The sequence below is a fragment of the Pagrus pagrus genome (genome assembly GCF_965226575.1).
Source record: "Pagrus pagrus genome assembly, chromosome: 14".
NCBI classification, from domain to species: domain Eukaryota; kingdom Metazoa; phylum Chordata; class Actinopteri; order Spariformes; family Sparidae; genus Pagrus; species Pagrus pagrus.
The window spans coordinates 1,041,655-1,112,688 of record NC_140198.1 but is presented as its reverse complement, the minus strand read 5'-3'; the positions used below and the strand labels follow the sequence as shown (position 1 = coordinate 1,112,688).

The following is a 71,034-nucleotide window of genomic DNA, read 5'->3' as shown; positions in this document are numbered from 1 at the left end:
GCCCAGGAATGTACAGCTGACCCTGCTCTCACGTCTACAGCCCAGCTGATCCACCACACACACACACACACACACACACACACACAACCACACACACACACACACACACACACACACACACACACACGGAGCATGCTCAGTTGAGCCCCTGTGATGCAGGATCAGTGCTCTGCTATCAGTTAACCGCACTTCCAATAACGCTCGATCTGAACTGTGACGGGAGGAAATTGATTTCCGCCTGCACGTCGTCCAAAACAGTGAACTGGGTCAAAGGTCAAAGTAAGAAGCAGAGTGTTTCTAAACTTCAGATAAAGTGAGAAGGAAGACAACAAGGAGGAACACGAGCTGATTCATGGAGTCTGAACAGGTGACGGAGCTGCACATCAGTTAAAGTAACAGCTCACAACATTACGAGAGAGTAAATAAACGTCTGGCTCGCTGCTATCGACTGACGGATGAGACGCTAAGTGTGCTCATTGTTCTCATTATAGTTCACGAAAGCTTTTAGAGACGCTGTGTCAGACAGCGTCTGTTCGGCAGCGCTTTGTGAGGAAACACAGGAGGTGACGTGTTTCTAACGATCAGGAGAAAGTTCGGCCGTTTGCATCGAGCTCTGAGAGAAAGTGGGTCGCCTTCAGCTCAAACATACAGGACGTCACTCGGGCCGCCACGGGTCTCCTGAGCCAAGACTTGTGTAGCGTGGCATCATGGGAGTTGTTGTCTTTCATCATTACTGATGAAAATCTATCTGACGTGACTCAGATGAAGTTTTATTCACGTTATATTTAGTCCTGTTCTCTGTTACCTTCAGTAAACTTAACTTTCTTTTATTTATTCTATTTTCTCTTCGACGTCGCGCGGCTACTGTCTGTTATCGTTTGTTCCCTCGTGCTGCTGTATTAATCTGAAACTGTCCTACTGATCAATAACGGTTCATCCTAAATGTCTCTGCTGTGAACCACAACGGCTGCATGACATCAGAACATGACTACATGTCACTCACAAGCAAAACACTCTTTTACACCCAATGAGTCTTAAACTGGACCGAGTGAGACAGACTTCTCTTCGGATTCGTCACAGGAAATTCATTCTGTGTTTGTACGACGCAGTGACAGGTTAGTGTTGAGTCCATTTGACTTCACTGCTGCTCACGCACACGTCACATTGCGATGTCGGTGCTGTAACGGTATATTGTGCAAAATTAGGCCGAATTCTCACATATTTTATCTTTAACGTACTTGATGTAAAACTTTAAACTGCTGCTGAAAGCTGTTACAGCTGCTGGCTGTAACTGGAAAACAAAACTCTTCCTTCTTACAGAGTTTGCTGTGACCGAAGCAGCACGAGGCAGGTTTTAATCGTGTCTCAGTCTCAGATATCTGCACAAAACTTTAGTCCCAAAGACAGAAACAAAAACCTTTAAAACGACGACGCTCTGCCTGTTTGAGGATTAACTGTTTGTGTTCAGTCCAACACTTCCTGCAGATCGACTGTGTCTGGCAGGTGAAGTGTGACTCAGGCGCTGGTGTTCATGTGCATTTCCTGTGTTGCCAACATGCTGCACACGTCATTAAGGCCCCTGTTGTGTCTAATGGATTCGCTGAAGCTAATTATACTCGTACAGGTGAAAGTTGAACGGCTGAGAGCTGCTTGATGTGGTTTCTACTTTTAAAACAGCCGAGTGATGGGTGAGTCGTCTTCCTCGGTCACGAGGCTGCAGACGGATCTATTGGTTCCCACTCTCAGCTAAAAGCTCTTCATTGAGCAGAGCAGTCACATGTTGCCCCGGAGCCCAAACTTCGACCCTCATACAGATTTTTTACAGAAGACACAAACTGGGTGCAGCTAAGTCGCTAGCTGTGCTCATCCACCTTTACCTGGAGGCGGAGCAGTCAGAAGATTAGGAGAGGAGGAAGACGAACATTTTAGTTATTAACTCAAGAAATTCAAGTTCAAAACCAGCTTTATTAGCCTGTGACGTGAGCGATCAGGAACTTTCTGACCTGATGAAACGTCCTCTCCTGTTTTCAGTCGGTTCTGACCTCAGCTCTTGTCGGTCATTTTTGCCAGTAATCTGACTAAAACTGGAACATCGGCTCATTTTGGTTTCACACCACTAATGAGATTATTTTAACCTCCACAGCAGCTCTGCCTCTGAGAAGGTTTGTATAGCAGTCATAGTCCCTGTTAGCCGCACAATGCTAGCTCTCAACATCACACAACCGTCAGATTACATACAGGGTCGGGACAAGACAGAGTTTATCTATAATGGATTCATATATTTTGGGTGAGGGTGTGTTCAGAGTTTAATCTGCAGGAAAGGACCACACAGAGAGGCCTCCACGCCTGCAGGCTCGTTAGACAGATGTGTTGCAACGCTCTGCACCGCCTCCTGAGACACCATCACCTGCAGCCTGTCAACAATGTCACACAACAGGTCGCAGGCTGCAAACTGTCAGGTTACCTCAAAGGAATCAACAGAAAATCAATTATGATGATCAAGAAATCATTGAAAAGGTACTTAAAGCTCCTCAGATGTAAGGATCTGAAACCATGTTGGACATTTTTAACTACAATCGATAAATCAAAAAATAATCAACAGATTAATCTATAATTACAACTGGACCCTTTAATTCAATGAAGCCTTATCGAGTATCAGACCCGATAGTCCAGAATCAGCTGTTCAACCATAATTCAATCTCACCAGATCGACGATCTGCATCACTCAGACACCAGACTACTCACTCAAAATGTTGAAGGAAGTTCTGTCTGTAAACATTAAAAAAGTCCCGGATCCGTCCCGTTCTCTGGTTCTGCACCAAAAGCAGCTTATTACCACACATATTCAGGTTTGCTGTCGGCGGCCTTCTCTAGCAGGGTGAGCACATCTGTCCCAAGACAAACTCAAGCACTCTCCAGCAGCTGACATACACACACATACTGAAAACTATCACTTCACTTCACCACGTTAAATCAGGTGTTACTGGGTACAACCTGACGGAGCTCATGACGGTGAGACAGAAACAGCTCGGAGCAGTTACGAACACTTTATCCAAACTTCAAGCTCTTTTCAAACCATGAAAACACATTAAACATTAAAATTCAAGTGTTTTGGGGGTTTTAGCGGCTGTACGTTCAGGCTGCGTCCTTCAGGAGACGACTGCATGTCCAGTGTGAGACAAGTGCCTTTCACTCACTAACACAGTGAAGTTATGTAACGAAGGTACGTTTGTCATTAAAGTTACAGACGTCAGGTCGTTATTTTAATCTGAACCACAACGTTTTCATAACGCGAACCAAACTGAGCGTCCGACAGAGATCACAGTGATAAATGTCACTTTGGGAGTCGCTGGCAGTCAGCCGGTCGTTTTGATATGACCAAAGGTGTTGACCAATCTAATTTACATTTCGTTGTAATCTGTTGGGTTATTGTTATTTTAATCCAGCTGACAGACAGACAGGTGAACACATAGTCTCCTGGGTGGAGGTTGTAATAGGCTGTTGTAGGTCTCGTTAAATTAATATTGCATCACACACGTCTTCAGTTCAACAACATTTCCCTCAACTCCTCACTGAAACAGGATGTGATGTCACCAATTACAAAATATTCAACGGCGCAGAAATAGAGTAAAGAGATACAAACAGAGCGGAGTGAATCTCCATCCAACAACGTTCAACCTCAACACACATCAGTCGCCGCACATTCACAGGTCAAAGTTCAACTCTTCAACGAGGAACTTGGACGATGTGACCATGAAAACCACCAAACTAACAGATGTGGAGCTGCAGAGTTCAGATCAGACGCCAGCTTCATTTACTGTGTGAAACCTGCCACAGAAACACACTGTGTGTGTGTGTGTGTGTGTGTGTGTGTGTGTGTGTGTGTGTGTGTGTGTGTGCAGGCAGTGCACCTGGCTGCTTCCCATCAGGCCTGTGTGTGTGTGTGTGTGTGTAGAGGAGGCTGCTGGCCCTTTAAAAGCTAAGATGGTGTCCTACGAGCTGCAGGTTCTGCCTTCTGTTTCCTTCCTGCCTCTCAGAGATCACAGAGCATTTCAAATTGAACCTGAACTAACCTCTCTCTCTCTCTCTCTCTCACACACACACACACACTCTCTCTCTCTCTCTCTCTCTCACACACACACACACACACACACACACACACACAGGTTTTCCATATTAAATGACAGTGCTGTCAGCTGATGTTCTTGCAGCAGTGAGGTTACAGAAGTCTAATTGCAGAATAAACTGTCTGAATGCAAACACACACACACACACACACACACACGCACACACACACACACACACACACACACACACTGACATTCACATTTGGCACATGACAGCTCTGCTCGCGTGCACGCAGATCATCCACACACACGCACGTCTCCTCTCTCTCATTGACCAATAAGGTGCACTTACTTTCTTGTTACGGGTCTCCGTGTGCATCTCGGTTGCCGGAGCGGTGCAGCGGCGGAGGGGTGGAGCAGCGGGAGCAGGAGGGGGTCGGTCGGGGCTTTGGGTGTAGCTCAGGGAGGACTGTGAGGGAGACAGGAGGGATTGTGGGGGCTGGATTTCCACCTTTACAGTAAACAGTCGGGATATAAGAACACGGTCCCTCTTCAGTGGCTCTTTTCAGTTCATGTCCGCAGCGTCGAAGCTCCTCTGCTCCCCCCAAAAACCAGCCAGTCTCTCTGCGTCTCTGCCTCTCTCTGACGGCGTGTTGTTGCCGTGTATTGAAGGGCTGGGCTCTCTCTCTCTGCCTTTTCCTCCTCCGCCTCTCCCTGCTTGTGACCCCACCCTGCGTCCCCACCCCTCATCTCTCTGTCAGTCAGGAGCTGCGCAGCCCTGCAGAGGAGCCGAGCTGCCGGCGATCCGACACCGGCTGCAGGCGGGAGAGCGGAGCGGAGGCGCTGCAGCACTAATGCATGAGAGATCATTCAAGTGCATGCAAACCTGCCCTCATCCACATATCTGCATCTATTAATACCATGCAGCAGCAGCAGCAGCGGCGGCAGCGCTGCTTATTGCTCAGAGATGGTGGAGAGAAGCACCCATGTCACCTTACTGACGTCAGCCAGCAGGCTAATTGAGGACACTTGAGCTGGAAGGGGAGGGTTGGGAGCGGTTTACTGTATATATTCAGTCAGGCTTTGCAGCATTACGGCTGATAAAAAGCTCCGATGGACGCAGGGAAGGCAGCCAGCCCCGGTGATGAGTGCTGGTTAAAAACCACACCCTCCCTAATAAAGCAGGGTGTGGTGCACTACAGGCGTGCATGTGTGCGTGTGTTTTAATTAGTTGTCATAACAGAAAATGTGCACGCATGTGACAGCCAGGGTGGACAGAGAGCAACACACAGCTGACGGACACAGTGTTCAGCACATGTTCACATCCTGATCATGGAGACACGCGGCTCTGACCCCGCGCTGCTCACACGCTCATTTAAATCACCGTCTCCTCTCTTTCCTCCATGAAACGCAGCTTCTAGTTCATTTTTTGTTCACTTGACGGATTCCACTACATTTCCCATGATTCCACGCGCCGGAAGTGGACGCACAACGCGGAAGCATGCGAAGGTAAACACAACGTCCAGTTAGCAGTGATTTTAATAAGAACTGCGGCGTTTTAATCGATCAGCTCGGGTTTCAGAACTGGTCCGACACCGGTGGAACCAGAACAATCCAGTTTAAAGCTGTTACGTCGCTTTTTACGTCGATCTCCTTCACGCAGCGCTGTTGTCATGGAAATAGCTAACAGCTACAGCCAGCTAAGCTAGCGTTAGCTGCTCTGTTGCTGCGTGTCTGTTTGTGTTATTTACAGTTTAATTCCGAAATAAAACGTTTAAGTGGACATTTATATTGTGTTAAACTTCACTGTGGACACGATGACGCGGGGCTGTGTCACCGCTGGTGTCTGCTGTCGGCCGGTTTATCTCAGTTTATCTCCTGTGACGTCACTGAGCTGAAGCACGTTAGCCTTCTCTCTGCGTCAGAAGGCACGAGGGCCTCCACTGAGGCGGACTCGTACCTGGAAGCACACCTGTGTTTGTCTTATACATCTTAGTTTACAGTGGTGTCAGGATATAGAAGAAATCTTCCACTATGGAAACATGGAGTTTAGTGATGGGAATTTCTGCTTTTGACAGAATTAAAAATCTTAGTTATTAAAGTAATTAAAGTACCAACACAAAAATCCTGAATCCAGTGTTGTTGTGAAGCAGTCCTGCTCATTCATTCATTCATTCAAAACTTTACCTGCAGTCTCAATAAACCCAGCTGGAGTCGGTCCAGTACAGAATAATATCCTGATGTTAGTCATTGGAAATATAAACACATTTTTTGCAATGATCTCTCAAATGTGGTTATCAAACACTTGTGATATGTAACAGAGGCAGGATGTTTCACACTTTACTGTCTAAAACAACATTATTTCACTGAAACCATAGACTTCACTGGGAATTTAGGAATTCAACCTTCACGTATCTCTCTCCTCTCACATGATATATTATTATATAGCCATAAATCAATTTAACAATCAGTTGATCTACAGAAAGCCAGTCAGCCCCTTTCTTGTTAAATCATTTATCATGTAAGTCATTATTCTTGTAACGTGACTTTAATTTACATATTTTGGGGGTTTGGACTGGAAGCAGAATGAGGACAGCGCGCAGGGCTTCATGAAATTGTGATGGAATTTTTCACTTTTTGCTTTCTGTTTGTTTTAAAAACCAAACAATGAATTGATAAAATTAGAAAATACCCGGCAGATTAAACAATAATGAAAATAATCGTCCATCACTTTAGACCAAAGTCACGTTTTTAACCTTCCACCTAACCGTCTTTTTTCTCGTGTTATATTTTAGTGAGTGCAGATACATTTACAGTACGACGCTTTTAAAATAGTCGAACCATCACGTGGAAGAATCACTTTGTTGATGATGCCTCGGGTTGTAAACGCTCCACACAGTGTGTGACCTGCTGTCTGTGTGACCTGCTGTCTGTGTGACCTGCTGTCTGTGTTGTGTTGTTCAGAGTGAGCCGGCGACCCTGTGAGGACGGCCCGCTGCTGGAGGAGCAGGAGACGGAGGGCCAGCGGCAGCTGCACAGCCTCCTGCTGCAGCAGCTCCACACCGACGTCGACATCAACCGGTCAGAAACCCTGTTCATACCTCCAGAAGATGAGATTATCATAAAAATATGATATCATAATGTGTGGAGGGCGTTTAAAACCAAACCTCTGGGTTTTAGCACTATTTCATGTCTTGTGTTCACGTTCTTTGTACTTCCAGCCGGCCAGAGTTTTCTTACAGTTCTGCAGACACCAGCTGGGTTTGGGGCAATTTGTAGCTACAAAAACAGACCACGATACAAAGTCCTGACTGAAGTGAACCTGCAGTGGAAAAAACCCCACTGATGAAAGGCAAAACATTCTGTGGTGAAATGTTCAGGTTTCAAACAAAACGTGCCTCTTTCTATAATGAGACATTATTTGACTTGTAATTCAGCTCAGCACAGGAGATAATACCTGAAGAATCATTAGAGATCCATCATTTCAGCAGGGAAGTTATTAGAGCTGCAGCGATTAACGATTAGTTGTCAACAATTATATTCATCACCAACTCTTCTGATAATTGATTTTATGGACTTGAATAATTTTTTAAGAAACAAGGTCTGAATTCTCTGATGTCAGTTTGTTAAATGTGAATATTTTCTGCTTCTTTCCTCTGTGACAGTAAACTGAAGATCTTTGGTTTGAGGACGAAACACTGATCAACATTTTTCACCCATTTTCTGACACTTTACAAACCAAACAACTTATCGATTAGTCCAGAAACAACAGACAGATTAATCACCAATGATTGCGATCGTGAGTTGCAGCTCTACATGAAACTGTGCTGAGATCAGTTGGATTTACAAACACAGATTTTAGGACGGAGTCCTTGGATCTGTCGCTGACAAAATATTTGTCTAAAGCTTCATTCAGATGCAAATTCTGGTGAAAACCTCCCCTGACGGATTTACTGTCGAACAGCGACAATTAAAAAAACAATAAGCAGCGATAATGAAACCTTCCTGTGCAGCTCGGTGGGAAAAGAAAGCAGCGTTATTCCCACAGGAGCTCTGTGCTGTATATAAAAACTGCTCTGTTGTGTTGCCTTCACACAGAGCGGCCTGGAGGAGGTTTTATACACAAACCAGCAGGGATGCATATTCTCTCTCAGACATCTTTTTATCAGTGAAACATCAGAGACGACATTCAGGTCATGTGAATCCTGCAGGATGTAAACATCATGTACACAAACAGTCGTATAACAAAACCTTCTGTCCCACAGATGTGTAGCCAAGAGGCAGTGCTTCGCCCCGGCGGCTCTCTACCGGCCGTTTGGACAACAAGCAGCTGGAGTGAGGAGCCTCTCCCAGTTTCAGGCCCTGCAGGACGGGGAGAACGAGCTGGCCAGCTTACGGGAGCTCGGCCTGACCGACACTGAGATCGAACTGTGGCAGAGCAGAGACGAACCGGTGGCATCAGAGAAGGTAAAACCCACTGAGAACAGGAGGAGCTGGGTTCAGTTTCATCTTCTCCTCTTGTTTTCTCTGGTTTTCATCCAAACACATTCAGGTCTCATTGATTGGAAACTCTACATTAGTCTATATATATATATATATATTTATATATATATATAAATGATAAGCATCCATTTCCCCATCTTCGTCTCCACTGAATGCTTGAAAGTGTCAGGCAAAAATATACTTAAAGATAGAAGTCTAAAAACTTTGCTTTAGATCTGCGTGACCTCCATATGTGGTGAAAATGTTCACTGCACATAAACAAATCTAAGTATTCAGTTTACTTCCCATTTGGGGAAACTTGACAACTAATTTTTGTGCTCAATAATTAATGAAACATCCACATGTTTGACTGTTAAGCATTAAAAACCTTCGACACCTTGTGAACGGTGAGATGGACCCCCTGCAGTTTGCTTAGCGACCTGGCATTGGTGTGGATGACGCTGTCATCTACCTGCAGCAGGTCACTTTCACACTTGGAGAGCACCGGGAGCACTGTGAGTCATGTTTTTTGACTTCTCCAGTGCTTTCAACACAATCCTGGCTCAGTCTCGGACTGTCCTCTGGACTCCATTGAGGAGGTGGGTGAGAGGAGGATGTTAGCCGAGCTGACATCTATTATGGACAACCCCTCTCACCCCCTACATGAGACTGTGGAGCAGCTCCTTCAGTGACCGACTGCTCCACCCACGGTGCAAAACAAAACGCTACCGCAGGTCGTTCATCCCGTCTGCAGTCAGACTGTACAACACCACAAACTCCTAATGTAGCACCATAAGCACCTTAAACACCACCATATCCTGCACTATTACCACTTCTACCTCAGCCTTTCTGTGTAATTACTGTGTAATTACTGTGTGCAATAATACCTTGTTAATACCTAACGAGTACATTTCCCCGATGTGGAATAAATAAAAGTCTAAAGTCTAAATATATTTGTATAATCATGTACACAAATGGGCCAAATCTAACTTGTTAAACTCTGATATACCTTCTGTATGTATATATATATATATAGATAGATAGATAGATAGATAGATAGATATATAGATAGATAGATATATCAGTATCTGTGTCTTCCAACACACTGATATCTGCTGTGTGTCCTCACAGTCCCACGGTGTGTGTGCAGCTCCAGGTGTGAAGCAGCAGCGCCTGCAGGTGATCAGAGACAAGATCGAAGCCAGAGACGAGCTCCTGTCCCGCCCACAGCGATTCGCCTCCAGCCGGCCGCTGTCACGGCGCGAAATGGAAATCGAACGGGCACTTTTCCAGGGAAACGACCGGCTGGGTTTCCTCACCGCTCTTTACCATCGAGGTACGGAGATGCATCGACAGTGTTTACTGAGAGGAGATGGTTAAAGAGACGTCAGAAAGAAGGTTCATCACAAGAAGTGTACAGAAACATCTCACCTCCAAAGAGACACATTTCAGTTACTGAACAGATTTTCTGACCCCGAGCAGTCCAGGCTTCAGCTTCTTAAGCACCAGATTTAGACAAAGTTTCTAGAAAGGTTTTTGTCTACAGGCCTTAAATTACAGCTTTCCATAATCTTCGGTTTAGTTTCAGAATATGTTGTGGTGTCTTCACGTGAGTGCCAGTGAAGACTTTAACTGTTTTCAGGCTTTTAAATGATGTTATTGATCAGATTTTCCAAAAAATACACCGTATAATGTCTGAAATTTAAGCTAAAGGAGCATTTCACCTCATTATCTCCTCACTGCCATGCTGATGGAAAATCAGGTGAAGTTTCGTAGTCGACAAAACATTTCTGGAGTGTAATCCAAGTCTCCAGAAGCCCCGAGATCCCAAACTGATTTGAGAAAGACGTTATTTACACACTTTTTTAAGATGAAGTCTTCACTGTAGCTGCTTAGACAGAAGCGTCAGCGCTCATCCCAACAGTGTAAATAACGTCTTTTCAAATCTTGTGGTCTCGGGGCTTCTGGAGGTTTAGATTACAGCAGACCAGCTTGTGAAATCAGTCTTGTGATCTTGGATCAACGACAGAAGAGATGAGTCTAAGAACAAGGATTTTTGAGAGGAAGTAAGGTGAGTAAAGTCGTGAAACAGACACTTTCATGTGTCTCACGTGTGTTGTTGTATTTTCCTCCACAGATGAAGTGAAGCAGGACGACCAGCAGGGGGAGACCTCCTCTGATCCGATGGACTCTCTGTACAGAGACGTATTCGTAAAGGGAAGACAACAAGCTTCATTGCAGGACTCTGAGGGAGAAACAAGTGGAGCATCACACCTGCTGACACACGCAACTGTATCTGACCAATCACAGGACTCGCAGAGAGACGACAGCCAATCAGAAGAAGCTTCTGACCGTCAGGGTGAAAAAAGCAGCTTGTCAGAGTCGAGTTCAGACCTCTCAGAGCAGCAGCTCGCTCAGGACAGACCGAGGAAATCACCTCCAGCTGCTCCAACACAGATTAACATCAGCCAGCCAATCGGCAGTCTGTGTGGAGCGGTGAGGGCGGGGTCAGTGAGACAGCTGACTGTCAGAGGGGACATCGAGCCCATCTCAGACGAAGAAATCCTGAACAACCGAGAATCTGAGGACGGGATCCGGAGCATCCCGAGGTTCAGGAACTACGAGCCGGGAAAACCCAACAAGGTCTAAACTTCGTGTGTCTGGCACCACAGAAGAAGAGCTTCAGACGAGGATCTGATGTACTTAAACATGACCTTTGTCTCTCTGCAGGTGTTGTGTGTGAAGAACCTGAGTCCACAGGCCTCAGTGGCCCAGCTGGTGGCGCTGTTCTCCAGGTTCGAGCAGGAGAACGGACTGCCGGTCGTCTACCGCCTGCTGACCGGACGGATGAAGGGTCAGGCCTTCATCACGCTGCCAGGTGAGAGACGATGACGGTGATCCAGTGGATCAGAGCCGCCGACAGCTGTGATAAACTGTGGACTTCCTGTTTTAAGGTGTTTTTGTTTCCTGTTGGCAGATTCTGAAACGGCCCAGAAAGCCTTGCAGCTGGTCCATGGATACCGGTTGCTAGGGAAACCTTTGGTGGTTGAGTTTGGCCGTGAGCGACAGGAAGACGAGAACCAGAAGAAGAAGGAGGAGAAGAAATAACAACTGTAAATAATGTGTCCGATGTGATTGTTTATTATTTATTATCTGGATTAAAATGTGGAAATCTGACAGTTTTATGTTTGTTTGTTTGTTTGTTTTTTACCAAACTCTCTTTATGTTCATCTTTCATTGATCACAGAAATGAGAAAACAAATAAATGAATTCAGACAAAACTAAAGAGGATGTAGAGAGTTCAGATGTTTTCCAGTAACACGATGAGACGATTTCCTCTGAACGATAATCTGAAGTTTTATATGAAGGACGTGATTTTTGTAACAATAACTGTTATAACTGTTATAATCAGAGTTTTTCTTAATGAAATTCTGTGTGAATTCAACCAATTATTAATAATTTTGTATCTGTAAATAAAAAACTGTCTGATGATTTTAATATAGAATAATTAGGCAAAACAAACTAAATATGACAAACATGTTAACAGCACCCCTCCAACACTTCAACGCACTGACAGATGATCCAGCAGACAGTTCAGACTGACACTGACCCTCTGACCTGATTGTAATCAGATTACTTATGTGATCAATAAACGTAGACAGTTATCTTCAGTCAGATGAATATTACAAACAGCATGTGATATCGTATGACTCATGTTGCTCTATAAAGAACAGAACAAAAGAGAAGTTCAGTTTTGTGACGGTGCGTCAGGCAGCCTGATCTTTGGCTTTAAACAGTTAAATGAGGTGTTACTCTTCTGTTGGACACCAGGTGGAGCCGTTCAGTCATCACGAGCCAGACATATTTTATTCATCTCTTCAGGGAAATTCAATCTAGTATTCAGTTTACTTCTCTTCTGAAACGAGACTCGCCCAAAAAAAACAGCATCCACATGTCAAATAAAGTTTGTTCACACACATAAAATCACATTAATGTCACTTTGTATTTCCTGACCTCACACTGAGCTGCATGTTTAATTGTCCTGCAGGAAAATGTGAGCGTGCATGAACTTTCTTTGTGTTTCTACTCATTCTTACTTTGTTGCAGCGTCTGTTTACCTCAGAGTCAATTCCACATATTCATACATTTAATTTACTAAATGACAGAAAATGACAGAGAGACAGGAGCTCGGACATGAACTGAGAAGCTGATGTCAAAAGTTTTATTTTGAAGGACCAAACCTGAGGAAACTGATGTCCCACTGCAGAAACTTTTGATTTAAGTCACATTTCTGTAACATTTGTGTCGATCTCTTCAACATGACACACTTCTGGGTGAATCGTTCATCATTAATTTATGAGTGGCGTGTTTTTCGATCCTGGTCCTGTCACCTGTGCTGCATGTTGAAGAGTCCCAGCACACCTGACTCAGATGAATGGGTCGTTATCAGGCGCCTGATGATGAGCTGGTTGTATTAGTGGAGTACTGATGCCCCTCACAGGACAGCACAGCACAGACCACTGCACCATGTTCTCATGTTGGTTCTCATGTTTAACTCAGTGATTCATGTTTTCAGCTCGAGCTCGTCTGAAGTGTCTCGAGCTGCAGCAGTAATTAATGACCTCACCATCACACCTGCTCCTGTCCCCAGCTGGAGAGCATGAAGCTGTGACCAGCTTCTCTATTCTTAGATGATAAACTGGTTTCCTGCAGTCGAGTTTTATTGTGCTGGTAAAACTTTCTGGACTTCTGTCGACCTGATTTTGTCTAAACTGAGACGTCACGTGTCTCTGCTGGTCGTACAGACTGGACCTGTGACAGACGAGCTCAGGATCATCCAATGTCTGTTTTCAGATTGTGTTTGTCGTCTCAGTGTGTGTGTGTGTGTGTGTGTGTGTGTGTGTGTGTGTGTGTGTGTGTGTGTGTGTGTGTGTGTGTGTGTGTGTGTGTGTGCATAGTCCACTTATCTCTGGTGTTCTCTCGGTCAGATGTGTGTGTGTTGAACCAGTTCACTTCCTGACTCGGTCCCAGTTTCCCCTCACTGCTCGACTACCCGGGCTTGATGTCTGCTGTATTTCATTGTGAATTTCCAAACAGCACCAGAAGTTTCACCGGGTTTTAAAAAGCTGCACCCTGAACTCACACACATGAATATAAAGGCCCGTGTGCTGCCTGCAGTGTCAAAGATCCCATCAGCACCGAGAGTATTTTTATATTGTGAGAAGTTAAAGATGTCAAAGTGCTCTGACAGTTTTGTGACTGTGAACTGACCCAGTGAGCAGTTTTGGTCCGTGAGTCAAACTGTATCGATCGGACCGAAGCGGTTCTGTTTTGTTTGTTCAGGTTTGTTTGTCGACCTTCTGTTTGCCTTCAGTTCAGGGCTGCGATCTTTCCCTCGCTCTGCACTGTGACAACACATCAACAGAAACTCAGCTCAGTGTATTTATTAACAGCTGCTCATCAACGAGCCGCCAGGCTCAGTTCCTCTGTTATTACACTGTGGAGGAGTTTAAGATGATCCACAGATCTAAATAACTTTGTCTTGTGTCACCAACATCTGCACTTTATGTATGTTAGAGCAGCTTGTTTCCTCTCGAAGGTTTGAGGCTGAAGTGTTTTGTTGGTTTCGATCTGACTGAATCTATTTTTATCAGTTTGTTGATGTGAATTCATCACAAATATAAAAACTGGGACACTGATTCTCTGATCCAGGCTTCACTTATATCTACTGTGCAAACAGAAAGGATCACCGTGTCAGTGTGATATTAAAGAGTTTGCATTTATTTCCAAATAAAAAATAAACTTGAAACTGTGACGAACGAACAGCTGAGGGAGGATGAAACAGAACGACTTGGAGATGAAGTCAGAGTTTTAAATGTCACGTGGTGAGAAAGGTTTCCAGTTGTTTGGTCCACAAAGTGAAACACAGCGACTCACTGTGACGCAGCACAGATCCTCAGACTGCTACAAAAAGTGGAACAAGTGAAACTTTACAGATAACGTCTGTTCAGACGGACCACCGCTGATCAAACCTGCCCACTACAAACACCTTCCTGTCATTACATTTTACATTATGATGATAAGGCACAATATTAATTTATATGAAAAAACAGTTTTGAATACTTTTGTTTCTGAGCTTCTGTCATCAGGAGACATGTGGGAGGTCCGGTGGTCTTCTAACTGTCAGTACAGAGACGGTTCTGCGTCAGAGTCTCAGGTGATCCAGCAGAGTGACGTTCGGTTCTGTAGGTTCACAGACGCAGCAAATGGCTCAATACTGGACGGTCCAAACAAAAGACCCCGAGCATCATTGAGAATGTTACAAACAGCCACCAGATTTAACTTTATATTTCAAGATAGTTGATGTCTGCATGGATCATACATCAAAAACATTCAACAAAAAGAAGATGGCCGCTGACGTTAAAGGAGCAGGTCACCAGTCAGTCTCTCCGCAAACATTTCTGGAGCTTCACAGTAAAACAGAGTTAAAGCGTTCTGCTAAACAACTGAAGCAGCTGGAGAAAGAAAAAACATGAAATCCCCAAATCAATCTGAAAAGATGTTTTTTTACCCTGTTTCAAGCTGAAATCTGCACAGTAGCTGCTCAGCTGAAGGTGTTAGTGTGTGGAGACGTCTGGTGTTTAAATCATCTCCAGCTGCTGCAGGTGTTCAGCAGAACGCTGCAACTCTGTTTTACTGTGAAGCTCCAGAAATGTTCTGTGGACTACGAGACTTCACCTGACTTTATATCATCAGGAGGAGATGATGGCTGAGCCTGACTTTATATCATCAGGAGGAGACGATGGCTGAGCCTGACTTTATATCATCAGGAGGAGACGATGGCTGAGCCTGACTTTATATCATCAGGAGGAGACGATGACTGAGCCTGACTTTATATCATCAGGAGGAGACGATGACTGAGCCTGACTTTATATCATCAGGAGGAGATGATGACTGAGCCTGACTTTATATCATCAGGAGGAGACGATGACTGAGCCTGACTTTATATCATCAGGAGGAGATGATGACTGAGGTTAATGTTTTGGGTGAACTGCTCCTTTTAACAGTCGAGTTGTTATCCTGCTGGTGGTTTGTGTGACATCTTCTGCTTATAAATGTTCAATCGTAAGAAAAGATAAAAACATCTGAAGAGAAAAAACTGTCAAACAGTTTGTGGCAGTCTTATTGTGTCGGTTGTCATGGTAACTGTCCTCCAGCGTAAAGCCACTTTATTTAACAAAACTTTCCAGAAATCTTCAAAGTTTAGCGACAACATTCGATTGAATACACGGTTTAAATATATTGAATCAAACGATGGAGTGACCTCAGACGTATCCTGTGATGTCATATCCTGCCGCAGTGGGCTTCTTGGCACCTTGAGCTCCAGGTGTACCCTGGGAGCTGCCGCTGGCACTGCGGACCAGCGTGGCCCCCCTGCTGGCTGCGTTCATGCCTCCAACCTGCAGGGTGGGGTTGCGGTAGGTCTGTGAGGTTGTCCGTACACCTGCGCCCAGCACGCCGCCTCCTACAGGATACGGATACCCTCCGCCGTGCCGTCTGCCACGGCCGCCGTCCTGCTCGTCACAGCACGACACACACAGCAACCCTCCTCCCAGCATGGAGATCAGCGCCGAGGCCAGACCGACGTACAAACACTCCCCCAGCTCGAACTTCATGCTGGAAGGTAAGTTTGGTCGGTAGAAGGTCTGGACCACCTCGTGTGTGGTCCACGCCACAGGTATGAGTGCCAGGAAGCCCGCAGCAAGGAACAGACCTCCACCGGCTCCGGCCACACGACTCTTGACTGCACCTGAACCCTCCAAGCAGAGTGTGCACTGCATCCCCAGGACCGCCACGGCGATGGCGAGGATGGACAGCACGATGGAGATGACCATGAGGGCTCGAGAGGCCTGCAGGTCGGCGGGCAGGGCCAGCATGGAGTTGTAGGTCTCGCACTGGAAGGCCCCCGTGCTCTGGTAGACACACTCCATCCACAGGCCCCTCATGTTGGCCACCGCCGTCACGATGTTGGAGCCGATGTGTGCAGAAATCTGCCAGTACGGCAGCACCGTGGAGACCAGGGTACCCAGCAGGCCCAGCAGGCCCAGGAAGAAGCCCATCAGCTCCAGAGCTGCTGACGCCATGGCAACAACTGTGATGGAGGAGACCAAGAGGGAAACACAGTGACCCGTCAGACCTGCTCCAGTTAAACCCACAAGTAATAATGTGTCTGTAGCAGGTGGGATGAATTCAGTTCTGACAGCAGCCAGTCGTTACGGGTAATTAAACCCACATTTAATGGGCTATTCTGTCAATCCAGGGTATTTTTAACCATCACATGACCAACTCTGCAATCATATCGTCTGGAGCTGTCCGTCCTGGGAATATTAAAATCACTTTCCAATTAAGTCTCTTCAGGTGACCTGACTGGGTCGATCGTGGACCTGAAAGATGGAGGCTGTTGTTCTTGTCAGTTAAATGAAGGTTGATCCACAGTTATTTAGAAAACTGGTGTAGATTAAAGTCAGCAAACCTGATCACGGTTAGTTAGCTACCCAAGGCTAACTTCAATGATAACCAACGTTAACTTTAACGCTAACCTGAAAAAATAAGTGTGTTTTGGCTTTGGTAACTTGCTAACGGTTTAGATAACCAGCTGCTGCCATAACAAGCACCCCAAATGCTAACTTGCTAACCTGAACAATTAAGTGACTGGTTATGGCTTTGTTAGCCTGCTAGCTAACTGTCAAGCAGGCTAAGTTAGTGAAACAGCTGCTGCTAAGCACTGTAAACATTATCTTCAATGCTAACCTGAACAAGCAACCGGTGGCTTTGTTTGTATGTTAGATACATAAAGCAAACATAAAGGCTGGTTGGCTACCCAACAAACAGTCATCATTACGGTAAAATTAGGGTATTCAGGTACATTTTACTGATAGCTTAGCCTTCATCATCACATACAAACTGATTTTAGCTCCTTTCTACTGACATTTTATTAAGATGTGACTGCCAGCGTTACCTTTTTGTTGATACTTCTGAAGGTTTAGCCTTCTTAGAAAACTGTTGGAAGTTGTAGCTTCAGGTCAGTTAAGATGAACAAGGTTAGCTAATGCTAATCAGTGCTAACTGCAATGCTACCTTTAACTAGCAGCTGGTTTTTGGTTTTGTTAGCTTGCTCAACTGTCACCCAGGCTAACAAATGGTGGCGTTGTTTTGATGTTACGCTGATTTATGCTAGTTAACAAGCTAACAAACATTTATCAATACAGTAAAATGACTTTTGGCACATTCACTGCCGACCTGTAGCTACTTTTAACAAGAGACAACTTGACTTTAGCTCCTTTTAGATAAGTGGCTCCCTGTAGGCCTGCTAGTGTTTACATGAAGTTTGACTTAGATCCAGTTAGCTACTGTGAAAGCGTTTTACCACTTGGCTGTTTGTGTCTGTAAGATATCAAGTTAAAGGACATTTTTTGGGTCTCATTCTCAACTTGTCAAAAACTGACACTTTGGGATGATAGCACCGGTCGGCCGTCGCCCCAAAGTGTCAGTTTTTGACAAGTTGGTAAACGGAGAGCGTCATTATTTGAAGAGGACCTGTAAGCTGGTGTTATCTGTGTCCGGGCTCTGTGTTGTTCAATGTTGCAAAGTCCACTGACCCAGTTAACGTTAGCATTAAGCTAAAACACCACAACTAACTACTAGATGTCAAGTGAGACGCTTCTCATGAAGAGGAAAGTGAACAAATGAACATCAACACCTCATGAACAGCGACTTTAACTGATTCAGCGTTACAGCACAGAGGTCACACACTGCAGGTTAACAGCACAGACTGTGTTCATCACATCACTGATGGTTAGTTTAAGTATTCTCAGCGCTCCTTCTCTGTCTGTGCAGGTCACGTTTTATATTTTAGATTATTTTCAAGATTGTTCCACAGTTTTATTAGCAGCAGTTTAAACTGTGTTAATGAGAACTGTGTTAATGAGAACTGTGTTAATGAGAACTGTGTTAATGAGAGGCTATCTTGTAAAAACTCAAGTGCTGAAACAAACAAAACAAACAAACAAACATCATTTAAATGCAAAACAATCAGCAGAATAAATGTTAAATAAAAAGATGTTGTTCTGTCACACCAACACAACTGGGACCAGATCTGTGAGTGAACACAGTGTTGAACAGTGGTCACTGGCTCGGTAGCCTCCACCTCCTCACATCAAAGTCAGCTACAAAATGAACACACCCAAATTTAATTCTGCCGACTCAGCTGGTTAACTGCCATCCAAACCTGCATCCATCACTTTCTGAAGGCATGTCGCTGTTAATTCACAGTTAAAGTCCTTCTCCATGAAGTATTCACATTATTGTGCCGACTGCTCGGACTCAAACGCTCAAAACATCTTGTATATATACAACATGTACCACACACACACGCACACACACACACACACACACACACATGCAGCCCAGTTGCATGCATTACCTGAGCGTGCTGCAGGTTGAGGACGAGCCGGACGCTGGACTGGTGGAGGATGTGGTTTTGTTGGTTTGCTGCAGGAGCTGGAGGTGCAGCTGGAGCAGAGGATGAGGATGAGGATGAGGAGGTGGAGGATGAAGACACTGAGGAGCCTGCAGTGTGTACAGATTGTGTTCAGCACTGTTGGACCTGCTGCTCCTCCAGGAGAAGTAATACTGTTCTTCTTCTTCTTGCTGTATCAGACTCTGACTGCCTCCTCACACTTTGACATAGTCGCAGCTGTTGTGCTGCTGCTCCACTTGTAAATGGCACTCACACTCTGCCGGCTGCATCGGACCGAGCGAGCGAGCCAGAAAACACTTTGAGAAGAAACACAGTCCTTTAAGTTTGATTTACTGCCTGCTGGAGGAGGCTGGCCAATTAACACAGCAGTAAAGCAGGACAATAGAGCCGGTTAGAGGCTGTGGTCCTGGTCCATGTTGTCTCTGCCTGATGTTCTGCTGTCAGTGAGTGATCTCTGTCCTTCACCCAGACTTTCACCTCCTGTCATGCACACACACACACACACACACACACACACACACACCATCACTGCCAGCAGGTTAATCATTGTCTCATCGGTCATTTCTCCAACACAGACGCTGCTCCATCCACAGCGGGTCGGTCCTGCAGAACAGAACATTCAGAGGACTCGTATGAATATTTCAGCACATCAGTGAGAAATGTTTAATTCAGCGAGCTTCACATCACTTTAGTGAAAAGAAAAGAACAGACATCCTTTCATGTTGCGTCTCGTTTAGTCTGCAGGAATCCCAAAAAACTGCTGCTGAGCTTTTTTAATTTGAATTAAAACGAGCGACTGAATAAAGCAGCCTGAGGCCAGACGCAGCTCAGAGAGTCCTGCTTTATTTGTTCTTATCTTCATTTACTCTCATTTAATCAGGTTTAGTTTTATTTTGTATCCTTCTTCTTATATTCCTCTTTCTTATTTCTTTGTCAGTGACTCTGTTCCCTGATTCAGCAGGTGAACTTCAGGTGACACACTGACGACGACGACAGGAGATTTTAATTCTTTTAAAGTGTGTTTTAGAGGAAGTAAGAGTTCGTTCTCTGGTTTCCTGGGAATTGAAGTAAATGTGTTTGATGGATTGTTTTGCTGCTTCACACTGATTTAAATATGTTTGTTTACCTGAAATAGATCCAGAATAACGACGTGTAATAAAGTTACAGTAGTAAAGTTGTGTAATGCAGACAGGAGCCAGTGCGACCAACACCAGCTAACACACACATTTCTGACAAGCCACCAAAAAACACAAGAACATTTCTGATGATTCTACTTTAAAATGATGGATTTTTCTTTCTCTTATCTGTCCTGCTGTATCTTCTGTATATATGAATGTTATGATGTTTTAAAATGCGTCAGTCTTTTCTACAGCGCCAGTGGAGGAAATACAAATTCCCCATTGTTTTATTGTGAAATTAAATTATTGTATTTTTGCCTGAAAACAGTCAAATTTAAAGATGTTTAGAATTAATATGTATATATATGAGAGTCAGCCTTGAAACCCACCACAGTTAACATGTATAACAGAATTTCTCCTCAAGTTGTTAAAACCTAAATAATAATAATGAGATGACGTCAGTGTCGTCCACATGTACACAAACATAATTTGCTGATGTGGAAAACTTATGAAAATAAAGTTCATCATTTTAACATTAGGCCAATAATTCAGGATTATTAAATAAATCACTCGTTTAATTAATATATTAAATAATAAACAGACATAAAATGAGCGTTCACAGCTGCCCTGAGTTTCAATAAGTTAAATAATTATTTCTTTAGTAATTAATCATTTAAATGCAACATAAGGAATTTAAATGGGCACATTTAATGGTCTTCAGTATGTTTTTACTCTTTCATTAATCATATCAGTTTATAGGGTTAGGGTGATCAGTTTTTTGTCATAACTGATTATAACTTAACAATTTAAATGTCTGTAATCATTGTGGTGGCTCCATACAACAGTTTGTATTGTAAAAAAGTATATGAAGTGTGGTTAAGAGTTAGAAGCACTGTTTTCCCTCGCAGGAACTGAAGTTAAGTACAAATCATTGATTACTATGTTTGATTACATGAAATAAATCCAGAAATAAAACTTTTTTAAATGAATTAGTTTAGTTTTCTACCAGACTTATATGAAATAATGAAACACTGTGAATGTCTGAGTTATTCTGATGGCAGCTTCAGCCGCCGCACACAAACAGTTTAATCATAACAGTCTGAATTTACTGCTCAGTTGAGCTGACACTGAAGTTGGCCGCCTCTCCAACGCCCTCATCCATCAACCGTTTGCTCGCCGTCCATTTAAAGATTGCTGCTGCTGCTGAGAGCCACGACAACATCCAATCACAGCATCCGATCACAGCAACATCCAATCACAGCATCCGATCACAGCAACAGATCACAGCAACAGATCACAACATCCGATCACAGCAACAGATCACAACAACAGATCACAACAACAGATCACAACATCCAATCACAACATCCGATCACAACAACAGATCACAACATCCAATCACAGCATCCGATCACAGCAACATCCAATCACAGCATCCGATCACAGCAACAGATCACAACAACAGATCACAACATCCGATCACAGCAACAGATCACAGCAACATCCAATCACAACATCCGATCACAGCAACAGATCACAACAACAGATCACAACAACAGATCACAACAACAGATCCCAACATTCACTCACAACAACAGATCCTACAACAGATCCTACATACCACGGCGGCGTGTCTCCAGATGACAGATACAGACTCATGTCTCCCTCAACAGTCAGTCAGTCAGTCAGTCAGTCAGTCGGGTCACCTGAGCTGTTCACAGGCTCCATCAGTGTCTGTATCAGTGTCGGTGGTTACAGTCATCCAGTTTGCAGCTGATCCCGTCCTGAAGCCGCAGCCTTTAGTTTCTAATCCCTCACATAGCAGCAGCATCATAATGGGATTAGCTTGTAATCCAGTCACTTCCCGTACATGAAGTGGACTGAGAGGGCAACGTCCACACAGCCCCAAACACTGAGCCTCTATTATAAATCACAGAGGGGCTTTATGGACCCGCTGCATATTAATGAGGCAGCTCAGGAGCTTTGTTCCACTCTGAGACTGACTGCTGGTCAGTCAGTGTGAATGAGTGAGAGGAACACACAATGTACTCATCCAACATCCTCAACATCAGAAATGGTGTAACTAAAGTGTGTGTACACGTGAACATCACACCTCTGTGTCATGGTTAAACACGTCGCTCCAGAACCAGGAGCACTGACCCGGTGCTGTCACAGCGTGCACTCTTCTGGGAAGGCTTACTACAAGATTTAGGAAGTTAGCTGTTGGGATTTGCTCCCATTCAGTCACAAGAGCATTAGTGAGGTCACCGATCGTGTTGGCCGATGAAATTCAGTCAGGTCAGTTCATCCAAAAGGTGTTGAGGTCCAGCCGAGGTCAGAACCGTGTGGGCCAATCAGGTTCCTCTACAGCAAACTGGGAAAAACATGTCTTAATACAGCTGCTGTGTGTAGAGAGGGCTAGAAGCTGCTTATGATCAGTGGTGGAGGAGGAAACTACAGCAGGAACCAAAGTTCACGTACTTTTAGCCACAAGTGTCCAAACTACAGTCCAGCAACAGTAATCTGTGTCAGGTGAACGACTTCTAAATCCTCTGGTTGTTTCAGACGGGTCACAGAACCAGAAACAGCTCCAGTCAGAGGAAAACACACAGAAACACAACAGCTGTTTTTATTGATCTTATATGTTTTGTCTTTTTTTGCAACGTATGTTTATTAGATACAAAGTTTCCAGTAAACATTCTGTATGTTACATTATATATTTACAGTCTATACAGGAGACACAGGAGACAGAGAGACACCTGAGGACGGACACGTCTCTACCTCAGGTTCATACACTGCACGTATTAATCATCCTGATGTTGCAGATTACTGCGGATCAATAACACAAAGTCACAGAGGACAACTCCAAAGTATTAATTACTATAATTACTTTCACGTCCACAGCCTCCATCTACAGGTGTGTCTGACCCTCAGGTAAGACAAGCTACAACCGAGCGTCTCTCTGTAAATTGGGCATTTTGTAGTCGCAGTATGAAAGAGATGTTTTCCATTCAGTGGCTTTGATTATTGATTGGCAGCTCTCACCCTTCAGTGTTGTTGTATAAATACTTCTATAATCTGATATTTCTCCAGTCAACACACCAAGTATGACTAATATTAGACCTCGAGTGAGCTGGGAAACGTTATCGACTGCTTCATATGTTCCACTCGTTCACCTGTTTGCCTGGGATTGATTCTGGATCAGGTGTTTTATATATATATATATACACACACACACACACACACACACATATATATATGACCCCCAGCAGTTTGAGCCCTGCAGCTGGAGGATCGGGGTGTAGTTTGTGTCTCGTGTCACTAGATGGTGATAATGAGAGCTTCTTCAGTGAAACGTCTTCAGACTAACCTTCATGTGATTTTATCTGATGGATGGACAACAGAGCAGATCTTAGAGGACACAGATAAACACAATATACAGGAGTTGCTGATGTTAATAATGTGACTGTCGATCTGCATTCAGATCAGTGTTGAGACTCTGATGGATGAAACCAGCATCACTCAGTTCAACAAGGTGACAAGTTTAGATTTCTTTCATCTGTGCTGTTTTCAGGTGTTTCCAGCAGGAAATGTGAAGGCTTCAGTGGACCGGTTCTGTTTCTCATCTGTTTATAAGAAAACAGACATTTTGATAATTATGTTTAAAGGTGTTAAAAACAGTAGCATCAATAAGAAACAGTCTGCTCTCCGGACGTTGAAGCTTCCTCCTCTCTCTGAACTGTAGACGGTTTGTTTCTGGACTCAGCTCTTCAATCATCCACATCAGCTTCAGGTGTGACCTGCGACCTGCAAACCACCTGGCTCCATTACTCTCATCAGCTTCAGGTGTGATCACAGTCAGGTGAACTGCACAGTCTCACATAAACAACTGTATTTGACTCATTTACAGAACGTTGGCGACATCTAGTGGTCAGGACGAAAAACTGCACTGTTGAATAAATACAATCCAGCTGATGTTCAAATGTGTTACTGGTTATTTCATCAACCAAATAACTGATGCTGCGCTGAATGATGCTCCAACATCGCTGCTCAGTCTTATTGATTATTATTCTTGTGGTGTATAATCTGGTCCAGGTTCACACCGTCTCTTCCTATAGCTTTTAAAAACTGCTCCTGCTCAGTGTCAGCGTTATGTTGTTGGATGAGTACAACAGAATGAAACACCTGAAACTCTAATACTATTTGTTATGAAAAATCAGCATTTGTTGTAGAAATATTAATATAGAGGAGGAGCACTAACATCCAATAAGAAGAGGTGTGTCTCATTGAACCAGCACAGGGAGACATTTCACCACTGATTATGAGTCGATGGGTCACATGACCTGGAAGCTATTGAAGAAAAACTGATGACTATACATTGAACTTAGTTGGAAAAAATGGGATTTTTCATTAAAATAAGAATATAAAATATGACAAAGTCTAAAATATTAATAAAAAGATTAAAAACCAGTCAAATCAAATATAAAGAAGTGTGTCTCATTCAACCAATATCGGGAGTTTGTTGTTCTGGTAGGTGGATTATTGAACTCTGCTCACCGGCCGCTGACTGAAGCTCACATATTAACACACAGACGGGAGAGTGTCGGTTAGTTCATTTGATCAAGATGCTACTGTTCAATAAGAGTAAAAGCATCATTTTGGGCTAATTGTTGGTAATCAGAAAAGGCTAAATACTGACTCCCTCTGGTATACACTACATAGTTTTCATCTAAACACAGTCAGTGGTGTGAAAAGTACACAAAAGTCATACTTGAGCAAAAGTCAGGGGCCGACTTACCATTAGGCAAAACTAGGCGGTTGCCAATTGATGCGTGTCCCTGAATACATGTTTTGTAGTAAGAGCTAACAGAGGAAACTTTTTCTATCTTGCTAGGTGTTGATGTAACTGTCTGTGTCTTCCTGTTTCCGTCAGTGTGACGAGCTGAAATCCATGCAGGATGCAGTCATTGTATCCTGCATGGATGTTGCACTGTATCCTTAACAAGTTCATTTTAATTTCATTTAGATTTGAAAATGGTTCCTAAAATTGAACAGTGTGTCTCCATCTTGGGGGTTGATCTGAAAATGGTGATGATGAATGAGTATTTGTAATTAATGAAAACATTGGTTATTCACTGGGTTGTTGCACATGTGTGTGATAATCTCTGGACACGAGGGACCTGAATTTAAAGAGAGTGATGAATATAAACTTTATTCAGGGAGCACTTCATGATGAGGCGCATGTCATGGAAAGACGAATGTGTGGATGTCCAGTGGAAAGGGGGCGTTATGTCCCATTCACTGCAACAAGAAGAAGCAGCTGTGGTGTCGTTGTTGTAAAGGTGAGCCCAAAACTATTGTTTTCATATGTGAGGTAGGAACTTTTCTTGGGAAAGATGAATTGATGTAAACCAATATCGGCAAATGTACAAATTATAGTGTGACTAGAGATAACAATTTTTTAATAGCAATCATGAGTGTATGTAGTTTATTATATGCCCCCCATTATTGTTGTACCTGCATTTGATGTTGTTTAGATGTAAAAGCCCTGATAAAGGCTTTCCCAGCCGTCCCTGACATGAACTTCAGCACATCTAAAAAAACAAATGGAGGAGAGGAGAGATCTGGCTCTTCACATCCTGGAGGCCTCAGGTAAAGGCTAATTAAGCTACAAATCAAAAACAAGATAGATAGGAGGTAAATATAATTAAATAAATGTTGTTTTAGTCTTTGATGATCAAACTTGCTGTGCTATGTGTGCCACCTTCAAGCCACCAGGACCAGGAACTGCCATTGTACAATGGGTGAGTAATTGAAAAACAGTTAAAGACATGTTGAATTGTTATATAGCCATGAAAAAGATATAATAATGTTTAGGAACTGACCTGGAATTGACTCAAAATCAGTGTGGATCATGTAACTACACTGGCTGCATGAGATACACCTCTTGTTTTTACATTTTACATCTCGAAATATTTTGTATTAATTTTTATTAATTATTATATGTAAATATTAGCATTTTAGCTCAATAACTTCCAGGTCATGTGATCAATCGACTCAAAATCATGTTGGGATCATGTGACTACACTGGCTGCATGAGATACACCTCTTGTTTTTACGTTTTACATCTCGAAATATTTTTTATTAATTTTTAGGCTATATGTAAATATTAGCATGTTAGCTCAATAGCTTTAAACACAGTATCTCTGCTTTAAATATCCCACATTTTTATTTTAAAAACAGGAAGTCGGTACGCTGCAGCCGTCTTCTCCGTGTGTTTACTGTAAAGTCTGTAATACGGGTGCACTTGAAATGTTGGAGTGGCTGCGAATGTTGAATATCCAACTTGAAACTAACTTCACTGAAGTCTTGTCATGATGTATTTTCCAGCTGGCCCAAGACGGTTTTTTAAAGAGTTTTGGCTGAAGAAGTCGCCCCACAAAGGAAGACTCTTTCAGTTTATCACAAATATTAGCACTAAATCATCATTTTGAGGGTACATGGTTTTCACTGGGCAGGAAGGGTTTGAAATATGTAACCAGCAACGTAAATGATGCACAGTAGTGGAGTAGAAAGTGCAGTATTTGCCTCTGAGATACAGCGGAGCAGACAAAACTGAAGTTGCATGAAATCCTAATATGTCTACGTCAGCACTTGAGTAAATATACTTACACTTCACCACTGGGTCAGAGCCTGATACTGTGTTTGTGTGTTTGTTTTCAGAATGAGGGAGAGAGACAACGTGAAAAAGGGACAGGAAGAGAGGGACAACAGGTAAAACACATAATACATGTGTATTCTGTTCAAACGTATGTGTCTGTATAATTGACCTGTTGTTTTGTGCGTTGTCTTCTCGTTTCAGAGGGCCCCATGCCTGCCTTTGCCTTGGGCCCCAAATTTCTTAAATCTGCCACTGGCAAAAGTAAAGATATCATGTTAAAATAAAAATACATAAAAAAGAGTAGTACTTGAGTTAAAGTCTTTAAGTATCAGTAAATGTACTCAAGTATCAGAAGTACTAATAAAAGTCAATTATACTCATATTTACTCTGTACAGACCTCTTTGTGCTTTGGGTGACAGATTATCGTCCTGGCTGATTATTGGATTCGATATTCAGCATTTTTTCGATTATTCTAATCTGTGTTTTTGTTTTGTTTTTCCAACTGTTGATAAAATAGATGAACTTAAAAACACCTCTGCATGTAATCTGCACATAATTAGTCAGTACAGTTATCAGATAAATGTATTTAGTGAGTAAAACGTTCAATATTTGACTCTAGAATGTATATATATAGTATATATAAGTATAAAGTAGAACAATACTGAAATACTCCAGTGAAATACAAGTGCCTCAACACTGTACTGAAGTACAGTACTCGAGTACACATGTTTCACTGTGTATAATTTATTTTTACTTGCACTTTTATAATATTTATACTGTTGTATGAATACGTTTGATACTTAAGTACATTTGATATCAGATACTTTAAGACTTGGTACTTGACTTTTACTCTTTGGGTACTTTTTAAAAACTCTGTATGAGAGTTGTCGCTTTTTATATAACTCTCAGCAACAAAGCACAAAACTGTGTCTCCCAAACACTTCAGGCCACGAAGACCAGAACCGTGACACCAGCTGATCCAGGTCCAGTGCAGGGAGGAGCTGTTGTTCTGAGACAGATGACGTCACTCATCAGGTGAGTGTGCGCGGTGCTCTTGCAGCAGCAGAGGTCTCTATTTCGCGGTACAGCTGTCAAACCTGGGACACGCCCAGAAGCACACCAGCTGACCAATCACAGCGTTCCCCGGTGTCGACTTTCGGCTCCACCGACCAATCCGAGCGTCTGAAAAGCAGCCGGAAGGATCCATATGAGCGGGTCTGGCTCCGCCCACATTATGAGGAATATGAGAATGAATCTCCCACGCGGGTCCGTGGGTTCACGTGCTGACCGTGACCATTGGGTATAAACTGCAGACTGCCCCTTTAATTGTGTCCCATATCGATATGATTGACAGCTCAGGTCGGCCTGAAGCGAGCCGAATCGAACCAGTGTTCGGTCTCAGAGAACATTAAACCAAACTTCATTTGGATTTTTATCTTTTTAATGTTTGCTTACTTATTGGCGAAAGTACATTGTAGTTTTATGTAATTTAAGATGTGATTGTGAAACTTTATAAACCACTGTTCAGTTCGGCGTACGCAGAATATTTAAACACACTGTATTTGTGTAATGTTTTTGCATTTTATAATCGGGACACCAGATGTTTTCCAGGTGGAGTTACACCATTGAAGGCGTTTGTAAAACACGGGGATCCGCGTCATTAATCGGGCTTGTTATTGATAAAAAAAATATTTTGTCGATAATATTGAAGCCGAATTAAAAAGTAGTACCACTGATACTAAATGGTACTGAGTCATGATTTATGAGTCGTGTGTTTTAACTGATGAGCCACGACCGGTTTAAATTCCCATGCTTTTAAACGGAGGTCGTCACTGCGATGAGCCAGACTGTCGCTGACGCTCATCACACCCCCAGGAGGCTCCGCTTCCCAGCCCCTTTGTTCAGTCTGGCCGGTGGGTTGAGTCAGAGGAGGCTGTGCTAACCCGACAAACCCACACCAGCACAGTGGGGACCGACAGCAGCGAGGAGAGGCCGAACAGAATAGCCGAGGTTCTGCGGGAGTCCGAACCGAGCCCGTTCAATCAGAACCAGACACAGAAAAGTTGCTTTTCAGTGCTGCTGATGCTGCGGTTCGTCTCGGAAACCCGTCCGGACGTGCGCGTGCCAGAGTTGGGCTGCTCGAACAGCGGTCCGTGTCGATGATCCGTCTGGTAGCTGCAGACTGAGGCCAGCTAGCTGCTAACAGCGCCGGGAGCCGCGGGCTGCGCGCAGTCGTCCATCCTGCTCCGCGCTGACTCCCAGTCTCTGCTCAGCATCCATATTTGCATCCCAGGGAGTGGCAGCCTGATCCCGTCTCCTGGCGAGGGAGCAGAAAGTTGTCCGGCTGCGGGACAGAGCCTCGGACCTCTCATTTCACACAGAAAGGTGAGTGTTTTCTCGTGATAATGTGCTTTTGTGTGTTTTGCGCTGGGAGGGACCGGGACCGGGGCCGGGGCTGGGGCTGCGGGGCTGCGGGGCGGTCTGGAGCACGTTGCCGCAGTCGCTACAACAATGGATCAGACTGGCGTTGTGTTGCGTTTTGTGGAGCTGCGCAGCATCCTCACACCGCTGCACCCCGTTTTCACTGTGAGCAGGTGAAAATGGATCCAGGTGCACATGAAGCGGAGCCGAGGACAGAGGGAGGCTCGGCAGTCAGCAGGCCCGGTTCCGACTGGAGTTATGGAGAAAGCATCTTCTCGACAGGGTGGCTCTGACATGAAGATGCTCATTTCTTCATGATGTAATTGAGGTTTAATATGATGTAAGATGATGAAGCTGCTCACACACACAGTCCGGTGTGTGTGTGTGAGCAGGTGTGTGTGTGTGTGTGTGTGTGTGTGTGTTGTGGCTCTGACAGCATTATATCTTCATTATGGCTTTTGGGCCATGATTTGTAGGCCATGCTCCACTTGGGCACCGGCCTACATCAGCTCTGTCATCTGTTACTCTGCTCAGTCTGGTATGAATGAAGCATGATAACAGACATGAAGCAACGAGGCCTTATTATTATTATTATTAATAACAATAATAATAATAATAATAATAATACATTAACTGTGACGAGCATCACTGTAATAACAGGCTTGTTGGAGTAATTACACAGTTTACAGGTTCCAGATGTTTCCCAGGTGTTACCAGGGTTAATAACGGAGACACGACTGCACTTAAAACAGGTCAGATTTGTTCTTACAGCAGTGTTCCTGCCTTGCTCAGGGGCACTACAGCCACTGATGGAATGTAACTGATGCATTTAATCAAGTATTGTGCTTCAGCGTGATGCTGAGACTGAGTTTTCTCTTTGTGTCCACTCCAATACATTTGTCTGACAGCTTTAGTTTGAGTTTTATTTGAGTTTCCATTTCCTGCTTCACTTCCACTCCTCCACAGTTACTTGACAGCTTTAGTTACTAGTTACTCTGCAGATTACCTGCTGCATCACGGCCAAAGTCCTGTGTTTTTTAAACACATTTATTTTATCAGCAGGTTGAAAGTAACACTGATTCTGTATTCACTATACAAATAAAGATTGTTTGATTGATTGAATGATAATCAGAAAAATCTTTATTGTGTCTGATAATGGATCAATAATCAATCGTCCCACAGTATAAAATATATGCATGCATGTAAATATATCTGTAACTGACTCTGACCTGTGTTCTTATACATTTATTGCCACAAAATGACTTTTGATGCTTCAGTACATTGAATGTTTATTGTTGTTGACAGGGACAGCGCGCGGCTCTTAGCTGTACCAGAGTTAGCTTTAAGCTTAGCTTTAGCTTTAGCTTTAAGCTAATGAACATCTGTATTCTCTGGGCAGGAGACAGAGACAACATCTGTTACATACGATTCATATTCACTGAAAACAACATCAGCAACTCCAACAACAACAGCTAGAGTTGAAATCATTAAAGCACAACAACAACAGCCGGGTCAGAGAGGAAGTGTTCACGCGTGGTGGGATCATGATTGGCCTGATCTGAGCCAGATGAGTTCATCTTGAATTTAAATCAGTGAAGCTGCAGGACTCTCTCAGACGCTGAGGAGACTTCAGGTCGCTCTCACTTTTACCAAAGTAACATTACGACACTGTGTCTTCACCTTTCCTCCGGTGTGACTTCAGAGGACTACAGCAGTGGTGCAGTTCTGGTGTTACAGTGTGAGAATCGAGCCGACATCTAATAATCTTCTGTGTTTGCTGTAACCAGCAGCCAAAAGTACAGACGAGAACACATAGACAGAAATAAGTGTGTATTTCTCCTGTAGCACTGGAGTCTCCTACATCATTGGTGCCTCCTGGGAATATAATGTGGGAGTGTTGCAGGTTCCTGAATGTAAATGAATCCCGACAGGCCTGTAATTATCTGCTTCTCTTTATGGTTGAGAGTAAAACAGAAGGACCAGAAATATAAATGGAAACCAAATACTATAAAATGATATCAGAGGCCTGAAGTTTCTGTGTAAGTCCGTTCCCCGGATGTTTCTGTTACTTGCAACCTCTCGTCACGTTTATGAGCAACTGAACGATGCAGAGAAACCTTCATGTTCCTTCAGATTCAGTGACTCCTCAGCTGATCGTCCGGTTGAACTATGAATCCCCAAGTATTCACAAAACATAAAACATAGGTGGAGATTCAAAGTCATGGAAAGATTGGAAATTGCATAATATTTCAGGATTATTTTCATTGCCAATTACTTTCTTGATTAATCGATTAGTGTCAGTGTTTCATCCTCAAATGTCTTGTTGTTGTTTTTTTGTCCACAACCCAAAAATAATCAGTTTATTGTCACGGAGGAGCAAAGAAACCAGAACATATTCACATGTGAGAAGCTGGAATCTGATAACTTTGACTTTTTTGTCTTAAAACGATGCTTAATAACAGTCGACAAGCAATCGATTAGCTGATCGGTTGTTGCAGCTCTGCAGATGTTAGAAATCCGTCACGTCGTTCAGCTGCAGACTGAACAAACAGATTTTATTCACTCTGTGGAGATCAGTTGTTCTCCCTCCAGTCTGGTCCTTCTGTAAACATCTGGAGGTTAAATGACACGTGCATCTTTTTAGATCAGCCCTCATTCTGCCTCTTCACCTGTTATTTCTGTAATTGTTCCCATATTTACGACCACTTCTTCCCTCCAACAGCTAAACATGGAGAGCGACAGCCACCGCTCCCACATCTAGTGCCTGATCCAGAAGCCTTTACGCCCGGGGAGGAGCTCTCAGGTCCCTGCCGTCTCCCTGCTACTGTAGAATGAACATGCTGAAGTCCAGCGGACTGAAGATCCCTGGCCGGGGGCCCAAACATTCCAGCCCAGTGGGAAGGACCTCCGCGGGGGGATCGTCCAGCCCCGTCGTCCCTAAAGACAGTGAGTTACTTCCTGCTTCTGACCCCGTGGAAAAATAAGAGGAATGTCTTCTGTCTCATCAGCGGAAGTGGCTGAGAGCATTTATTTGTGTTAATGACTCAGGAGAACAGCTGGAGTGGATTACATACACACTCAGGCTGGGAAGTGTTTTCTTTAACTTAGTCTAACTCTATTTACTCATCAGCAGTCTCCATCCAACATAATGTATATTTACACAGAACACAACAACAGTCATCGTGTTTCAGCCGCAGAGACGTTGGGTTTATGTTTCACGTCCTCTGTGGTTTGATGCAGTCGTTCTCGTGTCCTGATCTCTTAAAGCTGCACTAATAGTTCTTTATAGTAGAAACTGAGTTAATGTGACATTTGAAAGAGTATCAGTGATAAATTGACACTAAATTATCACATGACTGCAGTTTCTCTCAGCGTTTTAATGTCTCTCAGCTTATTGTTTTAGTTTTTTACTGCTGATTTGACTGAAACCCTGCTGTATGTTACGAGTCCGGCACTGGGAACGAGGCGGACCAAGTCAGAATCCAGCTGGTGAACAAAGTGAAGCATTTAAGATGAGATGAGATGAGATAATCCTTCATTGATCCCCAGGCCAGAGGGTCAGCCGAAGGACAGAAAAAGTACAGATGAATAGAGAAAGTTAGAGAGAATAATTAAATCTGTATAAGATAAGAATATACTAGAAGACCCAGAAGTCCCTTTGCACCGAAATACACCTGGATTCTTCATCAGGATCCATTATTCCCTGAGAAATTAATGAAAAATGTGAAAAAGGCGTTACGATGTTAAAAAAGAGAGGAAATCTGGATCTGTCTCTTTATCCACATCTGCACCAAAAGTTCATGAGATCTATTCTGGACTGACTCATCCTCCATCCGAGTTTGGTTGAAATCCATCCTGTAGTTTTTGTGTAATGAAGCAGAAACTATAGAAGATCAATTAGTCACACAAAAATACAAAAATGAGCTGCTAAGGATCCAGATGTTTCCTCCAGGAGCTGTTAGAAACCAAACCAGAGCTGAAAGCAGAGTGAAGATGTGTCAGGAGGTCAGAAACACGACGCAGAGTGATGACGTGCTGCTCTGTGTCTGCTGGATGAACAATCAGCTGCTTTCTAACATATTAAGCATATTAGTATTATAAGACGATAATACATCAGTGTTTGTTGCTGCTTGACACAAACTCAGAATTGATTCACTGGAAAGCAGATTGATTATTTTCAGATCAGGGATGCACAATCATCTCAGCACGACATCCACATCAGCTGATAAAGACTTTCAAATCAAATATCTGCATAAACATTTCTTCTGATCTGACCAGTTAGACGACACGGACCACCGGCTGAGTAGTTCTCTTATTTCACGGGCCGTCACAATGAGAGTAGGCGTAATAATGATGATGTCGATGCATTAATGTACAGAGATGTACGTTCATATGTTGGTATCAGCATCTGCAACCGGACAGAATGATATCATCAAATCTAATATCATGCATCCATGATTCAGACAGAAGTTCAGTGTAAAACTGAAGACGGTGCAAAGAAAACTCAAATTAAAATGTTCAGTATGAGGGACAGATTTTTACAGCATCATCTTCAGTTTGCAGGAAACGCAACACAGTGTTTTCATAATTGAGATGATCATATCTGGTACTATATATTTTCTTTCTGTCAACAAATCAAAACTAATAAATTGAAGGTAAAAAGAAGTATTGTCTGATATCTTGCTGCTATCTTCTGCAATAGAGCCTCATTGTTGCTCACACACTGTTAAAGGACCGTCAGTGAGCCGACTGTGTTCCTGTTCCTTCATCAGGAGACTCGTACAGTCTGGAGAAATGATGCACTGCTGGTTTTTTGAGGCTCTTAATGTGATTTGTTGACAGTAAAAAAAATACAGAATATTTCTAAAAGGAAAAAGTTGAACTGAGAACACGTGACTGTGACCAGACAGCTACTGGAAAACGGACGACTAAAACCAAAATTAGACATGTCTGAAAATCTAAATTACAGCTTCTGCCTGCAGAAAGTAATCACAGCTGTTCTGACTGTTTATCCTCCTCAGCTCCAGCTCACATGACGACAGCTTCACACGCACACGTTAGCTCTGTTTCTGAACACAACAGGAGGACAGGCCGGTCGTACGCTGGCGTCTCATTAGCGTCGGTGTGTGCGAGGCCTTTATCAGACGGATACGAGGGTCACGGTTCATGTTGACGCAGGAATCCCACACAGCCAGCGAGAGAAAACACAGAGCTGTGGTTATAAATGTCCCCGACACAGGAAGTGTTTCCTGACACAGTTTGTGTTTACTCCAGCGCAGCGACAGAGATGCTGTCTCATAATACGTGAAAGGTTTTCTGTTCAAACTGGCTGCAAATGACTTCGAAGATACTCCGCTGCAGGGACACTCCTCCAGAGGCTGTGAATGTGAGATTAAAGATTAAACACAGTTTCAGCTGAGAAGGAACTTTAATATTCGTCTTTTAAACTGTTTCTGCCTCCAAGAAATGACAAAACATCTGACATATTAACATCAGAGCTGCATCATTAGAAGAACATCAGCTGACAACTATTTCTGATAGTCAGCTGATGTTTCAAGCAAAAAATAAAATGTTTTCTGGTTCCAGCTTCTTAAATGTGAGAGTTTGCAGTAAATATAAAGTCTTTGGGGTTTTGACTGTTGGACAGAAGAAGGAATTAGAAGTCGTCACTTTGGTCTCAATCAGATGAATCCGTAATGAGAGTAACGGTCAGTCGGCCTCAGTGTCGTTACTCTGAGGAGTGACATGATAATTACATATCTGTGAGCTGTTTATTGCTGCGAGTCTGTTTAAACGCTCTGACTCATCTCTGAAGAGAATAACGTTTTGTTTTCTTTGGTGTTTTGAACAAAAATGTCTTTTTTCATCCATTTGAAGTTTCATGTTGGGCCTGGAGGTGATGTGTGTTTCTCTGTGGTGCTCAGATTGTCTCTGAAATCATCCTGAACTCGTCCATTACCGGCTCAAAACGTTAATCCCTCCGTGCTGCACGCAGGCTCGTCAGCTGTGAGGTAGCCGCTGAGCGCGTGTGACGTCTGAACTCTGTCCTGTGGTTCAAACACTTCGTTTCTGTCAGACAAAGCTCGTCAGTTCGTTCACATCCTGTCGATGCACAGAAGAAACACACGGTCATGATCGTCACAGCTTTCAGCCTCTAACGATGCTGTTTCTGCTCATCACGACGCAGATAATCATTCATTCATGTGTGTGGAGGTGTCTTCGATTTTAATTCTCACTGGTCACGTTGTAATAATGACTCGTCAAAATGTTCTTGTTTATTATGTTTTTGGTGTTAAAATGAAGCACAGCAGGAAAAGAAAAACATAAAAGTAAGTCCATAAAGTATATATAAATAATATATATAATATAATAATAATATATAGGATGCAGCTAAGATTTACAATATGGCACTAAACACAACACACAAGAGAAAACAAATAAAAACAAGATGCAAGTTAATAAATAAAATAATAATTAAAAAGGCTCATACCAAAAAGTTGCTAAAATAGAAGATATAAACAAACTGCATTAACTAAATGAAAACTTTAAAGATAATGACATATTAAAATGTTGTGAACAAATTAAATTGAATCAGTCTGAACTCTAATGAAGAAGTCTTGAATTTAAGTCAGTAATTAAATGGAAACATCTGGAAATGTTCATGTTTCAGAACTGAAGGTAGGTTCATGGTTTCTAGTCAGAATATAATCTGTAATAAAGAAGATTTAGTTTTTAGATGTTTTATTACAGAAAGTGAGTGAAACCCATCAGCCAGTGTGTTGCTGTGTTACTTAACGATGGGATTATAGTGGAAACTAATCATTCACCTTTTTGCCAGCGATGCCCTGGAGCCCCTGAACCCACTTTGAGAACAGCTGGAATGAAACTCGCTCTCTCGTTCTCTTTAGATAAGAAGGTTGATGCCACTCTCATGTGTGCACAGTAAACATGATGCTGGAGCCAACAGCTGGTTAGCTTAGCTTAGCATAGAGACTGTAAACAGGGAGAAACTGCTCGATGTTACCATTAAAATCAGCGGTGCCTTAAAAACCCTTGGAAGTTTGTGAATTTGAGGGGAAATGAAGATGAACAGAGACGGGTCTTGAATTTGCTTGTGACTGTTTGAATTTCTACATTTTGTGCAAGAACAAAGTTTACGGTGCTTTTTTATTTACCTGTGCTTCAGGTTCGTACGCAGGCGTCCTCCCGCTGCCTGCGTGCGTCTCCTGCAGCGTCACTGCTGAGCGTGCACGAGTGATTGAAGTCGGTTGAGGCAGGCGACAGCAAACAAGCGAGAAAGCTCAGCTAACTTTAAGGCCTGCTGCCTCACTAATCAACCCCAGTCTGTGTCTCACACTTTGCCATTTTGGGTCCTTGAATATTGGGCCTGGAAAGTCCTGGAAAATTCCATGCAACACCTCGATCACATATGAGCCTCTTTATAGGAGCCAGACTGCCAGGACTCACGTTATGTTCAGTGGCATTACCCTTATTGATCCAAGTTAGCTGTAAAACAGTGATAAGAGATGTTGTGGCAACACCGAGGCCTCGGTGAGCTGACGGAGGGATTACTCGTCTTAGCTCTGACCTGGCCTCCTGCTCCAGAGCTCAGCCCTCTGCTTGTTTGATGCTTTAAGCTGTGGAGGTTGTGAGAAGGGGCCTCTGTGTCGGAAGTTGGCAGAGTTTAGTGAATCTAAAGAAGAAGTCTGTAGCCAGTGAGTGGATGGAGGGAGGTACATCAGCTTCCTCCTCGCTGCTTTTGATGTGAAAATAACAGAGCGGTGCCGCCCTTCAGGACGCCACGTCTCCGGTGACCTCCGAACAAAGTTTCTCTGCAGAAATATCTCAGTCACAGTCGGTGTTGGTGCCTTTCTGGAGACAGAAATCTTGAACCATTTGTTTGAGTCTTCACACGGGACACACCTTCACCTCCTGCACCTCTAATGCAGATCTCTGTAAAGCCTGACCAGTAATGGAGCAAAATAATAAGATGTTATTTCATATGTAAAAACACGTTTTACAATAATTCCTCAAAACAGGTCAAACACCTGTGAAGGCTGTAATGTGAATGTTAAAGAAGGTAAATCACGGCTCACCTGTAAAGTGATGAACATTAAAATCAGGTTTGTTTTGATCTCGCTTCATCAGCCACTACAAGGTTTGTACAGGGGCTGGAAATCCTTGAAAACGCTTGAATTTTAGTGTAACCAAGGGTTTGAAAAGTGCTTGGAGTTGGGACGGGTTATTTCATATTTGATATATGAATTAAACTTGTCACTCTTCTGTAAATGTATAAGTATAATTTTCTACAGCTGAAAGGTGCTGGAAAGCTTTTTTATGCCCCTTGAAAATGCTTGAGAAGTGCTTGAATTTGATTGTGTGAAACGTGGAGGGACCCTGCAGTAAAACGCTTCAGCTCTCCGTCTTCTAGACAAACTCTGAAACCATGCGAGTCCACGTGAACCTCAGATCTCCTGAAACTTTGTGTTTGGTTGATTCGGCTTCGTGATGCAAACACATTAAAAATAAATAAGTGCTTCTGCTTCAAACAAAAACACTTTGGTAAAAGTTTGACCTCCAGATGATGAACTCGTCCTTTAAAGAAATAAAACCAAAAACCTCAAAGAAAAGATCTTAAATGTCGGTCCTGACACTTTTGTCGTTTGTCCCTGAATGTGTAAAATGATATAACCTTAAAACACAGAAAGGCAACGAATTGATGAAAAAGCCCAAAACATTGAGGCTCAACCCGGTCCATCTGTTAGAGTCCGTGCACAGCTGTCAGCGACACAATATCAGCGCCGACTCACCGGGTTTAGATCAAAAAGAGCAAGTAAGAGGAAGATGAGAGCCTTTGTACAAATGATCATAAATACGCAGTTAAAGAGGCCAAAGAAAGAGGTGTGTGTGTGTGTGTGTGTGTGTGTGTGTGTGTGTGTGTGTGTGTGTGTGTGTGTGTGTGGGGAGATGGGGGGATAATTGGGGGGAGGAGGAGGAGGGGCGGAGGAAGCTGTGGAGGTTTCATTGTGCCGAGCTGATGAATAGCTGGATTCAGATGGTGGTGGGAGGTGGCCAAGCACAATAGTGAAAGTAAGGACTGTGTTTCCAGTCTTCCTTCTGCCGAGGATCCTTTTACCCTCGCTCTGCTGTTGCCTCAGCAACCCAAATCATGGGTTAGCTCAGGTTTTAAACGCTGCCCTGCACGGGTCTGCTGGCCCGGATCACATGTTGAGTTGGTTGATCTGATGTGTTCCTCGCAAAAAAATAATTATAGGTCTTCAGCCCTCAGTGAGGACAGAGCTGAGCTACTCTAAATACAATAAAACAGAAGATTATCTTTACTGGAAGCAACTGTGAATCTGTGAGAACAGATTTCTCAGATAAAGAAGAAGAAGTGTGCATGTGTGGACACTGTGGACGCTCACACAGCACTTTGTACTAAATAACATCTACAGAGCCGGTAGAAAGGTGCAGAGTTAAAGTGTCTCCTCTCCTTAAAAACATCATGATGGTTGTGAATCATTTCAAAATGTCTGTCGGCTTCAGCCGCTAACAACGTTTGTCAGCCAATAGAAAACAGCGCCGGAGTCACGTGGTGTCTGTGTCTCCTGGTTGTTGCCAGTTTGTGGCATCCAGCATTCTGTACTGTTAGCTAGTTAGCGTTAGCGACACTAGCTAGGGCACACACTGGCGACCGTTGAGGGGCAGATGAGTGTGTTAACAGCGGTGTTGTGGTGTGAAGACAGATGAAATGACACATTAAGAGGTTTTCATGTGATCAATAACGACTTTGAAGCTTTCACTGCCGTTGAACTGTGACAGTAATGGTTGCCACTAGCAACAGATCAACCAGCTGAAACCGACTGCAGGTGGCAGAATATGTTGATATAACATGTTACCTGTGTCCAGTGTTTGTCTCCAGCGCTGGATTAATAAGAAACAGTGAGTCACAGTCAGACAGCAGCTCAGAAGAATAAACAATAAAATCTAAATCAAACTGAATGCTGACGTTTCTCAGGTACGTGTCCCTCTCTGCTGCTCTGGACAGAGTCGGTGGTCCAGCTGTGCTTCCAGCTGCAGTGAACAGTGTAATATGGGTCAAACACAGAGCGAGTTATGGCTGATGTTGATGCTGTTTGACAGTCGACCCCGGGCGACACTCATCTGACACTCACTGATTAATGAAGGGCGTGATGCTCCCACGTTATGATGGTCGATATGTGTTAGTTTATATGTGAAGAGCAAACTTTCGTCTGATCACACAAACATAAAGGACTCAATATTTCACGTGTCGCCTGAAAGCCTGCAGTATGTTTCAGCTGTTCCCCAGAATAAACCAGCAGAAGCAGCACATTCCTCCAAACCTTCAAACCATCGTCAAGTTAAAGCGTCTTTGAAGTCGAAGCGTTTGTATTTGTGCAGAATGTGTCTCACATCTCAACATATGGCAGCAATTGAGGCATAAAGTCCAACCAGAGGGGCCCACAGAGCCCCGGGCCCTCTGTCAGGGTGTCGGGGAGACAGCCCTGGCACCAGCACACACACACACACACACACACACACTCACACACACACACTCACACACTCACACACACTCACACACACTCACACACACACACACACTCACACACACACACACACACACACACACACACAGATAAACACAGACTTTTACTGGCAGTGCGGTGCAGCAGACCGCGTGCTAATGGTGCCCTGCTCAGTTTACAGGCTGCTGTGGAAAAAACCAGAGGTCCAGCTCATCTGTGTGTCAAACAGGCGATATCACGGCGCTGCATGGCCCGGTTAATCACCGGCACATCACAGATACCGTCTCTCTGACCCACTTTTCAGGAGGAATTAGAGTAACGCCTAATCTTGCACAAACTGCACTGTTGTGCTGCCACACAAGCAGTTTTTTTTACACCAGTGTGACGCGGTGGAGCGGGATGAATGGTGTGAAGCTTCTGCTGGACTGTGAATGAGGATGTTCTCACAATGTATGCAGTGTTTCCAGCATGACCTCCAGTGAGGAGCTGACACAGTCTCATGACAATAAGAAGTATTGATCATCACACACGTTTTACAGCATCAGTCTTCATGTCCTTTGCTGTTGTTAGTTTGTCTCTGCAACGTGATAAATAATAATCTACATAATGTTTTTCTGTCCTGCAGACGTCCCACTGAAGCCCACCACTCCAACTAAAATCTCTGAAGAGGGCGACGATGTTTTGGGGGACTACACAGTCGGTGAACACGTCTGGGTCAACGGCGTCAAACCAGGAGTTATCGCCTACCTGGGGGAGACCCAGTTCGCCCCGGGACAGTGGGCAGGCGTGATTCTGAACGACCTAGTTGGAAAAAACGATGGGTCGGTGGGCGGAGTGCGCTACTTTGAGTGCCAGCCCCTGCAGGGCATCTTCACGAGACCCTCGAAGCTCACCCGACAGCCGGTGGGAGAGGGAAGCGACAGCCTCTCCACTGACTCAGTCTCTGCTCACAATCAGACCCAGCAGGGCGGCAGCGGCGCCCCCTCTGGCCAGAGGGTGGTGGTGACGCTCAGAGAGGGCCTGCTCAACAGCGCAGTGAAAACAGGAAACGAGTCGGGGTCCAACATGTCTGACAGCGGGTCGGTTAAGAAAGGAGGGGACAAGGATCTAAGAGTTGGAGATCGAGTTCTGGTGAGTAGTTCTGCTGGGCTTCCCTCCAGTGAAGGAGTTCACAGTGGAGCGTCAGAAAATGTTATTCCAGACAAGAAAAGTCTGGAAAGCTTAAAATATCTTAAAATATCTTAAAATATCTCAAACACATCAAAGGAATGTCAAAGGATTGACTTAATATTAGCTGAAGGATGAAAGATGGTCATCTTCAGCAGCTTTAATCACAACGACTCTCTCCATCGTCCACCATCGTTATAAGATACGTGTCTGTTCCTCAGTCAGATGATCAGCTGGGGTTGATTCAACACAGCACAGATAAACTAGGTCAGAAGACAAACACGTCATTTAACTTCCTCATTTCATCAGCTGTGGTGAATATTTCAATGTAAAAATGTAATCTGATAGATTTTATGACAATTTCAAACAAATGAAGAACTTTTGATCCGTGTATTGTAAACACGGTCAGAACCTCCACAGCCCAGCAGGGGGCCGGTCCACACTGTTCACCACTGCTCTGCGCTGCAGCACCTTCAGTCCTGTTGTTGCCATGGCAGCTGCATCACTACTCTTCCTCTGTAATCAATGAATCTGGATACACCCGGTGTGAGAGCAGGGAGACAGATCCGCTCTGCAAGCTGCAAACAGGCCAGCCTTCTATTTTTATACTTTTAGACGAGGTGTGTGCTGCACTTTTCTACAGAACTGAGTCATAAAGGCTCAATGTTTAGTTAAATGAATGTACCTGTAGAGGAACAGACTGAGCCGGCTTCTACTTTTGGGTTTTAATCACCCTGTTGGCATTTAACTGACAGCTGGTGGTGGCTCAGTGACTTAATCTAGATGACTGTAGTCCACTACAGTCATTTGACAACTTTAGTTACTAGTTACTTTGCAGACTCAGAGTATTCAGAGGCTTTTAATTGTGACGAGTTATCAGATAGTGTTGTGGGGGGACGCTGATGAGATGAGGCTGCATCAGAGATAAAGTAGCACATTTTACTGATACCGATTATCAGAAAATGCTGAATATCGGCCCTGATAACCGTCCAGGTCTGATCCAAAACCTGAAGAAAAACCGACCCAATCCCATAAATGAAAGCTCAGGTCTGGTTCTGCCTGCGACTCAAACCCATCCTGTACGTTCGCTGCAGGTTTATTAAACAGTCCACATACGTTCCAGTGTAACAAGAGCGAATATACATGATTTCATTATCTGTAAATCTGACAATTACATTTAAGAAAGTTTAGCAGGATTCTCTGTGAATGTTTGAGGAAGACATCATCCACAGTAGCTGATCTTTTAGAGTCCCAGGAGACGCTAATTACAGTTTTATGAAGGCCTCGGTGAAGATGGACTCATGCAGTGTAATGTGAGACGAGCTCGATCCCACAGGAAAGTTGTGCTGTCCCTCTTTCTGTTTGTTACCAGAGTTCATCCTTCGTCCTTCCTCTGTTACGTCTTCATCCTGCAGTCTATCTTTGCACAACAAAACAACAACTCGACAGAAACATCTTTTATTTCTGCTTTTAGCTGATTTTCTCATCCAGCTCGATTAGTGTACACAGCGTTCGCAGCATACAATCATCAAGCGGGTCACGTTGCTTTCCATTAACTGATGGGCACAGGGGAGAGTTACATCAGATCCCTGCTCCGCTGGAACCAGGCGGCTGGAGAAGCCTTCCTCCTGGTCAATATTGTAAATCACTCCGGATTACTTTCAGCACTTAAGAGAGGAGACACCACTGCTGACACATTGATCAGTGAATCTATTTCCTCGGCCTCTCCTGTGTAATCTATCCGTCTCACGCTCCTCCTCCGCTGCTGGAAACACAACGCCGCCTCAGAAATCTGGTGAAATGAGCACAAAGTGTGAAACTCAGATTACGCACAGCGAGGTCTATTTTTTCTCTGCTAGGTATTAAATGATGTGATAGTAGCAGAGTGGACAGTGTTTTCACACAGTAGTCACTGAGGTTTGTGTTGAGGATCTAGAGATCGCCTCCAGAGGAAGTTAATGTGAATATTTAAAAGATGAAGCGCAGAGACGAGTTCACAGCTGAACACATGCTCACTGTCTCCTCTGCCTTTGATGTGAGCGCAGACCTGCTCAGCGTTTGACCCGAGGCCGTCTCTGCTGCTGCGGCTGATGAAGGTTAACGAGTGTTTTCTTGCAGGGCTGCATGTGATGCGGCTGCTGTTTACTCAGACAGTTTGAAATCCACTCAGACGGCTGATAGTCAGTTAAGTGTCCCTTAAAAGAAGCACAGCAGGTTGTAGCAGCAACAGTTGGTTGAACATGAAGTCTGAGTTATTTCATTAAACAGGAAACGATATTTTCAACGTTACAAAAACAAATCATAAATCCGTCTGCAGTGCATTAAACATAATCTACAGTAATCAGGTTTTCACAGAGACGTCTCAGACAGCCGACTTCATCAACAAGATTCACTTCACACCTCTCAGAGCCGGACGACTCTGACAGCACCTCCTCGAGTCCTGGCTGATTAGCTGGGCTCGTCTTACTCTTCATCGTCAGCTCGCGGAGGAGAAGTTAATGTGGTTCCTTGAATTTGTTGTAGAACTTGTATCACTTCAGTCATTTTTGTGAGGCAGATTTCACTCACAGTCCATGTTGTGTTTCCCAACGAGTTCATAAAATCCAAAATGTGTCCAGATGCACCTCCCGACACATAAAAGAAACATCCGCTAACTTAACTTTAACTTTATTGTCCAGCCAACGCCGGAAAATCAACAATCAACGTTATCAGGCTGTAAAAGGAGCACGTGGCAGTAAACTGGCTGGATTCAAAGACTTCATGAAACTATAAAACAGTTATAATAAAAAAAACACGTTGAATCTTCCAGAATCAAACCTGTAACATTTACTCATTAGCATTAAACATAAGCTACAGCTGAGGCCGATGATGTCATCAGTTTTGCAGATATTTGGCCATAAACCAAATGATTGGACACATTAAAGATTTGACCTGATGATGGTGCAAGAGGGAAAGTTAAAGCATCATCAGCTGCACGATGTGGTCAGGAAAATCATCACATGGAGATTAATGTGACAGATGTTACAATAAGATTCATGATTAGTCATTTTAACAACAGTTTTCTTTTTCACTGATGAAACTATTAAAATCCTGATGATGTGACTTGTTTCAGTCAAACATCTGGAGACAAACATCAGGTCGTCTCTGCAGCTCGACACTGATTCATTATTATGATGTTTGCAGCTGCTGTGATTCTGGATGTTGTCATGTTGTTTTATTGATTATATTTAAATTTAAATGATTATTTAATGAGTGGGATGTGATTGTGAGAACTGAATTTCATGTCAGTATAACTGTAACTATGTCCCATAGTTGTTTAAACATTTCACTCAAAGCAACAGCTATGAACCACATGGTGGCGCTAGAGGAGACGTCAGGAGACAAACCAACGTCTGTGGTCGTGGTCACCAGGACTTCACTGTGGACGATGTTTCAGTCGTGTCAGTTTATACTCAACCGTTCTGTCTCGACCACCTTCAGAGCTTTTAGATGAGATTGACACTAACAGGAGCCAAGATGGCGTTTGTGCTGACTGGCTGTCGCAGCTCTGCTGGACTCTGACACTGAGTCACTGAGACATCACACAGGCAGCGGGACAGCAGCCCGTCTCACTGTAATGTCCTCTGACGCCACAGTGTTGCTTCTTCTTTGGCCTCAGTGGTTCAGACGAGTCAGAGGGAGATGACTCCAGCAGCAGGAAGCAGAGTAATGACTCACACCACCGACACCACGACACCACGACGCCACACCCTTATGTGTCCTTGTGTTCACTTCCATCAGATGCTAAATCCAGGAGTCAGTATTTATATAAGAAACCATAGTTTTGTCCTTAAATGAAGCTTTACTGTGATTAAATTCAAAACAGATGTGGTGCTGAAACATCTGCACTCACCCACCTTCTGTATATTCACTTATTCTCATACAATCATACATTTTATATTGTTGTGGTTTTGGACACTGGACAGTTTCACTGTGCTGCACATTGAAGAATCACTGTCTGATAATCAGAAGTCATCGTTTGGCTGATTAGAGACGACGTTCTGCTGATTTCCAGGTTCCTACTTTTATTCGGGTCGCAGTAGAACATGTTTACATTCTCTAATTTACAATAAACATTATTTTTCTCACGATGCATCACTGCAGCTTCCCTTTTTATACTGTGAACACTCCGTTTTAGCTACGGAGTGAGACATCTCACCTCTGTTCAATCTTTGGTGAGAGTTGCACGTGCACATTACTGAACAGGCAGGATGTAGCCAATCAGAGGCAGAGTAGGGCGGGTCAGGCCGGGCAAGGTAGTGTGATCCAAAATAACCTGCTGCAGCAGTAGGAACTGTTTGTCTGCTGACTGCACTGAATATATTTACAATAAATATATAAACATATTTTTATATAACGTCTGTTACATAGTGACACACACAAGTTACAGAAGTTAGACTGGACTCCAGACCAGGTGTGTCCGGCAGTGCAGGACAGTAACTTTGGTTTGGACTTTGGGCTTTTTCTCTTTGCAGAACTTTAACGCACACAAAAATGTTTCATGACACAATAAAGTAGAGACAAAAACCCAAAAGCCTCATATGACCTCTTTAATAATGAATGAAGGAGGAGCACGATGTCAGAAACTCATTTTAACTAAAATCTGATTCAGATGATTCACGTCGTCTCTGCAGTGCGTCGACTGAAGGAAGTCGTGACCGGTGGGATGTTTGTGCATGTGGATGAGTTTCTGTCCCTTCCACATGTGGTCGCCATGTGTGAAGGACAGTCAGCAGCTGTACGAGTCACTTTCACATGTTGGCTGATCCAACAGGGACGTCTTCATAACAGGAAACCAGTGATCCCGACTGAGAGCACACAGATGAGTTTAACTTTAAACCAGAGTTCATATTTCTCAAAGTAACATTGTTGAAATACTTGTTGATTTCACGGTAATGACACGCAGAGTTACAAATAACTGTGTAAAACATTATGTCAGCTGCTTCCAGTGCTGCAGTAAACTGGATCATAACTGAGGTCGCATTCAGTGAAGCGTCTGCACAACATCATTACTTAATATATATAATATATTATATTCAAGAAAACTGGAAAGAAAAATGTCTCTTCATGTTAAATGTAGTTCTGTGTCCAGTCCCGCGAGCCGAGGACGTCTCAGCGTGTCTCCTATGTTTATGTCTTCACTGGTTTTCTGGCAGCTGCTCAGTTGGAAAGAGCCCGGCTAGCAGTTTCCCCTTGTTTCCAGTGTTTGTGCTAAGCTAAGCTAACTGGCTGCTGGCTGTAGCTCCATTCGAGTGGTGCTGGTCTTCTGATAAACATGAACTATAACATGTGATGTGATGGTGGTGTGTTCAGCTCTGTCAGAACAGCTGATGATGTAAACAAAACCAGCTGTGAGACGCATTAACTCGTCTTCGTCCTCGTGTGTGTTGAAGGTCGGAGGCTCTAAGATGGGAGTCATCCGCTACATGGGGGAGACAGACTTCGCTAAGGGTGAGTGGTGTGGGGTCGAGCTGGACGAGCCTCTGGGGAAGAACGATGGAGCAGTGGCTGGTACAAGGTACACACACACACACGCACACACGCACACACATACACACACACACACACGCACACACACACACACACACACACACACACACGTAAATACTTCAAGTTCCCCAAATTCCTTCGGTTTTGTCCCTAAAAGGAGGCTGAGGAGAGGCCGAGCATCCGTCTGTTCAGCTGCGTTTCTGTTTGTCCATGAAATGAAGTGACCCTGAGCTCCGAGCTGCTCCGAGCTGCTCTGCACCGTCGACTGCTTCAGATTTAAATCACATTTATCATTTTTATCATGGACATCTTCTCACCTCACCAGGAATGCAGAGTTTCCTCTCAGCACCGCTCACATTCTTCTCCCTGTCGTAGGAAACAGTTTGAAATACGGTGCAGACATTCTGGCGTTTCAGCTCGACTTAAAGCCAACAGAGAGAAAAAACCCAGAAGCCTGCACTTATCTGTTTATACCACAGATTTGGCCTGGTTGTCCCCTTGTGACCTGATAATTCCCAAACAGTTCAGGAATTACAGTTTATTTGCACAAGTCTATATTAAAAGGACCTGAGGAGACAGAGACAGGAGAGGCTCAGAGCTCAGCGGTCGTCTCTTTACTGTGTTTACAGTTTCAACAACAGTCGATGAGACAAAGAGTGAAAAAACTATGAAACAAAATCAAACAGAAGAATCTTCACACGTTCTGTTGAAACAAACCAGAACTGTTAACGTTCAGAAAGAAAACCAAGCAACATACAGAAGAGAAGAGATCACACTCACACTGCTACAGGACCGTCAGCATTAACCTCCTCACCGGTTTATCAATAAAACATTTTTCATAATAATAATAATATTTCTGCTCCTGAGGGCCTGACAGTAAAACCTTCACATGACTTGTTTTGTCTGTTCGACAGTCCAGGACACAAAGACTCTCTGTTTACTGTCACGTGACGAAGACGAGCAGGAAATCACTTCAGATGCCGAATCAGCAAAAGCTTGATGGATTAATGTCCAATTAATTTTCTGTTAATCGATTAATTAAAAGGAGAAGCTACAGATGAAGTTTAGAGATTTTGTTTTCATCCTTGTCGTCTCTCAGATTTCTGTTCTGGGTATTTATGTATATTAAAACATATTTAATTAAAGAGTCTCTTTTACATATTTAAACATAAATATCAGAAAACGAGTTTGAGTTTTTCTCCTCAGACTCAACTTTACTCCTTGCTGCCGCTGTTAGTTTCCTCGTGTACATTGTCGTCCCTGCCCCGCTGGTTCTGGCTCCGTCGGGACTCTGTGCTGGACTTTGTTTTGCAGTTTTCTGATTTTAACGATCGGCCATTTAATTAAGCGATGCAGCGACAGCTGTGGGGCAAATTCACACCTGGTGGGGAAACAGAGATAATCTTCCCTAATGTCTTCAGACTATCAGCATTTTCCTTCTTTCATTGCTCAGTAACGTTCCCGGCACTGATCGTGTTGGTCTCATCATCATAAAGCTGTTCTGTGCTGAACCTAATCCCCAACATCTCCCTTCTCTCCCTGCAGATACTTCCAGTGTCTTCCCAAGTTCGGTCTGTTCGCTCCGATCCACAAGGTGATCCGGATCGGCTTCCCCTCCACCAGCCCGGCCAAGGCCAAGAAGAGCAAGCGTGTGGCGATGGGCGTGTCCTCCCTGGCCCACAGCCCCAGCAGCTCCTCCATCAGTTCAGTCAGCTCGGTGGCCTCCTCCGTGAGCGGACGACCGAGCCGAGCCGGGCTGGTAAGATGATGTTTAAAGGAACAGTTCAGCTGTTTGGGAGATAAATGTGCTCGATTTCTCACGAGAGTTAGAAGAAAAGATGGATTTTAATCTTCTCATCTAACTCTTGAAGAATATTTCCCAAACTTCTTCCTTTAAAATGAGTAAGTAGACTTTATTACTCAGAGTCACCAGGTGACCCACAGGTGCTGATGTCATGTGACACATTCTGTTCAGTGACAGAAACGGGTCGAGAATCAGAACATATCTAACGTCATTATAAGACGCCTCTCAGTTTATTATAATTTTTTTTATTTATCAAGTAAAGAAAAGAACATTTTCAAATTCAACTCTTCTTTTTTGATTAAGATTTTTTACTGCCTTCATTTTCAAAACCATAAAACAGAAACTCGCTGATGTTTGCACGCTGTGATAAATCTAAACCGCCTGTTTGAACGACAGCATGAGCTGAAGTCTCTGAAATCAACCAGTGGTAGAAAGTAACTAAGTACATTTACACAAAGTATGTGTTTTAGTACGATCTTAAGGTACTTGTACTCGAGTATTTTCATTGCTGCTTTATACTTTTACTTCTGCTCAAATATGGAGCTTTTTCCTGCTCTGCATTTATTTGGCATCTTGACTTATTTGAGATTAAGTTTGATGATACAAAATAAGATCGATGAATCATTCAGGATTTATTTATATTCCACATTAACGTTAAACTGAGTTGATCCCAGAGGAGAAATTCACAAGCTACCCAACAAATAAATCAACTTTATCAGTTTCAACGTTAAAGTGATGAACACAGTAAAGATTCAGTCACAGAAACATTAAACAGGCACGTTAAGTCGGTTTTAATCTAAATACTTGTGTTCTTTTACATAAGTACACATTTAAATACACAACCAGAGTATTTCTACACTGCGATAATACTGCTGAGTCCTTCCTCCACCTCTGTAATGACAGTCAGAGTACTCAGTTAGTCAGAGTAATCAGAGTATTTAGAGCTCGGCCTGATGATTCAGACCTGCTGCTCGCACTCTGCTGCCAACAATTAAGGAAAGTAAAGGGGAGCGTCCTCCATCAGAGATCTGGCTCCAGACCAGCGGCTAAAATCAATGAGATAAACCGACGTCCCATTCATCTGACTCTGCTGCCAGCGTCCTGAAGACGTCTCAGTCTTACAGCTGCAGCGAGCTGGACCGAGCTGCTCCAGTCCTCGTTCAGCTGCAGGTCGGCACAAAACTGCAGAGTCAGCGAATCGGAGCAGCGAAATGCAAACGATGAACTGCTCAGCAGGAGGAGGAGCCATTGATCATCAGGCGGCTTCAGTTCTTCATGACATGAGATCAGCGTACGGCCACAACCAACGATTACTTTCATTATCCATGAAACTGTTGATCAGTTGAGTGATTAATCCATTTATCATTTAGTCTATGAAATATCAGAAGTGACGTCAGACGGCTTCTTCAGTCCAACCAACAGTCAAAAACTCAAAGACTCTTCAGTTCCTGTCAGACATGATGAAGAAAAGCAGCAAATCTTCACATTTAACAAGCTGGAGCCGGAAAATGTTTGAAAAATGACTGAAACAATTAATAAATTATCAAAAGTTGGTCATTAATCTTCTTGTGAACAGTAATTGTTGCATCTCAGTGTAAAATGTTGTTTATTTACAGTATATTCTCTTTATTTTGCTGTTATAAATTAAATCCACTGAATTAATCTGAAGTTTCAGGTCAGAAACCTGCCGAGCAGCACACTCTAGTGGTCAAAGAAGATATTGCATCTTCCAGGAAACCAAGAGGTTTTTAAAGACTGAAGTATTTATACATGTTTCCACTTTAGAAAATAACTTTAACAACAATTTTAATGTCTAAATAATCTTAAACTGTTTGCTTCAGTGTTTGATGTCAAAGATGACGAGATACTATAATATTTATTGATTTCAGTGTGGTGAGGTTTGAGTTCTCAGGCATGATGATCATTAAATAATGAATCTGTGATTACACGAAAGAAATCATTCTGTCAGGATCATGAAATAGTTTGTACACGTTTTTGATCATGAAACTGTGATCGTGAATGTTACTTAGAGATCACACGAAAGAAAAGCAAAGATCACAGAACAGCTGTTTTGCCGTGAGTGTTAATAAATGAGAGGTTGCTGTCAGAGAAGATGTTTGGATCAGAGAGGAACGTGTGATGATTAACCTCTCTGCCACTAACTCTAACTCTCACCCTCTCCTCATGTTTTTTGTCCTTTTCCTTCCTCAGCTGACGGAGACGTCGTCACGTTACGCCCGTAAGATCTCCGGCACCACGGCGCTGCAGGAGGCCCTGAAGGAGAAGCAGCAGCACATCGAGCAGCTGCTGGCTGAGAGAGACCTGGAGCGAGCCGAGATGGCCAAGGCCACGAGCCACATCAGCGAGGTGGAGAAGGAGCTGAACGTCGTCAAGTCGCAGCACGTCCAGGTAACGACCAGATGAAACTGTCATGGAAGAGACGATCATGTGTGACAGGAACAGTGCTGTTAGAGATGTTTCTGCCTCCTCTCCACAGTACATGACGGAGAATGAAGGAAGCCTGCAGCAGGTCAAAGCCATGTTGGCCAGCACACAGAAGGATAAACTGGAGCTGGCCAATCAGCTTGAAGAAGAGAAAAGGTACGTTCTCGTCCTGTCACGTTACAGAGCTGCTGGTGTGAACTGTGTCCATGCACAGAGCAGATAGAGACCTGATGACTCGCATGTTAACTCTGATCCTCTGTGTGACATCAGGAAGGTGGAGGACCTCCAGTTCAGAGTGGAGGAGGAGTGCATCACTAAAGGAGACCTGGAGGTATTTATCACCGTCACTAACTGTATCAGTGATGTCATGAACGTGCCTCCACACACTCATGTAGGTGTAACTTTTAACATCGAGCACCCTGAGAAGGTAGAAGGAAGATTTATACCTGATGAGTTTCCTGTCGACCACATGCAGACGTCTTCAGCAGGGATGATCTGGACTCGAACCTCTCAGCAGCTGATAGACAGCAGCTGTTCCCTCAGAAATAGAGCTTCATGAAAAGGAGAGATTTTGGGACAAACGTTGAGCAGGACGTGAGGATTTAAACCCACAGACATCTGCTCGACTGCAGTGATGCTGGGACGGACCCTCAGCTTTAAGCTGTGCAGGAGTCCATTAGATGAGCTGTGTTATCTGCTGTGTGTCCCTCAGGAAACAACCTGAATGGAAGCTAAATCTAATTTGTTCATTTTTAAACGTCCGAGTCTTCAAGTGGAACAAGCAAAGAAACGTTTGTGACTGTAGGCTCTGTAGTTTCTGTAGTGTCTCTGTAGGAGACTGAAGTCTCAGTCCAGACGTTTTTGTGACTGCTGGTGTCTCTTCATGATCCAGCAGGATGTTTCAACACTGCAGGGAAACTTTCTTTACCAAAGGAGACACATATGATCGGTGGTCCACCATCATTGTTGTATAATTGTCTCGTTCTGACCTGGACATCAGAGGATTTCATTGGTCCACCGACATCGACGTCCATCCAAATATTTAATCCTCAGCGCTGTGGACACGTTAGTAAGACCCCATAAAATCAGTTTTATACATTTTCCATAAACATTTTCAGACAAAAATCCAGAATCTGTGATTTCCCAGTTGAATTGAACGCACCATATATCGGTGCCCGTACATTGTTCTGTAACACAATAATTAAACAGCCAGACGTGTTGTTACTAGCAGCCACAACACACCACTGACCTGACACGTTCATTCTGACAGGACGCATCACGTCAGCTCCTCCAGCTTCTTCTGCTGCAGAAACTGTTGAACTGTGATGAGTCTTTTTATTTAAAGGTCTAGAGGTCGACTCAGCTGCACCGTGAGACTCTCAGGCTGAATGTCTCCACTGCAGTTTACTTTGCAGTAATGTCATTAGTGACACATGAGAAATGACTTGGTGTTAACGGGACTCATCACTGACTCTCACTTTAATGGCTCGAGACAAATCACTGCCTGTTTACCGCCAGCAGCAGCCGAGAGCAGCGGAGGACGTCCTCTACACCGCTCTGACATGCAGCGCTGCACTTCACAGAGAAAAGTCTCTTCAATAATAGACCACAGTATCACAAATCAAACCCATCAGGCTTGTGCTTTCAATTTTCAGGCATCAAAAGATAACAAAAGACTTTGAAACAGTGGATTCCTATATGCTTCTCCCAACAGGGGCGATGCACTCACGATGCAGTATCCTTGAGGTTGGGTAAGAGAACCAAGGTGAAAAAAAAGATCTGATCTTGTTTTGGCTTTGATCCGCTGCCGAGCTCTCTCAATTCTTGACTTCAAGTCGACGTCAGTGTCGTCAAGGACTTTAACTCTCTTTACTCCTTCGCTCCTGTGTGTGGTGCTGCGACCTGCTCAGGAAACATCTCTGACATGAATCAACTCAACCGCTCAGATTGTTTCCCACATGGTTGATATTAACATCTGTGCACTGTGCAGCGGATCCTCTTTCTTAATCTCCTCTTCGTTTAATTGGATATGACTGTGTGTGTGTGTGTGTGTGTGTGTGTGTGTGTGTGTGTTTGCTGTGGGCTTTATGATATTTGCTTGGCTGCTTCTAGATGATCAGAATGGCTGTGCTCTCTCTTCACGTCTCTGCACACAGCGAGCTGAACAAACATCAGGACGGTGACACATTGATTCTTTGGCTCCTTCACTTTTTATTACTTGGGATGGAAACGATACGACGACTGTAACATTTAAGAGCCGACTGTCAGCCTTAATAAGACGACAGCGGTATCGTACTCTGGGTCTAATGGTTTGTTTGGCCTTTTTTTATCTTCTGTGCATGTGAAGCCCCTCAGGCTGCCGGCGCTTTGATGCAACTCCTCACAAATAAAAAGCAGAACGGCTAGAAAAGGAATATTTGAGTTCAGCAACGACTCAATAAACTGCTGATAATAAAGAGCGTAATAACGGATTTATTGACCTTAATACGAAATCGTTCCTGTTTTAGATCTGAAAAGAGATTCAGAAGAAAAGGCTGATGGTCGCACTGTGTATTAAGATGCTTGTAACAAGTGTTAGTTAAAGGTAAAGAGACACTTGTGAGTCGTTATCAGATGCTTATTAACATTATTATGTGTTAATAAACATGTTAATTGTGTTTTTGCAGCAGTCTGGGTTTTGACTCCTGACCGGGCGTCTTTTCTATCATCAGCTTTAATAATAATAATCCAACAAAGCCCCAAAAAACCGTTAGTAAGTTTATAATAAGGATTTATTAACATTAAAGAGATTGTTCTCACTTTAGATCAAGTTAACTGTTAATTAATGGATAATAAATTATGTTTAAACTTATTAAAGCAACAACAGATCTTAGTGAAGCTTTAAAAGTGACAGAACAGAACAGGGGAGTTAAACCAATCAGTGGATTTGTAATATAATTATTATTTTAATTATAAGACTTTTAAACCATTAACAAGTGTTTTTAAGTGTTTTTGTGAGATCAGGACACAACTTTAGTTTAAAAGATTAACTAAACCATCCGGGAGACGTAAAAGCAGCAGCAGACACATTTGTCTCACTCACACGAGCTTTTTTGCCCTTTTTAGGACGTTGTTTGAAATCTCCTGATGAGCCTCGTTCGAGCAGAACCAGGCAGCTGTTCTACAGTGACAGAGCTCTGATAAACTCGGTGTTCAGCAGAAAGACAGCGTTAGACAGGAGCTAGAGGAGAATGTGGAGGGTTCAGCAGCTGCAGGAGAGTTAATGACGGACTTACATGTCTCTGCTGGAGGTGTCAGTAATTATGTTTCCTGCTCAAACATCATCCAAACTAACTTTCAGTTTGTTCTCATCTATCTGTGATGCAGCTTTAAAGTCAGACAGTTTTCTGACAGGTTAATATTTTATTTCCACGTGTTTCTGTCTTTGATATCTAACACAGCTTTAGATCTTCACTGTATGTGAACAGAAGATGGTGAACAAACACCATCTTTCAGTCCGTGTGTGAATGAATCATCCGTCAGCTGCGGTGCTGTCTGCAGGACGTGAGTCCTTTGTGTCCGTCACAACAGAAACAGATCTGTCTCTCACCACCTACCTGCACAGCTGAAGGTCACCAGTTACCATCCAGTTTATATCATTCGTACTAAAACAGGAAGATAAAGAGCTTCATGCGTGTCGGAGCCGAACTCTCACTCAGTGTGTCACCGTCCACCAACACGGTGTTTTTATGTGGACTGATGATTTGCTGGAATGCGTCTGACCGTCTCCGATCCTTTCAAGGACTCTCTGGGTTTCCTCTGATTTCCTTTTTCCTGATTTCTGCTCTTTTCTCCGCCTTTTCTTTTGAATGACGTCATTCTGTTTCAGAGGCTCCCACCTGTTACGGTAATAAGGTCATTCTCCTGAAATGCTGACATGTCTCTGCCGTCAGATAACCCTTCAGCAGCAGTGACCACCGATGTTGTTTTTTCTCATCAGCAAACCACGGTTGAGGAGCAGAGTCGCATCATGCAGCTGGAGACGGAGCTCAGCCTCCGGAGAGCCGAGATCGAGAAGCTCCAGGCTCAGCTGAGAGGATCTGACGCCAGCTCGCAGCAGGCCAACGACAGCGAGGCCGTGGCGGGGTCCGACACCAAGCCGGAGACCCTCTTGAAGGAGAGCAGCGAGCTCAAAGAAAACCGGCAGGAGGTGGAGTCGCTGAAGGCGTTGCTGGATAATAAGAACCAGGAGATCAGTGAGATGAAGCAGAAACTCCAACAGGCCACGAAGGAAAACATGCAGATGATGGACAGCTGGAAGGTATTCAGATGTAGACAGCTGAAAGAGCTTCAGCAGGAGCAGCAGGGTCACTGCAGCAGAGCTCTGTGGAGCTCTGATGACAGTATACGCTGGATTCATTGATAGTTTGCATTCTGAAATGTTCTGTGAGGATTATCAGGTCGCTGAGAGCAGAGAGGGAAAGCAAAAACAGAGAAAACCAAGAAAACAACCACATCAATAAGAATATTGAATCTAATCCCACGTTTCAATCAGGGCGAATTAAAGATTAAATCTGTAACAACTCTGCATGAAAATCTAAACACAACTCAACCTTTGTTCTTCACGTTGTTGAGTCGTGTTCTCACGTTATCCCAAATGTTTCCAACAATGTTCAAAGCAGAGAAATCCACAGGTGTCCTCGAGGTGACGGTGAGTTTCATCTGGTCGTCTGTCGCTGTAACTTCAGCAGAGAGTCAGAGAACGAGACGAAACACAACGAGAAGGAAACTTCATCAGCTCGTCTGAGACCTCAGAGACTCTGGTTCTCTCTCCTCTCTGCGACGTCCGGACGCCTCGGGGGGAAAATCAGAGTTATCTTTTTCTGGTGATCCATTTTCTAAGTCTGATCCAAAAGAGCTTCTCTCCTGTGTTTATGAGGAAAAAGCCAGAATAACCATTTAAGTTCCTTAATTGTTTTTCCATTTGTGACAACATGTGAAAAAAGTGTTTTTATGTGTGAAATCAAGTAAAAAGAGAGTTTGTGTGTTTTCACAGATCAGGAAACGCAGGCAAAACTTTTCTCCCTCCAGATCAACAGTCATAAACACACCAGAGGAAGTACTTTAGAAAATGGATCACCAGAAACTGAAGTCATCTCTGAGCTGCGAACGGCTCCGGATCAGAGCAGAATCTGATGTGACTCTGGGTGTTTACTCCTCCAGACGTTCTGGATGTGCACCGACTCTGTCCTGCCCTCCACTCACAACATCTGGAAACATCTCGCAGAAGTGACATGTTGTGAGTTTCATGTTTTGGCCCGTACAGTCTGATAACTCGTCCCTCTTCTCTCTGCAGGATAAATTTGACACTTTAGTGAGTGACCACCAGCGGTCCCTGGAGGAGCTGAAGGCCTCACTGAGCAGTGATCATCCGACTGCAGCAGGACGGGAGCAGGACCCCCAGGAGCTGAGAGCCACTCTGGAGGGGCTGAAGATGGAGCACCAGCTGGAGATGGAGAACCTGAAGGCCAAACACAAGATCGAAGCGGCCATTCTGACCAAGGAGCGTGAAGACCTGTGCTCTCGTCTTCAGGAGGTGAAAGAGCAGATGACCGACGGGAACCAGACGTGGAGGACCAAGGTGGAGGCCAAGAGCAGCAGGCAGGCCCTGGAGGAGGCGACGGAGAAGCTCCAGAAGGCAGAGCAGAGGCTGGCGGAGATGGACAAGCTGCAGGTGGAGCAGGAGAAAGGCACGGGGGAGCTGAGAGAGAGGCTGGAGCTGTCGGAGAAGAAGATCACGGACTACCAGGCGCTGCAGAAGGCCCAGGCCGAGAGCCAGGAGGAGATCCAGAAACTGGAGGAGAAGCTGAGGGTGACGGCGAACCAGCTGCAGGCCATCCAGGCCGACCGCTACACGTCCCACGATGCAAACGTGAGTGTCTGAAGAGGAGAGATAAGAAATCCTCTCAGTAATTTAACAAGCTGCTCAAGTTCAGCTGTGCTAACACTGATCTGCTTCAGGTGATAGAAGATAACGAGATTTCAGAGGAGAAGATGAAGCTGAAGCAGAACATCGAAGGTACCAACATCTGTTGATCTTATTCTGCTTTATTTTCTGTTTGTGATTGTTATGTTGAATATTTATTGACCGAGCAGCAACAACAACATTTAGAGAAATACTGTCTGTCTGTTAAACAGGTTAGCTTAGCTTAGCATAAAGACAGGAAGCGGGGGGAACAGCTAGCCTGTCTCTATTCAGACGGTCTTTACTTTTTGTTTTTTCATGAATAAAACAAAGGTCGACGTGTTGTTGAGCTTCAGAGGACGCTTCATTTCTCAGAATATCAAAGTATTACTAAATTATCTCAACTAAAGAGGCTCGACTGTGTCGGGAGGGTGAATCTACTCACTGTGGGCAGGTTTTATTAATCTCGTATTTTGAATAGGAGGAAAAAAACATCCTTTATCTCTGTTTCATAATTCATAAGATTTTACCATCCCCTGCTACCTGACAGAGAGCTACAGGAACTTAAAATACTGTCAGCAGCCATAACAAATCAATGTTCTCCATGTTTTTATGAATAACGTGTTCAGGCTGTCAGTGATATATGAACAAAGCTCCCAGTGAAAACCTTCAGAATAAAGATAGAAATCAAAATGAAAGTTTGTTTTTTCTGTAAATGCTGATGGAGATAATCGGATAAAGATTCTGATGTCATCATGAAAGTTTCCCAGTCGATTCCTCACATTAAAACAACATTCTGTCTCGCAGGTTTTCTGATATTTGATGTCTAAATATATAAATTAAACATTTGCTAATCAGCATAAAGACGACACGTTATGGAAGCAGAACTCGTCAGATGGTTTCTTCTGAATCACGTCCACATAATCAGATGAAATGTGACTTTCCAGCTGCAGCGTTGTTGTTTCTTGAACACTTCCTGTTGTTGTTTCTCTTCAGAAACGATGGAGAAGTTGTTGAAAAGAGAAAAAGAGGTCTCGACTCTCACATCGCAGGTCGAAGCCCTCAAATCCCAGATGGCAGGTAAATGTCAATTTTTCCAGAACATGTCCAGCAGCAGTCGGTGAACTTTCACCACCTCTCTCGTCTTTTCTTAAAGTTTCTCACATCTGAATATTTAAATCTCTGCAGAGAGATCGTAACTGTTCACACACGAGAACAGTTGGAGTAGAAACCCGAGCTTGTGTTCGGCCTGCAGCTCAGAAATCCAGCAAATAATTCAGGTTTGGTTTGGAAAGAAATGACACAGTTCTCAGTCTGAGGTCAGATCGTGTTAACGTCTCCACTAGTTTTCACTTTGTTGACGCAGATGTTGCTTCTGTGTTTTACTGTGGTTCAGTTATTTGGTTCTGCAGAAACTGTGACGCTGAAACACTGAACTTATTAACTGAATTTGACAGGAGATTCTCACAAGAAGGATTATTTTAATTTACCTGAAACGTTTTTACATGACAGTGTTAATATTCATTGCATATATATGAAAAATTAAAAGATGTTTTATATTTAAAATAGGTCGTTTTTCTGTCTTTGTGTGATTGAGTTACAGCTCGTTATGGTTCAGTTTGTTGCAGACTGGATGATGTCACGTCGTTCTCTCTGGACTAATTAACTCTTTAGTTCAATACACACTTATTCACGTCACACACAACAAAGTGAAAACTAGTCGAGGTGTTAATGTTTGGAAATGAAAGATTCTTCGTTATTTGTTTGATCAAATGACACATTTCAGCCCAATGCAGTGAAAAATAGGAAAAACTCAGATATATTCATGTTCTCATCACTTCATCATCATTTAATGTTTTGGGGAAAATATCTAATGTTTCCTTCTTCTCACTGGCTGTAATATTACTTTGATATATTTCAGTGGTTTTATTTAATAGATGATGTTTGTACTGAGCCTGTTTTAAAGCCACAGCTGGCAGTGGTTCGGTTTGTTGCAGACTGGATGATGTCACGTTGTTCCTCAGCTCAACACAAACATTAATTCACAATTTCTCAGAAGTATTTAAATGAATCTATGTTGTAAATGATCTTCAGGGTTTGTTGGAGGTTCAGGACAAATGTCCGACGCTGGTGATGCTGATACACATTATTACACAGAGACTCACTAACATGATGCAGTTTTGCTCTGAGGGACTCACTCCATAAAGAAAGTCCCTGACATGAGGGGAGGTTTCCGTGAGTCGGTGTGGACCGACCCTTTAGATAATCACCATCGTTAGCGATCGTCTGCTCAGCGCTCCTCTGGTGTCGGGACTGCAGACTTCTCTTCACTTCCCAGCCGTCGTGCTGAGTTCACCGCTCGGTGGCTCGTGTTCGTCTTCACGTTACGTTCTTTGATCATCGCTGAGAAATCTGTCGACTCGCTGTCTTTTGAAAACTTAAAGTTCCAACACATCAAACGAGCCCAAAACACACTTCATGTAGTTCAGATAATCAGAATGACACTCTTTGAAGAATAGATTGTGAATAATTTAAACAGAGAGAAGAACAATGGGAGGCACAAAGTGAAGAATAGTTTCATTAGTCTTCTCTGCTCGCTGCTTTTTAGAAAATAAAATTTCACCGCTCCTGAGAGCTCATCGACCTGGTTCAAGTCGGGGCTTTCCTCCCTGTCTGAATCTACTTTATACAGTTTTTAGTATAAAGTTCAATCATTGTGTTTCCCGTCTTTGTGGAGTCTCGCTGAGCTGCAGGGCAGGAACAGTTTTCTTCCTAACGAGACTGCAGCTTCGGAGGAAACCACCTTGATTTAGCGAACTCAAGCTGCTGCAGATAAACTTTGAGGTGCACAGAAGGAGAATGAAGCTTGTTAAAGACGTCTGTGTGCTGCCTGCTGAAGTTAGCATGCTAACCAGCTAACCCCGGCCTGTCCTTCTCCTAATAGCCCTCTGTAGCTCAGAGGTGATAGTCTGATAGCCCCGTAGTTTCAGCTGGAGATGTAAAAGCAGCTCGTTCACTACTGAGTCTAATAAGTCAACAAAACTCACTAAACAGAAAAATCCAACCGTCCACCGTCTGAACTCAAGTTTCTCTGTGACTGAACTCAGACGAGCTTCATCGCCTCGTTAACTCATCAAACACACTTCATTCAGACTGGACACAAACTGAACCACAGTCACCAGAACAGTGTTGGTTTGTCTCCACAGTCACCTCTGGTTCGGTCCAAATAAATCCTCAGTTCACAGTAACATGAAAATATTCTGGCTCTACACGCTGCTGATGTCCGACTCTCTCTCTCTGTCCTCTCCTGTCCCCACCTGCCGCGTCTTCTCGTCCCCGGAGTCACAGTCCTGCTCAGAGCCGCTGTAAATCACCTCTGTACTGTGTCCCCTGTCTTCAGACTGACCTCTGTCCAGTCTGCGGTCCAGCTGAGCCCGGCTGCCTGTGGTGACTCCCCCGTCATCCAAGGGTTAAGGCAGACTCCAGTCAGCTAATAGGACCGCTTAGCTACACGGCTAACTGAGCTAATTAGCTAATTGCAGCTGGTTACAGCCAAAGAAAGCTACTGGAGGTGTTAGACTGAGCAGCAGGTCCGTTACTCTGGTGATATTCTGGCCATTTCTCACAAATTACACCTTTAATGATATATGACATATGGTAAAGACATGTTCGGGTTTAAGATGAGATAAAATGGACCGTTGCTGATCCTCCGTACCTCCACCTTTAAAATGATAAACTTCTTAAATCAAGTTCCACTTCCTGGAGTACTTTTGAGCTCTCAGCCACGTCTCCTGGCCTTCATCAGTGGATGGATTTATGTAGAGGTATATATGAAAAGACGTCTCATTAAGCACCAGTTATTAATGCTTCATAAGAGCAGTAAACACTCACAAACGGCCACAAATATAATAATCTACATCATAAAACATGTGAAAGCTGAATATACAAAAACAGCTTTCTTCTTCTCTTCTTGTTCGTCAGCCCTGGAGGTCAAAGTTCGCTCCGGGGAGAAGAAAGTCGACGCTCTGGCCAAGGAGAAGCTGCGTGTGGAGGCGGAGCTGGAGGCCATGACCAAGAAGTCCCATGATGCCTCGGGGCAGCTGGTCCACATCAGCCAGGAGCTGCTGAAGAAAGAGAGGTATGAAGACGAGGCGGCGGCCTCAGCACTCAGAGCCGACTATTATATAACAATACATCATTTTATCAGTCTGCTAATGGACGGAGGGTCGGAGCCCGCAGGCACAGTATTGATCTGATCGCACATATCGTCCGGCTGAACAGTTTTATTTGTGTCGTACTGTTTAATTCTGTATTGTTCAGTCAGGATGAAACCTGCGCTGGTTGTTATCTGTTCCCTCAGCAGCATGAGCAGCAGGAGGCATCTTCTCCTCCACTGCAGTAAATACCTTCATGTTTCTTCTGAGGTTCGTTCTCTTAATTGTTCCAGTTTCAGCAACTCGCTGCATTTAAACTTTTGAACGAGTTTAAATACAATTTTACCGTCCAGCTCGTGACCAACTCTCACTTTAATTTAAAAAAGGTTTCTGTCCCACAAGGGAAATTTGTTCTGTACATTTGCAGCTTCGCAGTAAAAACAGACGAACGTAAAAGAGAAATACGAAGCAATTAACTGTACAAACACACTGAGCGCGAGGAGATGAGGAGACTTCGGCCGCTCGTCTCGCAGCAGTCGACGGTGTTAACAGCCTCATTATGAATATTACACTGTTCATGTGATTACTTATTCATAGCAGCTGTAGGGCTCCTGTGTGCTGACGGTGACCTCAGAGGAAAATACCAGGAATGCACAGTGGGGTCTAATGAAGCTGCTGGATGAAGTCAAGAACTGGGAAACATCTTCAGTTTCTTCTGGACTGTTTTAAAAATCATTACATACGTACACATATAACATATATATATATATATATATATAATAATTTAATATGTGTTTCAGTGCTGGTTGATGGTGTTTTCACATTCATTCACTCATCAGAGTCAACAGGTCGATTGTCCTCAGAGGCAAAGGAGAGTTAACATCTCCTGCAGACTCATGACAGACGTCAGTACGAGAGGCAAGAGAAAATCTGATGATCCATTTTCTGAGTCTGATCGAGGTCGAGAAAGAAAAGTCAGGAAGTTCAAACAAAATGTGATGAAGCTGCTCTCTGAGGGAAAAGAGAAAGTGTTTATTGAGATCTATTTCTCTTCGTTTTTGTTTCATTTTATTTCTTCTAAAGTAATTTTAAAAAAGTTTAATAAATGCTTAATTTGTCTGTGAAACAGGTGAGAAAATAAAATGTTTGTCAGGCTCAGTGATGTTTTGTTCAGACACAGAGTAGAGCAGGGCGGGTGTCCGTAGTAACATAGTGATGATGGACGTCAGCCTCAAACACGTGACCCTGATGAGGCCACAAGCTGAAACACGTCCAGTTGTTCTGAGTGATGCTGGAGAGTTTTGACCTCTTCAGACTTTTCCTTCGTGCAGCAGACAGCCAGGTGAAGCCAGAAACACCTGCTCTGCTTCTGCCCCATCGATTATTACAGCAACAAACTCTTTCCTCACCTGCGTGCAGATGAAAGAAGCTCAAGATTAATCAGTCGCACTTCAGTGATCTTTCATTTACTGACCTGCAGAAGTTTGACTGAAACTGTTGGAAGATAAAAAATAACCAGCTGAAATGTTTAATAGAAATCAGCAGCTGTTTATTAACTGTTGTCTGGAAAATAAACCATGTTGAGGCACATTCAGTAATGTTGAGTTAATTATCATGGTAATTTATAATATGTTGCTTGGTAATTACCAGCTTCTTATCACGACATGTTCAGACCTGTAACATGATGTGTCGCCAGTTAATCCTGCAAGAACCAGAAAAGAAAATCATCCAGATTCAAAATAGAAACTGGATCAGGAGAACAGTTTTCCTCTCTCTCCTCTCAGGCCTTTAACATTAGTGATAATCAATAACACATTTTACACCTCGTGATTTCCTTGAAACGATTGAAGAGTTTCAGTATATTGAAAACATTTTCATCATAATTGTTCAGCAGCTCCGTACGGTCGGATCACAGTTCTCTCAGGTTTCGTCACTAAAAGTTTCACATTACAGGATCATTTGATCCGTCGTTGGTGTGAAAATGCAGCTTTGAGTTGACAGACTGAGTGTTCCTGCTCAGCTTTCTGTCGGCAGCTGCAGGTAATTAGTTTGTGTCTGTGGCTGATAGATCACACTTCTGTCGCTGAAGTGGCAGCTGCAGGAACAACCGGTGCAGCTCATTATTTTAAGGTGGTCCCACCTTTCCAGTGTGTAACTGCCAGCTTTGCACAAGCTGCCACCGGCCAGCAGGTAACAGCTGACCAGTGCGACGGTAAACCAGAGGCCGCTGGGTGTTTCCGTCCTCAGTCCAGGGAGCAGCAGCAGAGACCTGTCCGACGTCCACCGCTCAGATCACACTCAGTTGATTCTGGCACAGTTTCACCTCCCAGGTTTGTTCTTGTTGCTGCAGCTCGAGCTGCCAAATCAGTAAAACTCTGATAATTGAGGTCATTATTTATCCAGCCGGGTGTAAAGAGAAGGTTGTCACGGTGTCGCTGCAGACGTGCAGAGCTTTATTAAACAGTCGCACAGTCACATTCAGACAGTGCACAGATCGCTCTGACGGTGTCACATTATTTATGAGAGTTATGATGTTAGTAACTGCTACAAGGCTCTAAAATAACAGCCTCTGGCTGAAGCACAATATGTTTCTGTGTATTATCACAGCAGCAGCAATTATGTTGTATGCAATAAAAGTTCAGTGTAGACTGTAGATCAGTGTAAAGATCAGCGGGTGTCCCCTCGAGGTGGTGTGATTGGATGGAAGCATCATCAGCTCCGTTAATGTTCCTGCTGCTACTTCAGTCTGTGGCGAGCTTTAAGGACAACAGACAATTAACAAAGTTGATCTACTATCAGGTCACGTGGCTGAAGAGAGGATGATTTTTTCAGAAACAAACAGTGATGCAGTCACAGAGCACACAGGCTGTGGTGACTCAAGCTGGGTCATTTCATGCCTGAGGCACTGAAGCAAACAGTGAAGCAAACAGTCGAGGAACATTTCTGCACTTATAAAATCTTAACAACCTAAAACATAAAGTCAGGGGAAGTCTCGTAGTCCACAAACATTTCTGGAGCTTCACAGTAAAACAGAGTTGCAGCGTTCTGCTGAACACCTGAAGCAGCTGGAGATGATTTAAACATCAGATGTCTCATGCAGCTCGTCTGCTGCGATCTCAGTCTCTGGAACATAAAAGACGTGTTTATACTTCAGATGTGAGATCGAGCTTGTGCACACACTAAGAAAATAAAACCATACGATGCCTCTTCTGCTGTCAGGGCAAAAAGGGGCAAAGTCCACAAAGTAGATGAGTTTTGACTTTATTTTTGGGTGAGCTGCTCCTTTAAAAGCTGCATTTCCTGATTTTTTGTCCACTCGGGGGCAGCAGACACAAGTTCTGACATGATGTTGGTATATTAACTTCTTCTACATCTCTTTCACGTTACACATTCGATGCATTATTAATATAAAAATATTTGTTAGAGCAGCTTGAAAATCTGTCCAGAGGGACAGAATATATACACATATATACACATATACATATATATACAGTATATACATATGTATCACTGTAACAGAGGGCAGATGTTAAACTAGCTAACCTCTCAACATGCGGTGTGACTGATGTTAGTATGCAGGCGAACAGCCAGAAGTCACGGACTGTTTGACTCTGGGATGAGGCCGCCTCCACAATCCCCACTGGTCAGACTGGATAACATATTATTCACATAATGAACTGGTATCTGTATAATGTGCTGATCTATGACTCGTAAATCTTCTGTCTCGTTGCTGTGTGGAGACGTCGAGTTCAGAGCGAGAAAAACACGTGTGGAAAATAGTTTCTTGTCTTTTTTATTCCCAGGAGCCTGAATGAGCTGAGGGTGTTACTGCTGGAGTCTCATCGTCACTCTCGGGACATGGAGAAAGACCTGAACCGGGAGGTGCACAAGGCCGAGTGGAAGGTGAAGGAGCAGAAGCTGCAGGAGGACATCAAGACGCTGCGCGAGAAGCTGCTTGTCCTGGTGAGAAGACTGTTATTCTGCAGTTTAAGACATTTACTCTTTTTCTTTTCCAGTTTAATCCTCAGCAGGTTTTTTGCACAGAAGGCTTCACCCACAAATCTGTTATTGGTTTACTGAGGAGAGATTCAGGTCAAGAAATCATTTCAGTTGAGAAAAAGAAAACATAAGTCAGACTGAACATCTTCTCTCAGCTGACGAGCTTTATAACTCGCTCCGTTTAGCACTAAATAAAATCAATCCTCCAGTTTCATACTGAATGGAGAAACAGTGATATTGTCTCTTAAACTCTCGGCAACAAAAATGTCCAATTCCTTCAACCTACTTAACCTACGAAGTGTTAATCATTGACTTTATGTAAACCTGGAAGACGTGACAGCCAGAACATCAAGAGAGGACAAGAAAAAGCTCAATCCTCCATTTCCCATAATGCAACTCGACAGCATCTATTTGTTTATCTGCCTGATAACACAGGTAAACCAGTAACTTGAGACGCAGACTGCCTGTTAAACATTCTCCACACTTCATGATTGGCTGGTCGGTCGGGGGTTTCCTGGCTCCCAATGACAATTTATTTCCTTTAAAATACGTTAATGTTTCCACCAATCAATGTAATTTCTATCATTGTCGACTGAACCATAATTTCACTGCACTAACACATCATTTTATAGCTGGAATGGGCCCTTATCAGGATGATAGTCGGAGCATTCAGTGTTAAGCTGCACCATAAACTGCACAAAGTCATATTTCAGAGCTGGTTAGTCGACATTCACAGAGTCTATAAAAGCAGCTGTTGGTTCATATATTTCGTGTGCAGACTGAGCTGATCCCCGAGAGGAAATATAAATATGAAAATGTGTTAATCTCATATATTCTGGAGCACGATGTGAATAATTTAACTCTTATCCTCCTGCCTTGTTTGGGTTTCAGGGTCGTGAGCGTTCTTCACCCGACCACCGGCGGTACTCCATGCTGGACCCCTCGGCTCTGGACTCGGAGGTGAGCCGCCTCCGCCAGCGACTGCTCAGCACCGAGGACGCCCTGAGGAACGCCCTGGAGCACAACCAGCAGGTCGACCAGCTGGTCCAGGCCATGCGCCGGCATCCAGAGAAAAGCCCGGTAAGACTGAGAAGAAGCTGAACTTTCATAGATCTGAGTAGAAAAAACACAAAAGTTATTTTAGTGTCAGGAGGTTTAGAAAGAAGGAGATGTATCAGATTACTTAATGTAACAATGTAATTATTATAATGACGTGTTTGTGCTCTCTTAACCTGCTGATGTTTGTGAACACACTGTCTGTTCCATTGAACCAGTAACCACAACATCACCAGACTCCCTTAACAAATCACACAATTTTGAGTGTTGCTGCATGAGAAGAAACTTTTTAAATGTTTTGAATCACAATCTCTGACAGACTCTGAATCATTGTCTCCTTCTTGTAAATTCAGCATTAAATGAAAACAGTCAGTTGTTTGTTTCCTTGTACAAAGTGTCAGTTTGTGGCAGCATGGCTGTACCAGCCTGTCTGCTTCTGTGTCTAAAGTGCTAAAGTCTCACCTGCCAACATTTAGCAGCTGTTTGAACACACTGTTTACACTGATTTCACCATTTACACTCAATTTATGAAAGAAGAAACATGTTATTGATCTAAACATGTCACATTTTACAAACACACTAAACAGTAACCAGTATAGGCGACTTCTTTGTCCCCAGACTCCCTTAACAAATGTGTCAGTTTAGTGAGTTGTTGAGTTGGAGACACTTTATAAACTGAGTGAAACTCTGTCTCTGACTGATTCTGACTTATTTGTTCCTTCTTGTGAATTCAGCAAATGTTCTCCATGAACTTCTTTCTGTCTTTGAGTAGAAACATGGAGTCTGTTTGTCTCAGTGAACCTGAGATCTGATCACAGGTGGCTTGTTTCTCTTTACAGACCTAAGAGTGGCATCTATTTTCCAAAATGTCTAATGATTCTTATTATTTCTCTCTCGATGTGTTTTCATGTTTTTCAGGCTCATGGTGCAAATTCATCCAATGGGATTCACCACCAGGAGTCAGACATTCCTCCAGATGTTGGTATACTTTCTTTGTATTTGAACCATCATGGATGAGGAGATGTCACTGACGCCTCTCGGTGTTAAGACGTCTGATTCTTTGTGTTTCAGGAACAACACTGATCTGAGCAGAAGAGATTAGACTGAACTGGACGTGCAGAGCTCCACCTTCTGATCCTGCGACGGACGCCTGAGGAACATTTCAGTTTACAGTTAAAACCAAAACAGCGAATCTCTATCTCCAGTGAATTTATGTGTTTGTTGCAGAAAGCACCTATTAGCCAATCATGAAGACCGCTTAAAGTACTATAAAATATACACAGGAAACATGGACGTGGAGAGATATTATCGGTACAACTCCTGAGAACAAACAGTCGGCAACTTCTGAAGCTTTACTCTAGTTAGAAAGTTTGAATCTTCAAGTTGCCGGAAACTCTGTGACAATTCAGAACTTTGATCCGGCCGACGGACGACGACGTGAAGAAGTGAAGAACTGGGTCTCAGTCGCTTACTTTGTTTTTTATTTATTACTTTTTCTTTGCTCCTCAGCTTTGTTATAATCCTCCTGGCCAGTGAGACTCAGAGCAACGACGACACCGACTCTTTCATTTGTCACCTTAACTTACACCTGAAGAGAGGACTGGTAACGCTCGTCACAGTCAGCTCTGTCCAGCGTTCACACTCCTGCTTTAGTGAACAGTGTAAGAAATAATTGTGGTTTACTTATTGGAAATGTTAAAAAGTAAAAACCCATGTGATAAAACACAAACAGAGGCCTGTGAAGAGGCTGTGAAAAGGTTTTTGTTTCATTATTCCTGTCTGTTCCCGACTCTGAAGGAAGAAGTGTAACTCAAACAGTTTACAGCAGTCCGGTATCAGAGCTGAGGTCATGAAACACGTTTTGGACCAAACTTTACTGAAAGACTAACGTTTCGACGTCAGCTGTGTCTTCATCGAGTCAAATAATCCAAAGACTCACATCCTCTTAAATAATCAGGACTGAATCCGGCGCCAGCTGGAAGAAAGGAAGTGAAAACCACGATGACAGAGAGATTCACACTCTGAGGCCCGGTCCAAACACACGAGTAGTTTTTAAATGAAGGGGTTTTAAAATGAAGAAATAATCTCCGTCCACACCTGAAGACACAGATCACATGACCCTTCATGTACACGAGTACCAGTTTATACAGGAAGCAGATTCAACACTGTGGTTGGCTGCGTGAGCTCTTTACCTGCTAGTGTTGTTGTATTAGTGTCAGGTGTCAGGGCTGGTGCCGAGGCGGCGGGTCGCTGTCAGCAGCAGTTTGCCTCTCTCTCATTATCAACGTCCATTTGTGTCTCTAATATAGACACTATAACTGAAATACACACGACGCTACACACTGATGAGACCTGATCAGGACGTGAACGTGTGTGTGTCCACGTCCTCGTTTCCAAAAGTCTGTTTCTGAATCTGATCTTCACGCTGGAAGGAGTTTTCCATGAAGCTCCACTTTCAGTGACCTACAGTCTGTGTACATGTGAACAGAAGGTGAAAGCACAGGAAATATACTACGTTTCCAGAAATACACGTGTGCATGTGGACGGCCTGATTTAAGAGGATGTGAGTCTCTGTGTTGTTTGACTCTGATGAAGATGCACAAAGACCTGAATCCACGAGCTCCAGAAAATCTTGAACCGTACTTCTGAAGTCTTTCTGTCGCGAACACTATTTCTTTCACCAGAATACAACAAGATACTCTTCTTCTGCTTCAAACCTCACGTACAGCTGCGACGATACTGAAAAATAACCATCTAGGACACTCACAACCATTTGTTTCTGTCTTTATCGTTGGTGAAGAAACCTGGGAACCACTCTGTGCCGTCTGACTATCATCACAATCAGGCTGAAGCACTCTTGAAGTGTCCTCAGTAAAAGAAATCACTCTGATCGTTTCAGGGTCACATTCTGGTCTTCATGTAGGCAGTCAGGCACAAAAGGTAGCCTCGATAAAAAAGATGGAGGTGGTGGATTCACAACACAGAGCAGAGTGTTGTTGTTCCCTCAGGCGTCCTTTGACTTCATATCACACTTATATAACAGCTGATTATCAAAAATACGTTTGGTTTTTGTATATTTAGTTTAACACTTACTGCTACTCTCATTACTCGCAGTGAAATTTGAGGAAAACCATCGTTTCTTTTCTGTTTTCTCAGTAAAACAAAGCGGCAGAAAGACGAGAACAAGACAAAAGAAGCAAATTGTGCAGTTAGAAAAACCCTGAGAGGGTCAGAGGAGGAGTCTGAGCTCAGTGTGAACGATAAGACGAGAGTCGTGTGATTCACACAAACAAACAACCACAGGATCAAAAATGAGCGCGTGAAACAGCGGAAACATGAAATATATAGTGAGGTGAACGCTGTCAGACATGTTGCAACACAAACACACACTCTGTTACACAACAACTGTTTACCTGAATGTTTAAGTCGTTCACATGATTTAACCACCAGTCCTCTCTTCAGGTGTCTAATGTGGCCAATCTCCTAAAAAAGTAGTCCCTTAGACATTGCACATCCTTCTAGGACTTCATATTAATGAGCCTGGAGGTCTGAGATCTGTTCATAGAGTGAATGTAGTGAATTATCTTAAACACACGTCTCACTCTGTCTGTTTTATGTAACAGTATCAGTCCCGTCTCCATCCACACACTAGTATTAATTCATTCTGTGTGACCTTCTGTTCGGTACCGAAGGGCCACAGGAGCTACAACCCAAACTATGGATGTAAGATGTTTGTTTCAACATCTGGATTTAATTTGAAAACATGTATAGGATTTATACTGTAAGTCTTCCAGTTATTGTTTGATCCGTCTGTCGGCTAGAAGCTCAGAGATCCTGTTTGCAGTTATGAGTTGCTGTTGCTTTACAGGAGACGCGACGCAGAGCGCTCGGCTAAATTTCACATTGGATCTTGTACATGGACTTTTGAGCTGGAGGGCTCAGACCCTTTGGATTATTGCTGCAATGGTTTCGGAGATTGAGTCATTAAATATTAACAATGTGTGTTCGGCCTGCTGGTGTTTTTATTTCACACTCCTTCAAACTTCTGTCACCTTCTGTTTGTTTCTGAGGGCGAAGCTCAGCAGATATTAAGGTGTGTGTCCACAGAGCGGAGTCAGGTTTCAACACACACACACACAAACACACAAAATAGGTCCTATTGAAAATCATAAACTCGTCTCAGGCAAATATTTGTTGCATGTGGACCAGACGAGGAGGAGGAGGAGGCTCCTCCGTGTGCAGAACGAGCTCCTCGATGCTGACGATGAAACATTCAGACTTTTCTGCATGTTTATTTACAATCTTTGGATTTCTCTGCTCCAGATTTATCCCGCTGACTCGCTGGTCTCAGTAAATGTCAGGTCTTATCCACACGTCCCAGTTGTTTGCCAGAGGGCAGACTGGTTCTGCTGGTGACATTTGAATAAATAAGTGATTACTTACATGCAGAAGCAAAAACGTGCATGAAGAAATGTAATTTTAGCTGAAACAGAGTTTGACTCATTATTTCTTGTGGTTTGGAGGTAAATGTGTGCAAACGTGAATGAAACTAACCAGAGTTACTGTAAATGTGCTGAGTCTAATGCTTCTGTTTCAAACATGAAACATACAGATGCAGATTATTTTTTTCAGTCTTCATCATTTATGACATCAAGTGACTCTTCAGGGTTACGTTTGTGTCTTTACGTGAGCAGCCGAGCACGACAACATGTCTTCATACAAGAAGAGCTGCAGCAGCGACGCAGTGTGAGCTGGAGGTTCAACATAGTTTAACTGAGTTTCTCATGGTGGTCTGTGGGGACATGAGAGCATGAACATGAACATGAACTGACCAGAACACGGTGATAGTGGATTATATTTATGGTTTACTCTCCATATTCAAAACCTCTTTTAGTATCAGGGGCGTTGCCAGACACTTTTTACCGGGGCACGTGCCCCGGTAAACATGCGCTGTGCCCCTGTAAAGCTGCCTGGCAACACCCCTGTTTAGTATTAAATCCTTTTTTATTTTTTATTCTTTCATGAAGTCAGTTAGAAACCAGCCTGTCATCAGCATCATGTTTCAGAGCTTCCTACAGCAAATCATCAATAATAATAAT

The 71,034-nt window shown here is 43.5% G+C and overlaps 4 protein-coding genes and 1 long non-coding RNA gene across 11 annotated transcripts in view; 3 read left to right on the top strand and 2 right to left on the bottom strand.

Moving 5' to 3' along the window:
• klf8 (Kruppel like factor 8) overlaps nt 1-5,110 on the bottom strand; it is a 70,088-nt gene extending 64,978 nt beyond the window's left edge. For both annotated transcript variants that reach the window (XM_084374524.1, XM_084374525.1), the window contains exon 1: nt 4,420-5,110. In XM_084374524.1, coding sequence (XP_084230650.1) covers nt 4,420-4,446 — 27 coding nt within the window. In that variant the 5' untranslated portion in view covers nt 4,447-5,110. The remainder of the gene's footprint in view (nt 1-4,419) is intronic.
• A 317-nt stretch (nt 5,111-5,427) lies between these two features.
• Nucleotides 5,428-11,726, top strand: rbm41 (RNA binding motif protein 41). Its single transcript, XM_084374523.1, has 7 exons — nt 5,428-5,576; nt 7,032-7,148; nt 8,333-8,534; nt 9,681-9,885; nt 10,687-11,192; nt 11,280-11,427; nt 11,527-11,726. The coding sequence occupies exons 1-7, from the start codon at nt 5,569-5,571 to the stop codon at nt 11,655-11,657; spliced, it is 1,317 nt and encodes a 438-aa protein (XP_084230649.1). The 5' UTR covers nt 5,428-5,568; the 3' UTR covers nt 11,658-11,726.
• Nucleotides 11,727-14,112: 2,386 nt separating this feature from the next.
• Nucleotides 14,113-19,235, bottom strand: cldn2 (claudin 2). 3 transcript variants are annotated; one of them, XM_084372960.1, is made up of 2 exons: nt 19,033-19,235; nt 14,113-16,701 (listed from the first exon to the last, which is right to left on the bottom strand). In XM_084372960.1, the coding sequence occupies exon 2, from the start codon at nt 16,691-16,693 to the stop codon at nt 15,875-15,877; it is 819 nt and encodes a 272-aa protein (XP_084229086.1). In that variant the 5' UTR covers nt 16,694-16,701; nt 19,033-19,235; the 3' UTR covers nt 14,113-15,874. The 3 variants fall into 3 exon arrangements, with proteins under 3 accessions (XP_084229086.1, XP_084229085.1, XP_084229084.1); XM_084372959.1 differs by lacking the exon at nt 19,033-19,235 and adding an exon at nt 18,147-18,174; XM_084372958.1 differs by lacking the exon at nt 19,033-19,235 and adding an exon at nt 17,569-17,834.
• A 6,227-nt stretch (nt 19,236-25,462) lies between these two features.
• Nucleotides 25,463-26,011, top strand: LOC311269721. 2 transcript variants are annotated; one of them, XR_014624135.1, is made up of 3 exons: nt 25,463-25,549; nt 25,754-25,859; nt 25,935-26,011. It is a non-coding gene; the product is annotated as an uncharacterized lncRNA (long non-coding RNA). The 2 variants fall into 2 exon arrangements; XR_014624136.1 differs by having other exon boundaries at nt 25,516-25,549; nt 25,745-25,859.
• A 2,701-nt stretch (nt 26,012-28,712) lies between these two features.
• On the top strand, nt 28,713-68,275 carry clip2 (CAP-GLY domain containing linker protein 2). Of its 3 annotated transcripts, none has more exons than XM_084373496.1 (18): nt 28,713-29,254; nt 32,013-32,236; nt 40,463-40,968; nt 46,437-46,561; nt 48,079-48,292; nt 50,549-50,746; nt 50,835-50,938; nt 51,053-51,113; nt 52,497-52,547; nt 54,762-55,082; nt 56,118-56,693; nt 56,783-56,840; nt 57,723-57,806; nt 60,708-60,864; nt 64,684-64,843; nt 65,771-65,959; nt 66,854-66,913; nt 67,007-68,275. In XM_084373496.1, exons 2-18 carry the CDS (start codon nt 32,122-32,124, stop codon nt 67,016-67,018), a joined length of 2,991 nt encoding a protein of 996 aa, XP_084229622.1. In that variant the 5' UTR covers nt 28,713-29,254; nt 32,013-32,121; the 3' UTR covers nt 67,019-68,275. The 3 variants fall into 3 exon arrangements, with proteins under 3 accessions (XP_084229622.1, XP_084229621.1, XP_084229623.1); XM_084373495.1 differs by having other exon boundaries at nt 66,854-66,917; XM_084373497.1 differs by lacking the exon at nt 52,497-52,547 and having other exon boundaries at nt 66,854-66,917.
• Nucleotides 68,276-71,034: the final 2,759 nt, after the last annotated feature.

What these genes read in the sequence shown, in the direction of transcription:
- rbm41 (XM_084374523.1), top strand. An exon ending in ACCGACGTCGACATCAACCG is followed by an intron (nt 7,149 to 8,332) that starts GTCAGAAACCCT and finishes TCTGTCCCACAG; the next exon opens with ATGTGTAGCCAAGAGGCAGT. An exon ending in AGCCGGGAAAACCCAACAAG is followed by an intron (nt 11,193 to 11,279) that starts GTCTAAACTTCG and finishes GTCTCTCTGCAG; the next exon opens with GTGTTGTGTGTGAAGAACCT.
- cldn2 (XM_084372960.1), bottom strand. Translation starts at nt 16,693, where the DNA reads ATGGCGTCAGCAGCTCTGGAGCTGATGGGCTTCTTCCTGGGCCTGCTG.
- clip2 (XM_084373495.1), top strand. Translation starts at nt 32,122, where the DNA reads ATGAACATGCTGAAGTCCAGCGGACTGAAGATCCCTGGCCGGGGGCCC. An exon ending in CCCCGTCGTCCCTAAAGACA is followed by an intron (nt 32,237 to 40,462) that starts GTGAGTTACTTC and finishes TCTGTCCTGCAG; the next exon opens with ACGTCCCACTGAAGCCCACC. An exon ending in GGCATCCAGAGAAAAGCCCG is followed by an intron (nt 65,960 to 66,853) that starts GTAAGACTGAGA and finishes CATGTTTTTCAG; the next exon opens with GCTCATGGTGCAAATTCATC.